Here is a 72,089-nt window from a genome sequence, read left to right as displayed (position 1 = left end):
CGTCGAAATCCTTTTTGCCCTAGCTAGTAGGTCTCTAGACGTTATAGAGAACCCCGAAAAATCCAAATTGCTAATCTTCGATACCGCTTTATACTCACGAACTTGTATCCACTGATTATTTTGTTAGATTAAGTCAATAAATTTCATTCACTCCGCAAACTCAATTCTATAGACATCCTTTAAATTCTTCATCACAGACGTAATTTGATTTCACAAAATAATCAAGAGTAATCACATCCACTTCATTAAAAATCCTGATTCACCATTACAACACTGACTTCAGCAACGATTGCCTCAATCTTCCCAAATCCTATGAAGAAAAAAAAAACCCCCCAATTCTTTGTCTTTTTTCTCTGTCGCAAAGCATGAAGCTAGCTCTTCGATCCTTCCAAAAAACTTATTCTCCCCCAAAAAAAAACCTTCATTTCTTAACCTATCCTCCCTTTTAATCCTAATTCTCCCCTCTTTCAAATCTTAGCCTCTGAATTTCTTCAATCTTCCATCTTGGATCCAGAATTGGCTCCCGCCGTCAGAGCTTTCTCCTCCGTTTTTACCTTTAAGAGATCCTTTTACCAAAAGGACGTTCCCGGAACAGCACAAAGGACGGAACAACCTGAAACGGAATCGGAACCTTCGTAATCGGGACCACATTGAGTCGCCTGATCAATTCAGGTCTCATATTGGCTAAGAGGCCCGTAGTAAGACCTGGATGTTCCCGTAATTGGACTGCATTGGGTTGCCCCGACCAATTCAAGTCTCATATTGGGTAAGACCACTCAAATTGGATGTCTTGAAATTGGATCCGATTGGCTCTTCAAACCAGGCTCACCCATCGTTGAATTCGTCCTTTCTCTTCTTGCTGACTCCCGTTATTGGAATCAAACGGAGCATTTCAGTATGTCCCGGTTGACTGTAATGGGGTGACTGAACCTAGCCTCTCAGTATTTGCACTGGAATTGGTCGTTGCTCTCAATATTCGAGGTAACTGAACATTAAGAAAAGTCCCCTTTGTTTATATTTTCACGGTATACTCGTATTACAATACGACACCATTACCCATTCTTGAACAATCATGGTCTTTTGTTTCTATGGATTTCATCATGAATCTTCTAATCTTAGGTTCTTATAATTCTATATTCATGATAGTAGATCGTTTTACCAAGTTGGTACATTTTGTACTATGTATAAAATCTATCACAAGTTTAGAAACAGCTAAGCTTTTTATTGACAATATCTATCACTATCATGGATTGCTAAAGGATATTATATCGAATGAAGAGACTTAATTTTTATCAAGATTTTGGATTATCCTATTTAAGATTCTAAAAGTGGATATAGAGCTTTCTTGAGCTTTTCATCCTCAAACTGATAGACAAACGGAACAAATAAATCAAATTTTGGAATAGTATTTGAGATGTACCATCAACTATCATCAAGATGATTGGATAACTCTTTTACCATTGATAAAGTTTGTGTATAATAATTCGATATATTCTTCCACTCAACAAACACCTTTCTTTGCCAACTATGATTATCATCTATGTTGTCGTATAGCATGATTTGCTATCTAGGAATATACTAGGTATCTAACTGTAGAGATTTTAGCTTAAACTTTTATATGAATCTTGTCTTAGCTTTCAAAACACATTTGATTTGCATAAAACTCAAAATATAACAAAATCCCTTCAAAATATATTTTTTCCACGAATGATTCTCTTGTCTCAAACTTTAGAAATTCATAACTCTTAATTTAGCTATTTAGTTTGTTTCAAATTTATAAGATAATTAGAATTCACCCTTACCTTTTATTACAAAAAAAATCAAGTATAAATTCACTTCTGATCTTTTGGCATCTAAGAAATCCTAGCAGATGCTCTAAACCCTAATTTACAAGCATTCGAGCACTATTTTCTTAATATCTCAAGAATCCAATACTCAAATATCATCAAACTTATGTATAAAGTTTATTAACATGAAATTATATATTTCTTGATATTTTGAGCCAAAACTTTGTCAAATTGCTCAAGATATAGCTCAAGAGACAACCACTAGTAAATTGGGTCACTTACTACCTTTAAATTGCATGTAGTGACTTCAAAATCCAATTACTCCTTCACTTTAATTAAAAATCTAGTAAAAACTTATAAAAAGTGTAGCCGCAAAAGTGCTCTCTTTAGTTGCAATTGCCGATCCTTAATTGCTATTTGTATGAGTGTGTTATGCCAAAAAGAATGATAGTAGCTCCCAAATCAACACCTTAACTTTGAGTGCCTATATCTCCTTCATATAAACTCCAAATCATACAAAATTTGCACCAAAACCATAGCCAAAATCCTAAACCTTCTGATCCTAGCCTTCAAAGCTCGAATGGCATCGAGAAACTAATCCTAATCCCTAGTATGGCCTTGAGTAGCCTCTTCAAAGCCCATTGGTCATGATTTTTGACCAATAGGAATGGAGTTTTTTATCATCCATCTCCATTCATTTATATTGGTATCCTAATTACTCTCTTTGCTACCAAAACCCTTCTTCAATCCCTTTTTTTTATAAGATTTATATAATTTATGCCCTAAACACCAATAAAAGAACTAAAATAAGTTTTTAAAGGTTACCAATATATAACAAAGGTGACTCTAAATATTTAGAAGTTACTATCAACCAAAACCAATCTTAAAAGCCACTATCAAAAAGAAATTAAAATTATACAAATTCTTAAGTAATTTTTTTAAACAACCTCTTTTCAAAGTAATAATCAAATTACATTCTTCAATCAACTAAAATCTACTAAGATGGCTCTCACCATGTTACTTAGTAAATTATATATTAAGTATATAATTATATTATTTTTATATAATACCTGAACTACAACACGACAATGTCTTGATATGTTTAACTTTTCAAAAGTTGATAATCATGCGGTGGAAGATTTAGCAAATCGCTTGTCAGAGCTATATACAACAATAAAGATATAATTAAAAGAAACTCAAGAATGACAAAAGACCAACACGGATGCTTATTGTAAGGAGCAATCAGAATATACTATAGGTGACAAGGTATGGTTACTTCATCATAATATCAAGACTATTTGTTCTTGTGATAAATTAGATTATCATAGGCTGAGACCTTTTTCTATTTGTGAACAAATCAATCTTGTTGCTTATTGATTACATCTATTAGAGTCTATGAAGATCCATCTTGTATTTCACGTACCTCTTCTAGAACCGTATAAGACAATGAATATCTTAGGAAGAAGACAAATGCCACCTCCTCCTATAGAAGTAGATAATAACCAAGAATTTGAGGTGGAAGAAGACTTAGATTCAAGGTAGCGCCAAAATAAGTTGGAATATCTTATTCATTGGTGCGGATATGATATTAGTGAATACACATGGGAGCCATCAAAGAATCTTGTAAATGCAACAAAGAAAGTTAAAGTCTTTCATCAACGACATCTATCAAAACTAAGATGAAGAATAGCAAACCTTTGCTATAAAAGAAACAAGATCAAAGAAAAATAACATTCTACCTTTTATCTTTTATTGTAGCTTTTGCATATTTGTGATGAGATAGAGCACCAACAACTAGCAGATTCAACTCAAGAGCTTTAATTTGCGGACTTACCAGACAAGAGATTGTGATTGTCACAACCTTCAAGACGATGGAATCGAGATGAAGATCCTCAAGAATGACATGTCCTTCCTTGAATAGATGGCAAAATACAATGTGTTTGGTATCACGACCTTGGAAGAGACTCTCGATGTTTAATGATTTTATTAGATGTAAGAATAACTCATGATGGTTGTAAAACGGGTAAATTAGTTAGTGCTAAAATTTTGACTTTAGTAGATTAGAACCGGTATTGATGAAATCAGGAAACCAATAGTCATGTGAAAGGTTCCAAGATACAGTTAACTGACAAAAAAAGCAGTTGGAATCTGAAAAAGGGTATAGTAGGAGAAAGATTGATTAACTTAGGACCAGACTTGTGAGTCTTAGAGCCGGGGTATGCTTGGGTGCTACCTCTATTTTTTCTATTTCTTTCCTTTTGTATTTTGATGTTTCGTTGTGTTTATAAAGAGAAGTTTATGAGAATTGTGTGTTGATCACAGTGTTACAGTGAATGCTGTATTGGACCAGAATTGGTTCTATACATTGCACATGAAATAGTGTTATAGATTGAGAGATGATAGTTTGAAAATGATTGAATGACCATTGAGTTGGAAAATATAAATGAAGTTAGAATTACAGAGAATTGATAAGAAATTGAGAATGTTGTAATTGAAGTTATTAAATTAGACATGGTACTGAAGAATTAATATTATACAATTCAGTGATTGGAAATTAACTTATTGAATATCAAATGATTATATTCAATTAATTGTGACCTTAACAATTAACTCATGCGACAGTTCTTTCCCTTGTGTTTGAACCGATTTAAACTATACTTAATTCAGAAATTGTGGCAATTCGGATTTCCTGACTACAATGGTATTCCAAATGTTTTATTTGAAGGAAGTTATGAAGGCCTCAACAATGACCAAATAACAGGTTAATCTTCTCGCCTTAGTACGGGATGCTATAGGTGGTTGACAGGACATATCAACTATCTTCCAAGAGAGCAAAGATTAGAGTATGTAGCAAATATAATTCGTTGCATCTTAGAGTTTTTCAACATATGAAGACCGCTCCTCAAGGAACTCGTCCCTAGAAGAAGAGATAATATCATGGACATATTCATTTACTTCAATAGTTACTTATATGATTAAGTAGAAGTAGATAAATATAAAATAATTTCATAAAGATTTCTAGAAAAGCTTCCTAAAAGCTTTATAGATGCAATTTTGACTTTAGATGTGTTTGTAGGTTAAAAACTTGGTAAAAAAGCTAACCAAGTATTGGTAGCTTGTGGAACAAGCCAAATATGTGGTGCATATATATATAACTTACCTTACAAGATAAGACATGTGGGGGATCTTATAGGACATCGCCACATGTTGGGGGTCTTATAGGACATCGCCACATGTTGGGGGTCTTATAGGACATCGCCACATAGCTCTTAGTTAGATAGTATATATAGAGGCAAGAGTGAAGCCTTCTTCATTCTTATCAATGCCTTTCTAGTCTTAGTCTTGTTTCAAGACTCTCTAGTCTTCTTGTTTTTGGCAGTAGCCATTCTAATTAATATTACATTATCTTTTGACTGACTTTCTAGTTCTCTTCAGTGATAGAAGAGTGTATTAAGGATTCTCTTTCTTTGAGATTCATGTCCTTAACACCTTCAATAAGACTTTGGTAGGGGCCTTTAATCCTTGGCATATGAATCATACAAGTTCAAAAGGATAAAGTGCAATTACTCAATATGTGATCAAGAGCAATTAATAATTGTATATGCCACAAATATGTGATAATACTATTTCTTAGAAAAACCAATGATTTTTTATATTGACCATCTACCCTTGCTATACAATTTGTATCTAGAAAATATAAAATCATGACAATATCATTAAAAAGAACAGTTGTTACTTTTTAACATTCAACTTGAATATAAAGAAGGACAATAATATATTGTGTTAGATAGCTTATTGCAGAGACTAGACTTGAAGGCCAAATCAAAAGACAAGACAAAAGTTACTATTGTTAGTAGTATCATTTCAAACCTAATCAAAGATATAAAATAGAAGGAAGCTATGCATTGAAATGCCTATTTTAAGATAGTTAGCAATCATCTAAAGATAGATAATATATAGTATCAAGATTATAGTCTTAGTGATAGCTTGATCTATTTCAAGAAGCAAATTTATGTATGTGACATTGCTATACTTTAGATGCGCACATATCAAGAGAGATATAATATTCCAATATTAAGGCATCTAAGGCATGAGAAGACTTTAGAATAAATCTCAAAGATATGATTTTAGATAGATTTAGACCATGATGTTTGAGCTTTTATGTATTCTTGTAAATCATATCAATGTAACAAAGTATAAAACGTAACAGATTTAGAACTATTAGAGCCAATTCTACTACTTATAATACATTAGGAGCAAGTGATCATGAACCTCATTATGTGTTTGCCGTTGTCAGGATAGAGAGAATTTACCTCAAGAAAGCACTGGGCTCTTCGCTGCCACTAATTACTCAATCAAGTCTTGAGATAAGAAAGATCAAGTTTATATATATATATATATATATATATATATATATATATATATATATATATATATATATATATATATATATATATATATAATACTTTTAGAAAAAATTACATCAAATATATAAATCTTAAGTTTCTAAAAATATCCAAAATATGATAAAAAAAAAAAAAAAAAAAAAAAAACTCTAAATCCTTATATATCCTTATGAGGTATTATTCTCAAACTTCAAAAACTTGTATCTTCCAATCGAACTATCCAAATACACTCAAATTTTATATGAAGTATTGATGTACTTTTAACAACTACTAAAAAACTTTTCAACTACAAATTCATCATAGATCTTAAGATATCACCAAAATCCTAATAGTAGCCTCAAACCCTAGTTTCTATACACCCTCATGAAATTTCTTTCATATCTAACAAACTAAGCACTTAAGTGCCACAAAATTTTTATGTATAGCTTTTTAATACAATAATCTACCTTCTCCAAAAGATTTGAGCCCAATATTCGTCTAGAAACTCAAGATATGGCTCCAACTATTACTATGAACAAAAATACTTACTTATTGCCTTTGATTTGGATGTGATGACTTCAACCCTCTGTAACTTCTTCATCCAAACTTCAAATTCATCAAATAGTATATAAAAAGTGTAATAAATTTTTTTTCTCTCCAATTCTACTTACCGATCTTTTGTTGTATTTTTTAAATGTATGTTATATCCCAAAGAGTGACAGTAGTTATGAAATTGATACCTTAACTTTGAGCACCAATAAATTCTTCATAAAAACTCTAAATCACACAAAATTTTTATCCAATCCATATCCAAAAAGCTCAACTTGCTAACCTTAGCCTCCAAAGTTCGAATGATTTTGAAAGAAAAACTCTAATTCCTAATAAGGCCTCGAGTAGTCTCCTTTAAGCCCATTGGTCATGGTCTTTGACCAAAAAGAATGAAGATCTCTATTCCTTGCCTTCATCCAACCATGTCTTGCTTTCATTCCTCCCAATAAGCTTCCTACTAGTTAATATTTTCATCTTTAGGCTCTAATCTCCTCTCAAGGCTTCATACTAAACATTTAGGTCTTCTAATTTTTTTAAATGCTATAAACAAAATGGATAAAACTCAAAATAATTTTTCTTATATCCACTCTCTTTAAATTAATCTATTAAATATTCTAAAATATACCAAGACTTATGAACATATTATATGTTCTCACTAATTTTTATATGCTATAATCAATTATAGTACAACACTACAGATACCTCATAATTACACTATAATTGTTGTCTTTGTGAATCTTAAAGCAACTTTACTTGATTGCGGTGCGATTTGATACTGATGTCCTAACACTGATATAAGACTTCTTTGATACTATCTTTTATCACCATAGATTATTTCGTATTATTGTTTTAGATGAAGATCTATTTTTTAGAGAATTTTTGGCAGATCTTGTTGAAGCTACTGAGCACACAACTTGCCATATCCACATCCTTCTATCTTTAAATGAATAAACAAATAGAGTGTGTAAATCAAATCTTGAAGGATATGCTACAAATATTTGTGGTAGTATCATGATGTAACATGACTGATAGGTGAAAAGAGTGAAGAATCTATTATATTATAGAAGATCTTATTTCAAATATTAAAAAAAATTATCTTAAAAAATAGACAATAGTCCAAAAGAAAGTAGATCTAAAGGTTTAAATGCTTTTTTTTTACAAAGTAAGCTCCTACTTACTTTATAAAGCCATAAATAAGACAAAATAAGATATATTAGAAAAATAAAAAATATGAACATATATAAGAAGAAGTTAGAAGTTGATTTTAACTAAAATTAATTCAAAAATGCAAAATTTGATATCCAAAGAAGATTGGTTATCAACTTGGATTGAAATCAGATCCAAAGTTACAAAATCAAGCACTAACGACAATTCAAAGGTTTTTCGGTAGATCAAAGAATAGGATTTGAGAGTAGACTTGATATTATTTCTTTGAACATTGATTTTGAGAGAATTGAGTATATAATGACTTTGTAAGAGCTTTGCAAAGTCATAATTTTTTTAGGTGACTTTAAAATTTGTGAAATAAAAAAGGTGTTACGTTTTAAAAGGTTCATAAGTTTGGTAGTAGATCTACAATTCAAATTTTGAGGACTTATGAGAATAGTTGTTTAAAGTGTATGATGTAAGTTTGAGCTTGATCGTATGATTGTATTGAAAGTTATTGAATTTCAAGTAGGTTAAGGTCTCAAAAATTGGACTTTGAGAGGCAATTAGGATTTCTAAGATTTCTATCAATTTATTAGCTAGATTGGAATAAAATTCAAATATAAGGATATAAGACTTAATTTGCTATAAACATGCAAAATTTGAAAATAATTAAATTGTTTAAAAAGAAAATATTGGCACTAGAATTTCAACTTTTAAATTGAAGTAAGAGGCCGAAAAATACCCAAATAGATTTTAGGATTAATCTTTGATTTGGTAAGTGCGATTATCTTCAAATTTTGTGTACTTATTGGCAACATAGTTATTGAAAGGTGTATAAATTTTTAAAAAAGATTAATGATTTGATTGATAGATATTGTCACAAACATATACATTTACCTCAATAATTACTTATATGATTAGGTAGAAGTAGGTAAATATAGATTAATTTCATAAAATCTTTCAGTATAGCTTTTTAGAAGCTTCATAGATGTGGTTTTGATTTCAGATGTATTTACAGGTCACAAACTTGGACAACAAGTTAACCACATGTTGGTAGCTTGTGGAACAAGTTAACTCTACATAATAGCTTGTGAAACAAGTTAACTCTACATAATAGCTTGTGGAACAAGTTAACTCTACATAATAGCTTGTGGAACAAGTTAACTCCATATAATAGCTAGTAGAACGAGTTAACTCCTCATAATAGCTTGTGGAACAAGTTAATTCCATATAATAGCTTATGGAACAAGTTAACTCTGTATAATAACTTATAGAACAAGCTAAATATGTGGTGCTTACATAGATAACTTGCCTTGTAAGTTAAGACATGTGGCTAACAAAGTCAATATGTTTTGGAAGTTCTATAGGACATTGCCATGTAGCTCCTAGTTAAGAGTATATATAGAAGCAAGAGTGAAGCCTTCTTCACTCTTGTCAATGTCAATCTAGTTTTTAGACTTCTTTCAAGATTTTCTAGTCTTCTTATTTTTTGCAGTAGCCATTCTAGTTAATATTATATTACCTTTTGAGTGACTCTCTAGTTCTCTTCTGTAATACAAGAGTGTATCGAGGATTCTCTTTTTTTGAGATTTATATCTCCGACAGTTTGACAAAAGTGCTAATATATTATTTTTGTCTTGTTTTAGAAGTGAGTGGATTACTCTACTTCTATTGTTGTTTTTTAAAGGTTGTAGACTACCCACCTTTTAAACAAAAAAAAAATCTCATTTTTTAACATTGATCTTTCTTTCAAGAGAGTGGATTATATCTCTTTGTAGAAATTTTCATTAGAGGTTACAGATTACCTTCCTCTAATTTAACTTATTGGATTTATTTGAGTTAAATCTAGTAGGAAAGATTATGGGTGCTATACTTAGCAAAATTAAGAATAGATTTGTAACTATTGCAGATCTCCATGCACTTGTCAACATTCTTAGAGTAAAAATCTTGCATATTTCTAATGTTAATCATGCAATTACTATACCTACACCTATAGAAAAAGTTTAGAGTCTACGGCAAGAAGTTGTGCAATTGAAGAAAGCAAGTAGATTGATCTCACAACCAAATCTAGGGAGTTTTGCTTCTACAAGTATAATGAGGACAAAGATTAGAATGCTTCGGAAGTTTGATGGAATAAGATCAAAATTTTGATGATTTTTACAACAAGTCAAGCTCTATCTAAAGATGCACTCTTTTTAATAACCTCATAGATTTACTCAAGTTGAATTCATAGACGCACTTCTATCAGAAAGTACTCTCTCTAGATCTACACCTTTAATGGAAAAAGATTCAAAATTCCTTTATGATTTGAATACATTTCTAGAAGTGTTTATGGTGACATTTGGAAAAAGAGATCGAGAACAAGTAGTAGATATCAAACTCTTAACTTTATGATAAGGATCATGATCAGCCACCACATATGCTGCTATTTCCAAAACCTTGCTTGCGATGTGGACTGTAATGACAAAGCACTTATTAATCAACTTCAATATGGATTAAAGGATAGTATCAAAGATTTATTATTAATAATATCAAAAATAAAATCTTTGAAATAATTTATTGCTCAAGCCATTGTATGCGACAATCAATTATTTGAAAGGCATCAAAAACAAAAACTTGGCTAAAGAAGAACAAGTCAAGTAATGACGGTAACTTCCAAGTTTTCTAAAATATATTCATCAAAGCTGGAACCAATGCAAATTGATACGATACATTTTAAACCTCTCACAGCGTAGGGAAAGACTCGATGTTGCCAAGAGGATTTGTGTTTATATTGTAGAGAAGCTAAGCACATTCCTCAATATTGTCCAAAGAAGCAATGTAATTACACAATGGGAAGCTTAATTACCAAAGAAGATAATGTGGCAGAAAACAAGTTTTTTCCAACTACAACAAGCCCAAGTTTTTTCCAACTACAACATTGTCGTGATGTAATATGACTACATAGTGAAATTATAATCAAAATTGAATTTCTAATTAATATCTAATTATTTTAGTTCAATTATAATTTTAGGTATCTAAACTTGGCTTTTATAAAAGCCTCTTAGGTTATTTTCTTATCTTAATAGTTAGTAAGTTGAAGGTTAGTTAGTAATTTTACCTTCTAGATTGTAGGGACTCTTCTACTATCTTAGAATGACCATAAATTAAAAAAATCAGATTAGAAGAGATAAATAATTAGTATAGTTGGTACTAAGATTAAGTTAAGAGTAGGGCTGGACTAAAAAAATCCTTAGGATAGGTTAGATTGATAACTAGGGGTTAACCGTTTATGAGAGAGGATCAAAATCAGACCTCTGGCCACTAAAATGACGACTTAGGGCAAAACATGGATTCATTTGAAGATCAGAGGATAAGATTTGAGGTCTAGCTTGAAGTTCTTTTTAAAGGCATAAGGATTGTTTTTGGAGAGTTTTTGAAGACTTAGCAATTATTGCTCAAAGTTAGGGTTTGTATCAATGATTTGGATTTTATATAATATAATTAGGGTTAGCAATTTTGGCTAGTTCTTGCAATTGATATAACATCTACAGTTGAAAATTTGAAACTATTTGTATTATTGGGTGTACTAAGTGTATACAAAATTTTGTGATAATCTAATGGCGTGGTTTAGAGATATCTAGTTTTTAGCACAAGAAGGTTTTAGAAGGTGGTAGTTTGAGGTTGGATAGGGTTTCTATGATATTTGAAGTTCTACTAGTCGAATTAAGGTAAAAATTGGCATGGTGTTGAAAGACATGAAGATCAAGCTACACACCAAATTTGAGACAAAGTTAATAGTTGGAAAGGGAGAAATCAATGTTGGGATTTCTGCTTCACTTTTCAAGTTGGTAGCCAAGTAACATCAGTGCAATTTTTGGAGGTTTTCTTACAATTTATAAGTTGGATTGGGCTAAAAATTCTTGAACACATAGAAGACTTACATTGACAGTTGCATGCAAAATTTCACATTAAGTGGATGGTCGGATTGGATGTTACAGCTTGTTAAAGCTCACTAATTAGGATTGGGGCTTACAAGAAAAATCTAAATTAATTAAATATGAAAGTAAAAAGATAATTGGGATTTAAATAAAGTTAAGACTACTAAGAAGAGTATTTTTAGCACTTTTGAATTGAAATTTAGATTATATTCTACTTGTATGGACAAAATCTATTAGGATTTTTTGGCTACTTGTGAAACACAATCTCACCTTCCACAATTATGTACCCAGTGCATGCTTGAATAAGAAAACACATAATATGACATTAGTGGTGAATCCAACATGAAAGTTTGAGGTGGAAGGTATTGGATTGTATTTGTCGTAATTCCGAATTGATGGTGCTGTCGTATGGCATGATTTTCTATCTGGGAATACACTTGGTATCTAGGTGTAGAGAGTATAGCTTAAACCTTTATATGAATCTTATATTAGCCTCCCAAAACTCCTTTATTTTGCATAAAACTCAAAACATATCAAAATCCCTTCAAAACATATTTTTCCCATGAAGGATTTTCTTATCCCAAACTTTAGAAAATTATAACTCTTGATGTAACTATTTAATTTGTCTCAAATTTATAAGATAGGTAGAATTCACCCTTAAATTTTATCACAAAAAAAACCAACTGCAAATTCACTACCAATCTTCTAGCATCTAAGAAATCCTAGCAGATGCTCTAAACCCTAATTTACAAGTACCCGAACACTATTTTCTTAATATCTCAAGAACACAATACTCAAATGTCATAAAACTTATGCACAAAGTTTTCTAACATAAAATTACATAGTTCTTGAAATTTTGAGCCAAATTTTTTTCAAATTGCTCAAGATATATCTCAAGAGACAACCACTAGTAAATCAGGTCACTTACTATCCTTAGATTGCATGTGCTGACTTCAAAATCCAATAACTCCTTCACTTCAACTTGGAATCTAGTAAGCAGTATGTGAAAAGTGTAGCCACAAAAGTCCTCTCTTTAATCGCAGTGGCGATCCTCTATTGCTATCCGTACGCATGTGTTATGCCAAAAAGAGTGACAGTAGCTTCTAAATCAATACGTTAACTTTGAGTGCCTATATCTCTTTCATATAAACTCCAAACCATACAAAACTTGAACAAAAACCATAGCCAAAATCCTAAACCTTTTGAACTTAGCCTTCAAAACTCAAATGGCTTGAAGAAACTAATCCTAATTTCCAATATGGCCTCAGGCAGCCTCCTCAAAGCCCATTGGTCATGTTTTTTGACCAATAAGAATGGAGATTTTCATTATTCATCTCCATTCATCTATATTGGTGCCCTAATTACTCCCTTTGCTACCAAAATCCTTCTTCAATCCTTTTTTTTTATAAGATTTCTATAATTTATGCTCTAAACATCAAATAAAAGAACCAAAATAAGTTTTCAAAGGTCACCAATGTCTAACAAAGGTGACTCTAAATATTTAAAAGTTACTATCAACCAAAACTAATCTTAAAAGCCACTATCAAAAAGAAATTAAAGTTATACAAATTCTATAGTAATCTTTTTAAACAACCTCTTTTCAAAGTAATAATCAAATTACATTCTACAATCAACTAAAATCTACTAACATGGCTCTCATCATGTTACTTAAAAAATTATATATTAAGTACATAATTACATTATTTTCATATCATAGCCAAACCACAACGCAATGGCGCAAGAAGGCAAGAAAGTTGAATTTGGACTTTTGGATGGAATTTTGGATGGAGCTTCAAGTGGATCTTCAGGCTCAGCTTCAAGTAGGATTTCTACTGGCGAATAAGGTATGTACTTTGATCCAAACATTGCAAAAATATTTCAAGCATTTACATTTTTTATGCAATAGTAACAAGGCAATGATTGCAAAGAGGCTTTGGCAATAAAAGCATTGCAAGTAGTGAAAAACAAGGTTGATCAAATTGAAGGAGGGATATTTTTAAATATTTAAGATGTTACCTGCAAGAAATGGAATTCAATCGTGTTTCTCAGAAGTAGATGATTTAATTATTTGAGCTTGCTACGATACCAAAGATAAGAGAGCATATAAGGTCTATTATGGAGCAATTTGGAAGTTCATGGGAGGTATTTTGACATGCGTTGAAGGATGAATATTTTTTGGAGGATACTGATTGAGTTACTAAAAAATCATTCTTGGAATGGATTGAACGACCTAACAAAAATATGCAAGCTACAAAGGTATTAAGAAAATTTGAAAGATAATTTTTTTTATTATCAATAATGGAAAAGTTAATATTGGGACCAAACAAAGTTGAATTGTTTCTTCAAGCTACTAATGGAGAATTACAAGAGAAGTTAGAGGGTTTTCTTGAAGATAAAGAAGAAGAGAAAGGATTGACAACAAAGTGGAGAGCTGTAGAAGATGCTATTGGATTACTTGCAAAACAAGAAAAGAAAAAGAATAGATTTGATACTTGAAGAGTGATATAAGTACCAAAGTCTCTAATGCCTACTACACGATTGACTGTGCCTATTATCCAACTTCCATTGACTACACCAAAAAAAAAGATATGGGACTTGAAGAGATTGTACGAAGAATGCAAGATCTTCAAATCAAACTTGCAAGGCTTAAAGAAAAGACTTCCACAATAAGTTTAAAGGCTACTTTTAAACAAGGGTATGAACAAAGATGTATTTGGTGTGATGATGATTTTCATTCTCGAAAAGATTATTGTGAATTTGATGAGATAGTACAATAAGGCATAATTTATTGGAAAGATGGAAAAGTTGCATTGAAAGATACTGGTGAACTTTTCCAAATCAACTTTGGTAAAGGAAGCATGAAAGCATTGGTTAAAGATTATTTGGCAATACATGGAATTGCGGCAATAGAAGCTACAATTATAGAACAAGGGTGGATAACGATGGCATATAAAAAAAATTTGGAAATGTTCAACAAAGTGGACTTTGGTCTTCTGCCATTTCTACAATGCAAAAAGAGAAGATGCCACAAAAAGCTTTATTGAGAATTGCTGCAACAACTCTTAGTACTACAGGTTGAGAGGATTTTGTAGAAGCTTTGTCAATACATGTATATATTGCTAAAAGCCAACATGAAGCTTTAATGGAAGAAAAGAGGAGAAAAAAATTTGATGATTCAAGAGAAGGAAATTCTTCTAAGAAGAAAACTTGAGGAGATAAGGCTCGAGCGGCAACGTCACAAGAATTGCACATAAAAGATTGTGAGTTCCACAAATTGATCTTAAATAGTGGATTAGTTGAAAACATAGTTTTAAGTCATTCAATTATACAAATATTAAGAGTAGAGAGTTTTTTTTTACTATTCAAATATTTATTATGAGTTAGAAGTATTTATAAGTTGCAAAAGTATTATGAGAAGAAAAGCTATAAAAATGGAGTCTTAGTAAGTCTTGGAGGCAATTATCTTAGTTAGTTTAGTATTTTTCTTATTGTTAAGTATTAAGAGTTATTTATTGAAACCAATATCTTCATTGGCTCCTATCTACATGTATTACTTATAAAATCCTATCAATGATTATTTATTAGTTAGAAGAAGCATGAAAAAGAGCTTCGTATCTTTTTAGTTAATTATATAAAAAAATAGGATTTTTAGTGGATTTAAATTAATTTTATTACTACAAAAAATCACCAAGATAGGAAAATACAGCCTCATATGGATATTAGTATTATAGAAACATTATAGGATTTTTTAGAATTTATTTAGAATTTTTTATGAATTTTTAGAGAAAATTTTAAGACTTTGGTAAAATTGAGTTTTATCACCTTGAGAGCCATTATGAAGAAATGAAGCAAGATTTGAAGACTATGCAAGGTTTCTAGGCTAATTGGGTGTTTTTGAACACCATGGTGAAGTCAAAAATGAAAAAAAAAAAAGTAGTTTTATTAATAGAAAATAGGAGGACGAACAGCTAGTGTAGTCCTTGTAGGAAGAGAGGTGCACAATTCCCATATGGGTTGTAGCACCTTGGGTATAGGTAGGAAGATAAGACTAAGGCCTCAAGGCCTCTTGGAGGGGGAATATATTCTACTTGTGAGCCTTGGTGAGGCTCGAACTCCTGATTTCTTAAGCAAGTTATCCTTGAGGTAAAAATTATTCACTTAACTTTTCTATTATTTACATTCTATCTTTAATCTATCATAACTTATTCATAGTAATTTGGAATTACATGATTTTTATGTCATTGAAAAGATAAAAAAATTATCTATCTAAAAATATATTTTTTACTTTTTAATTTTACTTTTTACTGGATGAAAATCCAGTGAACGGACTGTGACTTTGTTTGAATGTTGTGATTACTTGATTTCATCTCTTTTACTTGTATTGTGGTTGTTCCTCCTTGGTCTTTTGCCAATTGCTTACTTCACTTCTATTGAAGAAATAGAAATTTGAAGTCACAACACATAGTATTAGTAAGATTGTACACAAAGAGAGTATGGAGTAAGATGTCTCTTACTTCCAATACCCAATACTTATAGGTTGTGGTTGCTGCCCTACAAGACAACTTTCACTCATTGACTTTTATACACATGATCCTTGGTCCTAGGATCCTTTGGTATCTAACGTACCTCGAGGGTATTCTATGGTCCTTGGATCCTTTGGCATCTTACTAACCACAAAGGTCTCCTATGCCAAACACTAATTACTCTTATATTATTTATAGATATTCCCTAGTTCATACTTTATCTTCTTGACTTTGACTCTTAGTCCTTGATCTCATCCTATATCCATAGGATACTCTTTCTATATATCAAGACTCAATGCTTTGACCATTAGTAACTTATCTTAGATAATATCCTCTACAAGGTAATTTATTCTACTTTCATTTTTATTTCAACACTCCCACTTTGCTATTGATCAAAAGACTTTTAATCCTAATGCCTTTGTCAACATGTGAGGTCTATCCTTTACTAATGTCTTTGTTAACATGTGATGTCTATCTTTTACTAATGCCTTTGTCAACAAATCAGCAAGCATGTCTTTCGTTGCACAATACTTCATATCAATCACTGCCATTTCAATCTTTTTTCTTATGAAGTGATATTGAATGTAAATTTGCTTGGTTCTTGAATGATGATTTGGATTATTTGTAAATTCAAGACATCCTTGATTGTCACACTTCATTGGAGTTGCTTCCATTTACACATCTCCAATGTCTTCTAAAAGTTGTCTTAGTCATATTACCTCCATTGTACCATGACTTGCTGCCATGGACTCTGCTTCCATTATTGACCTTGTAATTGTTCGTTGTCTTTTACAATTCTATGAAATTGCTCCTACTCCAACAAAGAATACATATCCCGTTGTTGACCTTCTATCATTTACATCTCCAGCCCAATCCGCATCACAATAACCATGCATAGTAATGTTATTACCTCCAAGACATAATTTGAAGTTCAAAGTACCTTTTAAGTACCTCATGATCCTTTTGATGGTAGCCTGATGGATTGGTCTAGCCTTTGACATGTGTTGACTCACAACACTCAGCGCATATGCAAGATCCATCCTTGTGTCAACCATTGCATACATTAGTGAGCTCATTGGTACCTTGTATAGAACACCTTGTATTTGTCCTTCATTTCCAGCAAACTCTTCTTCCGTGAGCTTCATCAACTTCAAATTGGCCTCCAAAGGTGTTCCAATAGGCTCACATTCCTTCATATTGAATTGTTTTAATACCTCTTCAATGTACTTACTTTGACTCATTCTAATGGTCTTCTTAGTATGATCTCTCACAAACTCCATTCCTAAACAATAGTGAAGCTCTTCCAAATCACTCATCTCATATTCTTTTTTTAACTTTACCTTCAACCAATCCATCATCTTCATAGCATTGGTTGAGATGATCAAATCATCAAAATAAAAGATAACAATCAATATGAACTCATTTGATTGCATCACATACAATGAATGATCAGCTTCACTCTTTATAAATCCTTCATTCACAAAGAATGTATCAATACATTGGTACCATGTCCTTAGAGAATGCTTCAGTCTATACAAAGATTGCTTCAACTTACAAACAAGGTCTTGTTTGCCATCTTCAACAAATCCTTGAGGTTGATCTATGTAAATATCTTCTTCCAACTTTCCATTCAAGAAAGCCGTCTTCACATCCATTTGATGCATCTCCAAGTCCATTGCTGCCTCAATTGCCACAATAGTTTTAATAGTGGTGAATTTGGCCATGAGAGCAAATATCTCATGGAAATCAACTCCAGCAACTTCTAAATATCTTTTGGCAATCAACCTAGCCTTGTATCTCACAATATTATCTATTATATTCTTTTTAGTTCTAAACACCCACTTACAACCAATTGAAGATTGATTTGGTGGAAATTGAGTCAATTCCCATTTTCTATTGTCTATGAGTGACTTGTACTCTTCTTTCATGGTATTCTCCCACTTCATAGCATCCGTGGACTTCATTGCATCACACAAACTCAATGGATCAGCAAGCAGTGCAACATTGGCATGTTCTTTATTTACTTGAGGAAAGATGTGGTTCTTCTACTATGTACCAAGTTGTTTTCGATCTCTTAAAGAATATTTCCTTTTACTTAATGAAGATTCACCTTCATGCACTCCAATAGCTCTTCTAATCTTCTTTTGTCTTAAAACTTGTCTCTTCATACTGAAAAATTGGTACTCCTCATCACTATCATCATCTTCAACATCTTGATTGTCTTCATTGCTGGTTTTAGCAATTGTAGGCACCTCATGATCTATCTTCATTGATTCTTCATCTTGATTTGAAATTCCACCATCTTGAGTATCATCATCATCATCTTCTTCTTCTTTCATTGTTGGATTTAAAGATGTGTCCACAAACACAGTATTCCTTTCACTTGGACACATCTCCAAGTGTTCAAAAGCATTCTAGTGCTCCAAAAACTCTATATCACGACTTTTAATGATTTTCTTGGTTTCTAAACACATGAGCCTATATGCTTTGGTATCTTCACAATATCCAACAAATACACATTTTCTACTCTTTGCATCAAATTTAGACCTCATACAATCTGATATCTTTGCATAAGTAACGCATCTAAAGATTCTTATGTGTAAAATACAAGGTTTCTTGCCACTCCTAGCTTCTTAGGGAGTCATTGATGTGAGTGCACTTATTGGACATCTATTTCTTGAATACACTGCATTGACCACATCTTTTATCCAATATTCATGTCCAAGGTTTTGTGCATGAAGCATACTCCTTGTCATCTCCACAATGGTGCGATTTACTTTTTTAGCAACCCCATTTTGTTGTAGAGTGTAAAGAGTAGAGATTTATCTTGCAATGTCTTTATTTCTCAAAAATTCATCAAAATGCTTTGACATGTACTCACTTCCATTGTCCGTGTGCAATACTTTTATCTTGCACTCACATTGCTTCTCCACAAATGCCTTGAATTCTTTAAACCTTGAAAAATACTCACTCTTGGCTTTAATGATATATATCCATACCTTTCTTGAAAAATCATAAATAAATGTCACAAAGTACCTTGCTCCTCCAATTGATGGTGTCTTTATTGGTTCATAAACATCAGAATGAACCATCTCCAATAATTTACTTGCACGTGTTGCAATTCTACTTGGAAATGAAGCCCTTTGTTGTTTGTCTTGGATACAACCTTTACAAGCAAGTATCATAGTTTTGTAGCTGAATTGACCAAGATCCAAGCCACTTACCATAGATTGGAGCTCTTTCATACTTTTGGCATTCAAATGACTAAGTTGTTGATGCCAAATGCCAAACTTGTCATGATTTTGTGGAAAATCAGCATATGCTGCCACTTCAATTCCATTCACCTTCTTACAATTGATGAAGTAGAGATTGCCATGTCTAAGGCCTTTGGCAACATGTTGTCCACTCAATGTCTTCACAAAACACCCATCCATGTCAAATTGAACTTTACAACCATGTGATATAAGTTTGCTCACCGAAAGAAGGTTCTTCTTCATCTTTGGCTCATATAAAACTTCCTTCAATCTGATCTTCTTGATTTGATCCTTCACCACAATCTCTACGACAATGGAGCCAATGTCAATGGCTTGCACCATACCATTATCTCCCAACCATACTTTTGTTGTTGGAATTGCTTCATAAGTATCAAATGAACACTTTTATGGTGTCATGTGCTTAGTAGCACCTGAATCTATAATCCACTTAGACATGGCAGCCATGGAAGCTCCTTCACTTACCATGAAAGAATAATCATGTCCACCAATACTATCACTAGCATTATTTGTATTTTCTCTATCTCTTCTCTTGGCCTTGTAGCAATTTCTAGCAAAATGATATGATTTTCTACAAATATAGTAATTTCTTATATTGCTTTTTAAATTATTACGTTGGTGTGGAAAGCTACCTTTGCCTTGTCTTGAGAATAGAGCGAGTCATCACTTTGAAGCTCTTTTTCTTTCTTCTTGGTTACTTCATGTGCAAGTCTTGATGTGATATAATTCATAGTAAGTTCCTTCATGTTGATAGACTCCAATGCCACAATGAAGTAGTTGTAGGACTTAGAAAGGCTCATGAACAATATCAACACAATTTCTCTATCATCGACAAGCATGTCAATAACTGCTAGTTGGTTTATAAGTACTTTTACCTTATTGAGATGAGCCATGAGGTCATTTCCTTCTTCCATCTTTACCGTTAAGAACTTCTTCCTTATCCATAGAATATTAGCAAGGTTTCTACTCTCATAGATGTTGTAAAGAATCTTCCATACTTCTGCTGGTCCATTGCAAGTAATTACATGTAAAAAATTGGTATCATCAAGATTTGTTGCAATCATACCAAAAGCCTTTCTTTCACGTCGTTTATACTCCTTCTTCACCTTGACATCAGCATCATCACTAGGAGGCTCTTCACTTTCATCAAAAATATCCCAAAGGTCCAATGAAGCCAACAAAATCTCCATTTTTTTCTTCCAATGGTAGAAGTTGTCACCTCTAAACTTCTCAATCACTCTCAAACCCTCACCTTCACTTAAAGCCACTCTAAAGAAGGGGTGTATCAAAGAAAATCAAGAAAAAAGAAGGTAGAACTCTCAAAATCAACAAGAAGGTGTTGCTGCCTTAGAATCCCAAAATGCCTTCTTTGTGAGTAAACTAGTGATTTCACTCTTTGATCACTCTCAACTTCACTTATAAGACTTCTCACAAGTCTTACTCACTATCAAAAAATCTCTTAAAAGCTTTGCCACTCTTTTATCACCTCTAATGTCTCATAAGACCTCTTATAACTATAAAATGATCTATTAGGAACTTAAGCACATGAAAATTCAATGTTAGTATATCAATGAGGTAGGTCAGCAAAGAAACATACCACTATTGTTCTAAAACAACATTCTAAATTGTATAACAATCTCCAAGACCATGAATGCACTTAACAACAAGTAAGTGTATAACTATATCAAGAACTAGATGCAAAAAGAGATTTAGAAGATACTAAACTCTAACATCAGCAACAACCATAAGATCTACTCTTCATAACAACAAAACAACTTCAAAGAACTTCAAAACTCACAACTAAAGGTAAGTAGGCCCATAACCTATTGAAGAAATAGAACTTTGAAGTCACAACACATAGCATCAATAAGATTGTACACAAAGAGAGTAGGGAGTAAGATGTCTCTCACTTCCAACATCCAATACTTATAGGTTGTAGTTGTTGCCCTACAAGACAACTTCCACTCATTGACTTTATACACATGATCCTTGGTCCTAGGATCCTTTAGTATCTAATGTACCTCGAAGGTATCCTATGGTCCCTGGATCCTTTGGCATCTTACTAACCACAAAGGTCTCCTTTGCCAAATACTAATTACTCTTACATTATTTATGGATATTTTCTAATTCATACTTTATCTTCTTGACTTTGACTATTGATCCTTGACCTCATCCTATATCCATAGGATACTCTTTCTATACACCAAGAGTCAACGCTTTGACCATTAGTAACTTATCTTAGGTAATATCCTCCACAAGGTAATTTATTCTACTTTCATTTTTACTTTCACAACTTCATACCACTAATTACAAGTAACTCTTAATTGAGGCCATCTTGTAATTGGGGCTGAGGAGTGGAATTTACACTCACAAGGATACTTCAACAATATCGAAAGAAAAAATAAAAGAGATGAAAGATAAAGATAAATTAAAAACTTATAAACTATTCTTTAATATTGAAGCGGCAACAAATTTTAAAGGAGTACTTGAGGAAGATGTACTCAATGCTAAGGTTGAATTTATATGAAAGAAATTTTAGAAAAGGCCAAAAAATAATTCTATGATATCATTATTAATAGTATTAAATGAAAGAGGTAATTAATGGGAAAAACTGGATTGAATCATATTATTGATGCACACATATATGAAGGTAAAAAAGATGTATTTGATAATTATTACAAATAATTAGTAAATTAAAAGAAGAGTTATAATCAAAGGATACATTTTGATGATCAAGGTAATAAAAATAGATAGATTTTAAGTCATTATACTTGAATGCATTGCACTAGAGCAATTACAGAGGCATTAGTGAAGATTGGAGATATGGACGAACCGATTGCTGCTTTGATTGATCATGGTTCAGAGATAGATATTATATCTAAAGATCTTTATATGAAGCAAAGGTGGCCAATTCATATGGAGTATGGATGGAAAATATGGATAGCCAATAATACACGAGGGAAGTTATATGGTGCTTACCTAGATGTGAAAATTTGGATTGGTGATGTTATAATAAAGCAAATTTTTTTATTCAAGATACAAAAACTTATATTCTTATTTTGGGACAACCATGTATTATTGCAACTCAGATGGAAATAAAGATACTTGATGATGGTTTAGTTTATACACGAATTCATAGTAAGAATGGAAAGAGGGCAATACAGTTTTTGACTGTGTGTCCAAATCATGAGCGGAATCGAGACAAATTGAGAGAAAATCCATTGCCAAGGATTGTTGAAGAATTCAAGGAAGTTTTGGGGATACTACTATAAAGCGAGATTATAGAAGTACAAAAAGAGAGGTGCTCTCGCAAGATGCAGGTATCTTTAATAGAAGATTTATTGGTATTTTTGAAAATAGAAGCATTATGTATAAGAAGATTGATGATTTAAAAAAAAAGAAAGAAAAGAATTAAGTACTATTAAAAAAAAATTTATGGATTAGAAATATTAAGAGATAATAAAAAGATTAGTGGTATGTATGAAGAATATAGACTAGACAATCTTTTGGAATTGATTGCATCTATTGGATTAGGTAATGATATTAAAGTTAAACCAATTCTTTCAAGAGAAGTTTATCATATGATCAAATCTTTTTAAGTACTGGAAGTTATAGTTGAGACAAAATATAAGACAATAGATAAGAAAGTTAAACTAGTTGCTGAACCTTTGCCAGAAGATTCTAAAGAACAAATGGGAGAAGCATAAAAAAAAAGGAGCTTGAGGGATCCAAAGAATATTGGTCAAACATTTATTAAAGAGACTTTTGAAGAATTGAAGATTTGTTCTGATAGTTCTTTATTGCTAGATGAAATTATCTGCTTCAAAGATATGTTGGCTAAATAAGGTAGATCATTTACCTTTGAATCTTATGAAATTGGGTGTGTGGATCTAAATATTATAACACCTATGGTTATTTTCACTATACTATATGTACCTTGGAATCTAAGGCCAATTCTAGTATTAAGGGTACATTTACTAAGCTTCATGGAATTATTAAAAGAAAAGATAAAGATGAAGATTTTAGAGCCCTCTTTTGCACTATATTCTAGTCAATGGTTTAAAATGCCTAAGAAAAATGGATCATTACATTTTATTCAAGATATGCAAGAAGTGAATGCAGTAACTATCAAGAATGCAAGAATTGGACCTATAGTAAATGAATTTAGTGAGGCGTTTGCAAGAAGGGCAATCTATTCAATGGATGATTTATATTCAGACTATAATTAATTTCAACTTGTAGAAGAAAGTAGAGATATGAAAATGATGAGAACACCACTTCGATTAGTTAGAATATATATTCTTCCTCAAGGCACAACTAACTCAATTGTGCATGTGATGAATGAGATGAATAAGGTATTGAGAGATTTTATTCTTGAAAAGACTATGCCTTTTTTAGATGATGTTCTTATAAAGGGGTGCAAAGAAGAAGACAAGGATGAAACTTTAGATAAGAGGAGATGTTACAAATATGTTGCTGATCATATACAAGATTATAAAAAAATATTAACTCAGTTTGGAAAAGTTCATCTTACATTATCGGAGACAAAATCTACATTTAGAGTACAAGAGGTTGTGATTGTTGGACATTTGTGTGGATTCTATCAAAGAAAACAAGATCTAATTAAGGTTGTTGCAATTGGGAGAATGAAAGAAGATTGTAGTTCTTCAACAAAGATTTTCAAGTTTTTAGATACATATATATTTTATCGTATTTGGATTTCTCATTATGCTCACATAGCGTATCTATTGTATGAGCTATTACACAAGGGCTATTGATTTAAATGAAAAAAAAAAAAGCATATTAAAGTAGTGTAAAGATTAAAGAAATTATTGATATTATTTTTAGTGTTGAGAAAGGTTGATTATAAGTGCAATAGATGAGTGATTCTTACTGTGGATACTAATTCGATTGCTATTGGATGGTTTGTAGATCAAGATGACTTGAATGGACACAGATTTATAGTGCAATTTGGAGCTAAAGTTTTAAGTACTCGCCAACGATCATATTCACAGGTGAAAAAGGAACCATGGGAAGTTGTTTCAGCTATAAAAGTTGAAAAGGATTATTTGATTGTTGCTATAGTGGTAATTGAAATAGATTGTTTGGCTTTACTTGGAATAATTATCAATTGTACAACACCAAATATTACAATGTTGAGATGGATTGCTTATATCAAATCACTAAATCTAGAATTTAGGCATGTTACAAAGAAAGACAATTTAGTAGCAGATATGTTATCTCGAGCAGTATATGAAAGAAAAGACGAGATGGTTGAAGATATTGATGATATTACAACAAAATTTTATTCAATATCAATCTTAATAAGAAAGACAAGATGTTTTTTGAAGAGCTTTATAAAGAAGAATTACTAGAAATTGGTCTTTATTTAAATACCTTGACTAAACAAGAAAATTGGTCAATAAAAAAATTTAATCAAATAAGAAAGAAGGCTTATGGATTTTTGCTTCAAGAAGGGTTTTTATAGAAGAGACTAAAGAAAGGAATTGGAATACCAAGAGAAGTAGTAGGTACCAAAAAAGATCAACAAAGACTACTCAAGGAGTTTCATGAGAGTCTATGGGTGGGACATAGAGGAATTTGGGCTACTTTTGCTAAAATAAAGGAACGATATTGGTGGAAGAATATGTATCCAGATATAACTTTGTTTGAAAAATCTTATGTAACTTGTCAAATATATTCAAATATATGACATCAAGATGGATTACATCCAACATATCCTTTGGCTATTCATTTTAAATGGGTTGTGCATTTGGTTATTATGTCAATGGGACTATGATAATTGAGATATTTGGTTTTGGCTTGTGAAGATTTATCAAACCAAGTAGAAGGCAGGGCACAAAGAACAAAGTCTAGAAAGAAAATTTGCAGGTTTTTACTTGAGGAAGTTATTTGTCGCTATAGATGTGTGGAAAGATCACTCTAAATAGAGGAGAATTGGATGCACATGGAGCTCATGATTTTTTTAAGAGATGTGGGATCAAATTATCATTGACTACTGTTGAAGAACAGCAAGTACTTGCTTAGTTACAACCACATAAAGTTTAAGCATAGTATGTTACTAATAGTAAAAAGATAGCAAAGAGATAAAGTAAGTTATTGTGGTACTACGGAGGCTTTAGTAAGATGAGGTAGAAATGGATGTAATATCAAATAGATGGAAGTTGCCTCGTTGGTAGGCAAACCACCACCTATAAGTAAAGAGTGTTGGAAGTAAGAATTATCTTTCTCTACACTTCTCTTAGACTACAATCCTTGTTGATGCTAAGTATTTGTAGCTTTTAGACTTCTTTTCTTTAATAGGTTATGGGCCCACTCACATTTACTTGAGTATTTTTTGAAGTTCTTTGAAGTGGTTTTGTAAGTGTGGAATAGATCAAGTTGTTGTTACTGATGTTAGGCTTTGGAAGAACCTAACTTTCAAATTTAGATCTAGATCTAGATCATGGTTTGCTCTTACTTGTGGTTAAGAGTATTTTGGTGTTAGTGTCTTATTTTTCACTTATAGACAAAGTTTGCATTGTGCTTTTGCTAAGATAGATCCTTGGTAATCTAACTTTATGATTTCATATCCTAAAATTGTTGATTGTGCTTAAAAGGCCTCTTATGGTGTATAGAGGTGATTTATGAGCATAAGAGAGATATTAGAGTGGAAAATCAGATCTGAGGTACCTAAATAAGTCATTAGACTTCTAAAAAGTCTTAGAAGTGAAGTTGAGAGTATTTTTGAGAGTAAAAATACTAGTTTATTCACAAAGAAGGATTCTGGGATTCTATGGCAGCATAACCTTCTTGCTGATTTTTGAGAGCATTAGGACTTCTTCTTTCAATCTTTTTTAATACAACTCTTCCTTAGACATGGCTTCAAGTGAAGGTGAAGGATTGAGAATTATTGAGAAGTTTAGAGGTGACAATTTCTACCATTGGAAGGTAAAAATGGAGCTTTTGTTGGCATCTTTGGATCTTTGGAATATTATAGATGAAAGTGAAGAGGCTCCAAGCAAAGATTTTGATTTAAAGGAGAAGGAGTTCAAGCATTGTGAAAAGAAGGCTTTTAGATTGATTGCAACCAATGTGGATGAAGCCAACTTCTCCCACATTGTCTCTTGCAAAGGACCAGCGAAAGCATAGAAGACTCTTTGCAACATCTATGAGAGCAAAAACTTATCCAAAATCATCTATATAAGGAGGAAGTTCTTTACTTGCAAGATGGAAGAAGGTAAAGACATCATGGCTCATGTCAATAAGGTAAAGGCTCTTACAAACCAACCAGCAATTCTTGACAAGCCTTTAGAAGAAAGTGATATTGTCATGACCTTGCTAATGAGCCTTCTCGAATCCTAAAACTACTTTATTGTGGCATTGGAGTCCATCAAGCTAAAAGAGCTTACAATGGATTATGTGATGGCAAGACTTGCACATGAAGTAACCAAGAAGAAAGAAAATGAGCCTCAAAGTAAAGATTCACCACTCTACTCATGTCAAGGTAAGGGCAACTATTCAAATCAATGAGGTAATGTCAAATCTTGCTTCATTTCTGGCAAAGTAGGCCATTTTACTCAAAATTGCTACAAAGGCAAAAAGATAAAGAAAGACAATGTAAATAGTGTGCAAGATAAGTTTGGAGGACAAGATTATGCATTCACGGCAATAAATGGGACTTCTATGGCTGCCATGTCAAGATGGATTGTAGATTTAGGTTGTTCCAAGCATATGACATCTTATAAGTGTTTATTTGACACTTATGAGGCTATTCCAGCATCAAACATGGTATTGGCAAATAGTGGTACATGTGAAGCAATTGGAATTGGCTCTATTATGGTGGAGGTGGTTGTAAATAGACAAACCAATAGGATCAGACTCAAAAACGTCCTTCATGTACCTAAGATGAAGGAAAACCTACTTTCGGTGAGTAAACTTGTAATAGAAGATTTTAAAGTTTAATTTGACAAGAATGGATGTTTTGTAAGAACATTGAGTGGAAATAAGGTCTTCAAAGGCTTAAAAGAAGGAAATTTGTACTACCTCATTTGTAAGAAGGTGAATGGAGTGGAAGTAGCCGCATTTGTTGAGTTTACATCAAACCAAGAGAAGTTGAATACATGGCATCGTCACCTTGGCCATTTAAATGTGAAGAGCATGAAAGAGCTTAAGACCATGGTAAGTGGCTTAGATCTTGGGAATACAAGCCATAATGCAAAACAACTTGCATGTGAAGGATGCATACAAGGCAAACAACAAAGGGCCTCATTTCCAAAGAGTGTAGCAATACGTGCTATGAAGTTGTTGGAGATTATCTATTTGGATGTATGTGGACCTATGAAAAACATAAGTATTGGAGGATCAAGGTATTTCCTCACTTTCATTAATGATTATTCAAGAAAGATTTGGATCTACATTCTTCAAGCCAAGAGTGAATGCTTTTGGAGGTTTAAGGAATTTAAAGCACTTATTGAGAAACAAATTGAATGCAAGATTAAGATGCTACATATGGACAATGGAGGTGAGTACATGTCTAAGGAATTTGATGTTTATTTGAAGAATGAAGGAATTGCTAGACAAACCACAATTCCATACTTTCCACAACAAAATGGTGTTGTTGAAAGGACAAATCGAATCATTGTAGAGATGGCAAGGAGCATGCTTCATGCTCAATACCTTGGCTATGAGTTTTAGGTGGAAGCTGTGGTGAATATAGTATATACAAGAAATAGATGTCCAACAAGTGCTCTTGCATCAATGACACCACAAGAAGCTTGGAATAGGAGACAACCTTGCATTTCTCATATGAGGACCTTTGGTTATATTGCATATGCAAAAATACCAGATTGTATGAGGTCCAAACTTGATGCAAAAGATACAAAGTGTGTGTTTCTTGGTTATTGTGAAGGTACTAAGGCATATAGGCTAATGTGCTTAGAAACCAAGAAGATCATCAAAAGTCGTGATGTTGAATTTTTGGAGTTTAAGAGTATTTGTGAGCACTTGGAGATGTATCCAAGTGGGAGTAATGGTGTGTTTGTAGACACATCTTTGAATTCAGCAAAGAAACAAGAAGATGAAGACAATGAAGATGATGAAGATGAAAAGCCAAAGAAGGTTGAAAAGATGAATGCTCTTACAATTTCTAGGACTAGCAATGAAAGAAATGAAGATGTTGAAGATTGAGATAATGATAATGATGAAGAGTACCAACCATTGAGTGAAAAATGACAAGGTTTAAGAGTTGGAAAAGAACAAGGAGTGCAAGAAGGCGAATGTTCTTTTACATGTGAAAGGAGATATCCTTTGAGAGAAAGAAGGCAACATAGCAAATGGTGGAAGGATTACATTCTTCCTCAAAGTAAAGAACATGCAAATATTGTTCTTCTAGCTGATCCATTATCTTTGTGTAATGGTATGAAGTATGAAGATGCAATCAAGTGAGAGAAAGCTATGGAACAAGAGTACCAATCTCTTATAGACAATGGTATATGAAAATTGTCAAGAATCTAAAACATCACTCAAGGACCAAGCACATTGATATTAAACATCATTTCATAGGAGAGAAGATTGAAGATAGAATAATAGGTATGAAGTATTGTGCTACAAATGACATGCTTGCTGATGTGCTTATAAAGGCATTAGTGAAGGATAGACATCATGACTTGATTAAGAGATTAGGATTAAAAGCCTTTTGACTATTAGCAAAGTGGGAGTGTTGAAGAACAGCAAGTACTTACTTAATTACAACCACATAAAGTTTAAGCATAGTATGTTGCTAATAGTAAAAAGGTAGCAAAGAGATAAAGTAAGTTATTGTGGTACTACCGAGGCTTTAGTAAGATGAGGTAGAAATGGATGTAATATCAAACGGATGGAAGTTGCCTCGTTGGTGGACAAACCACCACCTATAAGTAAAGAGTGTTGGAAATAAGAATTATCTTTCTCCTTACTTCTCTTAGACTACAATCCTTACTAATGCTAAATGTTTGTAGCTTTTAGACTTCTTTTCTTCAATAACTATTGCTTATAATCTAAAGGAGAATGCAAAGAGTGAACGTGGGCATCTACCAATTGTAAAAGCCTTAGTTAAAGCTTACAATAGAAGAGTGAAAGAATGGCTTCAACTTCTACTTTATACATTATGGGCTGATCGAAAAACACATAATTCGGTGAGAAGATATATACCAATGGAAATTATGACATATCAAAAATCAATTATGCCAATTGAAGAAAATGTGCCAACTTAGAGTATGCTACCATGGGAAGATGGGTTGATAAGAGAAGAATTATTAACCATTAGAATCTGATAACTTGAACAAAGATTGGAAGATATGGAATTAGTATTTAAAAGGTTACAAAAGGCAAGGTTAGGAAATAAGACTCGATTTGATAAGCAATATCAATAGAGACTTAGAGCAAGTAAAGAAGGTGATTAGATATTTATTCATGATAGCAGTCTAGATAACCAACATAGTACTTTGTAAAAAATTTTGAAACATTGGTTTGAACCATATGTAGTAGTAATGGTTTATGATAATGCCACATATTCATTAAAAGAGTTAGATGGTACGAGATTAAAAATACCTATTGCAGGGAAGTAAGTAAAGATTTTTAAAAGATAAGATAGAAAAATCAATATGGAGGATCATGCTTACGATATGAATATTTTTAAAGAAGATAATTATTTTGAAGAGAATGGTGAAAATAGAAATGAAGGATTTGATGAAGAAAATAAAAAATGGTATGATGCCAATTATGACATATGGTTTATTGGCGCATGTCGGAGGATGTGCAGATTAAGAAGGGGTGGAGGTCGTGATATAATATGACTATATAGTGAAATTATAATCAAAATTGAATTTCTAATTAATATCTAATTATTTTAGTTCAATTATAATTTTAGGTATCTAAACTTGGCTTTTATAAAAGCCTCTTAGGTTATTTTCTTATCTTAATAGTTAGTAAGTTGAAGGTTAGTTAGTAATTTTACCTTCTAGATTGTAGGGACTCTTCTACTATCTTAGAATGACCATAAATTAAAAAAATCAGATTAGAAGAGATAAATAATTAGTATAGTTGGTACTAAGATTAAGTTAAGAGTAGGGCTGGACTAAAAAAATCCTTAGGATAGGTTAGATTGATAACTAGGGGTTAACCGTTTATGAGAGAGGATCAAAATCAGACCTCTGGCCACTAAAATGACGACTTAGGGCAAAACATGGATTCATTTGAAGATCAGAGGATAAGATTTGAGGTCTAGCTTGAAGTTCTTTTTAAAGGCATAAGGATTGTTTTTGGAGAGTTTTTGAAGACTTAGCAATTATTGCTCAAAGTTAGGGTTTGTATCAATGATTTGGATTTTATATAATATAATTAGGGTTAGCAATTTTGGCTAGTTCTTGCAATTGATATAACATCTACAGTTGAAAATTTGAAACTATTTGTATTATTGGGTGTACTAAGTGTATACAAAATTTTGTGATAATCTAATGGCGTGGTTTAGAGATATCTAGTTTTTAGCACAAGAAGGTTTTAGAAGGTGGTAGTTTGAGGTTGGATAGGGTTTCTATGATATTTGAAGTTCTACTAGTCGAATTAAGGTAAAAATTGGCATGGTGTTGAAAGACATGAAGATCAAGCTACACACCAAATTTGAGACAAAGTTAATAGTTGGAAAGGGAGAAATCAATGTTGGGATTTCTGCTTCACTTTTCAAGTTGGTAGCCAAGTAACATCAGTGCAATTTTTGGAGGTTTTCTTACAATTTATAAGTTGGATTGGGCTAAAAATTCTTGAACACATAGAAGACTTACATTGACAGTTGCATGCAAAATTTCACATTAAGTGGATGGTCGGATTGGATGTTACAGCTTGTTAAAGCTCACTAATTAGGATTGGGGCTTACAAGAAAAATCTAAATTAATTAAATATGAAAGTAAAAAGATAATTGGGATTTAAATAAAGTTAAGACTACTAAGAAGAGTATTTTTAGCACTTTTGAATTGAAATTTAGATTATATTCTTCTTGTATGGATAAAACCTATCAGGGTTTCTTAGCTACTTGTGAAACAAAATCTCACCTTCCATAGCTAGGTGCCCTGTGCATTCCTAAGTAAGAATACATGTAACACGACACCATGCTGCTAGAATCATGTGAAATATCTAGTAAAGGTCCAATTCATTCTTCAAACCTCTCATCTTATTTCATAATAATTATGTATTTAAGACCTAAAAATCACAAAGTCCTTACCTTATTAGATTCAGGAGCCCCAACCAGTTTTATAGACGAAGATTTTGTTAAAAATCAAAAAATATCTTTAGTCAAAAAAACTAAATCCATACATGTAGAAGTCATAGATGGTCATTTGTTATCATCAAGAAATGTTATCTATGAGACTGTTCTTTTAGATGTAATAATTAAAGATCATAATAGCATAGTATTATCTAATATAATAAGATCTTTCTCTAATCTAGTTATTTTTAGATTATCATGGCTAAAAAAATATAATCCTCAAATAGATTGGAACTTTTGTAATCTTAATTTTTTTGATAGTATAATCCTAGATCGAATTGGCAAAGTAGAAGTACAAAACTTTAGTACTTCCAAACCTCTATTGGTAGATACGAGAGCTTTCGTGCATGTTGCAAAAAAAAGATCATCTTTTGCTATATATGTTATGTCCATTTCTAATGGTGAAAAAACATAAAGTGGTATTCCTAGCCGATATGAAGAATTCCAAGATGTATTTGAAAAGAAGAATGCAGTATTCTTCTAGAGCATCAATCTTATGATTCTTGAATTAATTTGCAAGAAAGAGCTCAACTACCATTCAGACCAATCTATAGCTTATTGCAAAATGAGTTGGCTGCATTAAAGGAATAAATTGATGAAAACTTCGCAAAGAACTTCATATGCCATTTTAAATTCCCAAGTGGAGCTCTTATCTTATTTGTGAAGAAGAAAGATGGATCTCTACAAATGTGTGTGGATTATCAATGACTTAATAAGGTCACCATAAAGAATAGATATCCTTTGCCTTTGATTTCAGGACTTCTTGACCAACTCAATCAAGCAAAGTTCTATATCAAAATAGATCTATGATGAGCATACAACTTAGTTTGTATCAAAAAAGGAGATGAATAGAAGACTACTTTTTGGATTAAATATGGACATTTTGAATATAATGTTATACCTTTTGGACTCACAAATACACCAACTACTTTTTAACATCTTATGAATGATGTTTTTTGTGAATTTTTAGATGATTTTGTCATTTTTTATTTAGACAACATTCTAATTTACTCTAAAAATATAAAAGAATATAAACTTCATGTTTGTCATGTATTACAAAAATTTAAAGATGCAAGATTATATGATAAGTTAAAAAAGTATGTATTACACACTATTCAAGTTGACTTTTTAGAATACATCATTTCCAATGAAGACCTTATGATGGATCCTAAGAAGGTTCAAACTATCATATATTGGAAGATTCTAAGAATAGTACAAGATGTGCAATGTTTTTTAGGCTTTGCAAATTACTTCCGAATCTTCATCAAGAACTTTTTTCAAATTGTAGCTCTACTTACACATTTTACTTGTAAAGACAAAATTGAGTGGAATAAAGAAGCAAAAGCATCACTTGATGCTTTAAAGAAGGAACTTATTTTTGCACCAATCTTACATTGTATTGACTTTTTTAAAGTATTTTTTATAAAAATAGATATATCAGACTCTGTTATGGCTGTTGTATTGTTTTTATATAGGAACAAATGACAAAATCCACCTAGTAGCTTTCTATTTCAAAAAAATTCAATAGTTGAGATTAATTATGACATCCATGATGAAGAGCTCTTTGCATTCATGGATTCATTTTAAGAATAGCATCATTATCTAAAAGGTGCTTTAAGTCCAATCATCGTGTATACAGATCATAAGAACCTCAAGTACTTTATGTCAGCATGTATTTTGAATTGTTGTCAAGCTCATTAGAGAATGTTTTTATGCAGATTCAATTTCAAGATCACTTATTGACTCAAAAAACAATAAGGTCTATTAGACGCCCTTTCTAGATGTTCTTATCTTACACCAAAAGAAAGAGATGCATCTTTTGATCAACAAAAAATGATCCTCTTGAAGCTTGAGCATTTTTATCTTTAAAGAATAAAATCAATATTGATTGTTGATTCAACATTTATCAAGCAAATTCAATCATTTATATCCTCTGATCCTCTTGTTTATGATAGTAAGAATACTTCCTGTTAGTCCTATGACACTTCAAAGTTTGAGATCAAGAACAACCTACTATATTTTGAAAATTGCCTATATATTCCAAAAGATGAGGCATGATTACGTGCCCTTCAAGTTCGTCATGATTTTTTAATAGTTGGATATTTTGAATATAATAAGACTTTGGAGCTAATATCAAGAGATTTTTAGTGGTGTCAAATGTAGAAGGCAGTCAAAGACTTTGTACAATCATGCAATACTTGTTCAAGATCCAAAATCTCTTGCCATTGAACTTATCAACTACTTCAACTGTTACCTATTCCACAACAACCATGGTCTTTTGTTTCTATGGATTTTATCATGGCTCTTTGAGTCTCAGGTTCACATGATTCCATATTCATAATCGTAGATGGCTTCACCAAAATGATACATATTATATCATGTACAAAATCTATTTCACGTGAAAAAACAGCTAAGCTTTTTATTGACAATATCTATCACTATCATGGATTTCCAAAAGATATTATATCGAATAGAGGGACTTAATATGTATGAAGATTTTGAAGAATCTTATTTAAAATTCTAAAAGTAGATAAAAATCTTTCATCGACTTTTCATCTTCAAATTGATGGACAAATTGAATGGGTGAATCAAGTTTTAGAATTGTATTTGAAGTGTACTATCAACTATCATTAAGATGATTAGATAATTCTTTTGCCATTGGCATAGTTTGTATATAATAATTCAATATATTCTTCTATTCAAAAAACACCTTTCTTTGCTAATTATAATTATCATCCACGACTTGATACTTTTGACTTTTCAAAAGTTGATAATCCTATGGCAAAAGATTTAACAAATCATTTGTCAAAGCTACATGCAACAATGAAGATACAATTAAAAGAAGCTCAAGAACAAGAAAAGATCAATACAAATGACTATCGCAAAGAGCAACCACAATTCAACATAGGTGATAAGACATAGTTACTTCGTTGCAATATCAAGACTACTCGTCATTATAATAAGTTAGACTATTGTAGGTTGATACCTTTTTCTATTTGTGAATAAATCAATCTTGTTGCTTATTGATTACATCTACCAAAGTCTATAAAGATCCGCCCTATATTTCACGTATCCCTTCTTGAGCCATATAAGATAGTGAATATTTTGAGAAGAAGATAAATGCCACCTTCACCTATAGAAGTAGATAATAATCAAGAGTTTGAGGTGGAAGAAGTCTTAGATTCAAGGTAGCACCAAAATAGGTTGAAATATCTTGTTCATTGGCACAAATATGATACTAATGAATGCACATAGGAGCCATCAAAGAAACTTGCTAATGCAAGAAAGCAAGTTGAAACTTTTAATCAACAAAATCTATCAAAATCAAAATAAAGAATAGTAAATCTTTGCTATAAAAGAAAAAACATCAAAAGAAGATAACATCCTATCTTTTATCTTTCTTTATAGCTTGTATGTATTTATGACACTAAAGAGATGGAGAACCAACAACCAGCAGATTCAACTCAAGAGCTTTCATTTGCAGATTTACCAGAAGAGAGATTACAATTGTCACAACCTTCAAGATGATGGAATGAAGATGAAGATCCTTTAGAACAAAATCTATTTTTTTCAATAGATGGCGAGATACAATGTGTTTGGTAACATGACCTTGGAAGAGACTCCTATTGTTTGGTGATTTTATTAGAGGTAGAAACAACTCTTGACGGTATTTCAAATGTTTTATTTGAAGGAAGTTACGAAGGCCTCAACAATGACCAAATAATAGGGTGGTCTTCTCGCCTTGATATGAGACACTATCAATGGTTGGGAGGGCCTATCAACCATTTTTGAAGAGAGCAAAGATTGGAGTATGTCGCAAATACAATTTGCCGCATCTTGGAGTTTCTCAACATATGAAGACCGCCCCTTGTAGAATTCATCCATAGAAAGAAAGATAATGTCATGAATATATATATATATATATATATATTTATCTCACTAATTTACTTATATGATTAAGTAGAAGTAAGTAAATATATATTAATTTTATAAAATCTTTTAGTGAAGCTTTCTAGAAGCTTCATAGACGTGATTTTGACTTTAGATGTGTTTATAGGTCAAAAACTTGGACAACAAGTTAATCACATGTTGATAGCTTGTAGAATAAGTTAGCTCCGTATAATAGCTTGTGGAACAAGCTAACTATATGGTGCATACATAGATAACTTGTCTTATAAGTTAAGACATGTAGTTAGCAAAGTCAACATGTTTTAGAGGTCCTATAGGACATTGCCATATAGCTTCTAGTTAAGAGTATATATAGAAGGAAGAGTGAAACCTTCTTCACTCTTATTAATGCCGTTTTAGTCAAACTTGTTTCAAGTCTTTCTAATCTTCTTATTTTTGACAGTAGCCATTCTAGTTAATATTATATTACTTTTTGAGTTTCTTTCTAGTTCTCTTCAATGACAGAAGAGTATATCAAGGATTCTCTTTCTTTAAAATTCATGTCTCAGACAGATATCAAGATTCTAAATTTTTTGGGTTTTGATTTAGGATTTGGTTTAGGATTTAGGATTTGTCTAAGGTTTGGTTTAGGAGTTGATTTAGGATTTATCTCTGATTTGGTTTAGGACTTTTGATTTTTCTAGAATTTTATTTATGGTTAAGGATTTGACTAAGATTTGATTTAGGATATGATTTAGGATTTATTTAGAGTTTAATTTAAGGTTTGGTTAAGGGTCTAAGATTTGATCTAAGACTTGGTTTAGGATTTAGGATTTTTTTTAGATTTGATTTAGAGTTTGTTTCAGGATTTAGGATTTTTTTAGAATTTTATTGAAATCCATTAAGATTTCAACTAGGATTAAATTAAGACTTCATTGAGATTTATTTAAGATATATTTTTAATTATTTTAATATTTTTTAGGATTTTTTAAGAATTCTTTTAAGGTTTATTCTAGATTTCTTTCAAATTCTTTAAGATTTCTTAATATTTATTTTGTAATTTCTTTAAAATTTCTTTTGAATTTGATTCAAGTTTGTTTAGCATTATTAAGTTTTAATTAGATTTTATTTAGTATTCCATTAGAATTAAGATTTTATTGTTGTAATTTCCATTCTATCTTCCACAACCAAGTGCCTAGTACATTTTTGAACAAGACTTCATATAATATGATAGCGGTTCACTATAATGATTGAGATAAATATTTGATGTCTTTGGAATTTACTTACAATGATAGTATTGAAGCAAGTATCAGTCATTTGCCATTCTTTCTTAACATTGGTCAGTATTCAATTACACCAACAACTCTCCATTATTTCATCAACATTAATAACTTGACAATAAAAGAGTTTATAAAATGGCTTACAACTACCTTATAAGAAGCACAATACTACCTCTTTTCTACATAGAATCGACAGAAGCAATATACGGATAACTACTAGCAATATAAGACTTTTTAGGGAAGTGACCGCATATTACTCGTCAATGCCAACTTTCCACTTGATACATCAACCCAAGTCCAAAAGTTGGTACCTCAATGGCTTAGACCTTTTTGCATTTCTAAAATGATTTTTGATGTTGCATGTTACCTCAAGCTTCTGCCACATATTTTGATCCATCTAATCTTTCATACTTTACAATTCAAGGAATTTCATACTAAAAAAAGGTACTTTTTGAATTGACACTAACCTCTACCACTATTGGTGATTGATGAGCAACAAGAGTATGAAGTAGATAGCATTTTGAAGCATCGCTATCTTTGTCATGGCAATAGACATCTATAACTTCAATACAAGGTCCTCTACAAAGGTTATTATATCTACGATACAACATAGAAACTTGTACATAACCTCATCCATTGTTAAGAAATAATCTAGAAGTACCTTCAAGAGCAAAATGAGGACGTTTCACATTAATAGAGGAAGATTAATTATAATGAGCATAGATAAGATATTTGTATTATTAATGTATAGAAATAGGTAATTGGAGCCGTTTTTGAGAAGTTTTTAGAATTGGGGCTAGATTAGTGGTTTATGCGGAATTCACCATGGAACATCCTAGAAGAATTAAAGGTGGTTATCTAAGTGGGATTCATCTCTAGAACCTTCTAAGAGGGTGGTTATCAAGGTAAGATCCACCATTAGGAACATTCTAAAAAGTTCTAGAATAATTAGACAAAATATAAATAGAATTAACTGAGGTCATTTAGAGCATTCGATTAGATATGACTTTGGTCTCTTTTTCTTAGTAAAGTTTGATTTAGATTTTTTATTTTATTTTTTTCTATTTCTTTTTATTCTATTTTAACTTTTATGTTCTATTTTGTTTAGTTTTATTCAATCTTATTCTAATCCATTTTGTCCTATTTTGTAATAGAATTTATGTTGCTATGAACTAAAAGGATTTTAGATTTTTAAGAGAATTCAATCCCATTTCACTCAAGGCATAAAAAGAAAATAATGTTAATATTATAATTATTAGTAATTATGCTTCAAGCACCAATTACAATATTGAAGGCATTTTAGATGTAGTTAGGAAATATGGCAATGGAACAACTTTGATTTGAATAGTTTTAAAGTACTATTGAAATAATGAATATCAATGAATTCAAGATTTATCCAATAGTATGTAGATTAGATGCATGTATGTGTAGGTTCATACTTGCCTAATATATACTACATATTATAAAATATTATTTTTAGTAACTATAAATAAAATATAAAGTATTTATTTCATATTTTAATATATAATAGATTTGTACTTTAGAAGCATATTAAGTTATCTAAACTAAATATAAGTTTTATATTGAAGTTTATTTTTAAAAGATACATTGAAAGTTTTTGAATTTTGTCTTATGAATTTGTAATGTATCAACAATAATTGATATTGATAACATGTCAAGTTTATATTTGGTAGTTAGATATGTGTAATTATAAGTATGTATTGTTATCCATAGCTAGTAGTATGAAAAGGTTGGAATTGCAAAATGTAATATAAAGATATATGAGTTATAGTAGATTGAATGTGTATATATATTTTCATACTTGCCTAATATATATAACATATTATATAACAATGTCTTCTATGACTATGTAAGATATATAAATCTTTTATTTTTTATTTCAATGAATTATAAACATGTACTTTAGAAGAAAAATAAATAAACAAGGTAGCATTTAAGATTGTATTGAAATTTTATTATGAATAATAAATCATAAGATCTTAAGTTTTATATTATAAAGTTATAATACATCAATATTAATAGGTGTTGATTCTATTATATATGTACATTTGGCTACTATAGATATATAATTATAAGCATGTAACACTATCTATTGTTAGTGGAATAAAAAAGTTAGAATGATGGAATTAGACATAAAGACATATTAAATACTTAAGATTAGATTTTAATTTTGAATTATATTCTATTAAAATTCTAATGATCAAAATTAAAAATATAGAGTTTCATATTTTATATATATATATATATATATATATATATATATATATATATATATATTATAAATAATGAAGATAAAAATATTACTATAAATATAATTTATTTCAAAAGTCTTTCAATTAAGTTCTTGAAGTTATTTTAGTAATAAAAGATTACGATTTCTAATTATAATAAAAAATATTAATGATTCTATTGATATAAATATATATATATATATATATATATATATATATATTTGTCTTAGTCAAAATTTTGTTAGAAGTAATCAAATTTAATTTAGCAACTAAAAATTTAATTTTTAGAGTTTTTTTTGTGGCCAATGATATGGATTTCTATTGATATTGATATATATATATATATATATATATATATATATATATTAGGAGAAACTTATATTTTTAGGTATAATTAAATATATATATATATGTATATATATATATTAAGAAAAACTTATATTTTTAGGTATAATTATATATATATATATATATATAATCCAAATTTTTAAAAAATTGACCCAATTCTTCCATTTTCCTTGTCTTAATCCATTATCCCTTGTCTCAACCTTTCTATCTTTATTCCAATTACTTGTTCCATGTCCATGGGCCTCTTATGTATGTGTTTGTTTATTTTTTTATTTATTTTAAGAAGTATTTATTTATGCAATGTTTCATATTTAGTATGATTCAATGAGTCTTTAGCAATGTCATATATATGCTTGCACTCAAGCTCATGTACAGAGTATATATGTGATTTGGGATTTATTCAATAAGATCTAAAAGCCAGCAACACTTTCTACTCATTCATGACATCCATTCATTTATCTTTTGGAACATACTACGTTAGTGCTTTTAGCATAAATTTGGTGTTTAAAGTGATTTGTACTTGAAATTTGAATATTATGGAGCCAAATTCTTGAAGTGTAGTTGTAACCAAGAATTCATTAGTAAATGTTTTGTCATCCAACCATGCAAAGCTCTTTTAGATCACGCTTCTTTAGACCACATTTTTATGGTATTTCTCTATTGCTTTGATTCAAAGTATTTAATAACATTTTAATTTTTTTTATTTTATATTGCATCATCCATATCTTGGATATAGACAACTTCTTATTCTATTATTATTTGAATAGTTTTATGCCAAAATTTCTTTATATATATTAAGAATCATCATGTTATTGGTTTTGCAAATAGTACCAAGTTAAACATGTTCTAGAAAGTATTTCGAATAAAAACTAATTTGGATTTTTTAAGGATTTTAGTTTTTTTTCAACTTGAATTTAAACTTCATAGTACTAGATCTATGCACTCATATCTATTTAAACCTTCTTCACCAGAATCCAAAATTTTCAAATAAATTAAAAATGGCACTAGTTGTGTTGAAGAATTTCATTTGAATTCTTTCTCTTCCTTGGTCTTGCAAGCCAATCTAGCAATTAGACATGAAATGGTACAGAGAGAGAAAAGATTGAATGTAATTCTTCATTACCATTCATAAATAAAAGAAAGACCTACGAGAGGGAGAAAAAATAATGAGAAACAAAGAAAAAGAAAGAGAGTAGTGAGTATTGAGCATCTTGAAAGAGAATCATAATTCAAATTGTAGCCAATAAATTATCTTAAAATTAGCACATTTAAATCCACGGCTACATCCAAGGAAGTCAAAAATAAAACCAAAAAATCCAAAAAACACAAAGGTCAACAAAAAAAAATTAAAAAAATTAAAATTAAAATTAAAGCAAAGATAAGAAGAAAGAAATAGAGGCAAAAAATCACAATTTTTGGCAATTGACGAGACTAAGGGAAAATGATGAAAGTGGAGCCAAAAGCCAAAAAAATAGTATAGAATCCAATTAAAATTGAGATTAGAAACAAATAGATAAATTCAATCAAGCAAGCAAGCGAGCACAATATAGTATTACATGAAGTCTTGCTCAAGAATGTACCAAGCACTTGGCAGTAGAAGGCAGAATGAAAATTGCAACAACGAAATTTTAACTCTAATAAAATATTAAATAAACTCTAATTAAATCTTAATAATATTAATCAAGCATTAATCAAATTAAAAAGAAATCTTAAAGAAATTACAAAAGAAACAATACAAAATCTTAAAAGAATTCAAAAGAAATCCACAATAAACTTGAAAAGAATTCCTAAGAAATCCTAAAGAAAAATTAGAATAATTATAAATATATCTTAAATAAATCTCAACAAATTCTAATTTAATTCTAATTGAAATCCTAGGTCAAATCTTAAACTCTTAGCAAATCCTAAATCCTAAATTCTAAGGAAATATTAAATCATAAACTCTAAAAAAATCCTAAATCAAATCCTAAATCCCAATCCAATCCTAATCTTAAATCAAATCCTAATCAAAACCTAACCAACTCAACCTAATCCTAGTATAATTAAAAACCTCAATATCTATCAACTAAATAATTGATCTTTTTTAAAATTTTATTTACTTTTGAAAAAATAAATTAGTATTTAACACCCATAATCATATTTATCACATGAAAGAAAAATCCTAAAATCCACTCGGATATTGGTCAACCTTCTATTCCAATCTGAATGTTAAACTTCTAGTACCAATATCTCATTTTTAAACTATTCAATTGTTCTAAAATTTTATATTTATGTATCAAATCAAGTCTATTATCTTCATATATAAATTTCACTCCAATCCAACCAATAGATTGGTAAAGAACTTAGAAGCCCTAATTGCCCCTCAAAGTCCAATTTCCAAGACCTCAACCTATTTGAAATTCAATATTCTTCAATTCAACCATTTGATCAAGCTCAAACTTATAACATACACTTCAAACAACTATTTACATAAGTCCTCAAAATTTGAACTATAGATCTACTACCAAACTCATAAAATTTTCTAAAACATAATATCTTCTATTTTTTCATAATTTCTAGAATCATTCAAAACAACTATGACTTTGCAAAGCTATTATAAAATCATTATACACTTAAATCACCCAAAATCAATGCTTAAATTTTTTTTATCAATTCTGCTCTCAAATTCCACTCTTGAATCTTCCAAAGTACCCTAGAGTTGCCGTAGGTGCGTGGTTTTATACCTCAAGGTTTGATTTTGATCCAAGTTGATGACTGATCCTCTCTGCATATCAAATTTTTTCTTTTTGAATTAATTTTTGCTAAAAGCAACTCTTAACTTCATCCTAAATATGTTCATAACTTTTATTTTTTTAATATATCTTATTTTATCTTTCTTATAGCCTTACAAAATAAATAGAAGCCTATTTTGCAAAAAGGTAGTATTTACACCTTTAGTCTTAGTTTCTTTTGGACTGTTGTCTATTTTCTAAGATAATTTGCTATGATATTGGAAGTAAGATCTTTTATAATATAATAATTTCTTAATTCTTTTTACCTATTAGTCATGTTACATCACAACAACAGATATCACGAAATAGATATAGCTAGATGGTGGCAATGATGCCTATGGACAAGAAAAGGGCATTGAAAATGGAGAAGTCAAAGTAGGGGACGAGAAAGAGAATATGGGAATTGGATCAATTTAGTAAAAATTTGGATTGCTTTAATATTTTCTAAACTTTATATATATATATATATATATATATTCTTGTTTGTTTGTTTGTTTGTTTTGTTATTTCATCACACAATTGAAAACCATGTCCAATTCCATCCTACTCAAAGTACCTCCAATGTTTTGTCTATTGTCTCATTCTTAGCCACCTCCATTCTAACTATAGGGCCTTCAAAAGCCAAAAGCCTTCTTTGATTCTTTGTGTTATATCTATGTTGTTGTATACAATAGTTATAAAGCTCAAGCCTCTAAAAAGACAAACTTTAAAATTTGTATTTAATGTTTGAACAAGTCATAAGTCATGATTTTTTGTTGTCTTGATTGTATGTACATATAAGTATAGATACATACATACACACAAGCAAATTTGTTAAAATGCAAATGACCAATATATATATATATATATATATATACATATGTATGTATGTATGTTTATATATATATATATATATATATATGAAAAAGTAAATGGAAAAAGTTCAGGGGCTGTGACACAATGAATTTAGGGTTCAGGGTTTGTTTTTATTTATTTTTATTTTATTTTATTGCTAACATACAGCGTCGTGGAGTTCTGCACAGAGTCATCGCCGTTTCGCAGTTGGACCTCGAGTTCAGATCCACACGAGTTTCGGTGCCCACGTTTGTTCGCTGGATATTTTTCCCGAGATACTTGAAGCCTGGAAGTCGATTAGGTCTAGCCCGCGTTTTGCAAAGAGGTTGATTTGCCCCCGTTTCATTTCCGCATCCGATTATGAACCGGCTCAGCAATCATCAGATGTATTTGAAATTAGCGCTTCGACGCCGTACCGAACTGTGGTTTAGGGTTCCAAGTGTTCGATCGGTTGCAGGTTTTGTAAATTTGGTAATGTGAATGCGAGATCCAGTAATTTCAGAGATGGTTGCACCTGTTCCCCTCCGCTTCAGTCCGGAGTACTGTAACCAATTCAGACAGACCTCTCTTGGAATCCCGCTCTCTTCTCCATATCACTTGCAGCTACGATCAGTGTCTTGAGTAGAATTTCCAGCGGTTTGCAGTAGCTGTTGTTACTTGATGTCGAATACTCAAAAGAGCTTACCACGGATCAGTGCCCACTGAAGAGTTCTCCATGCCCACGAATTTGAGCTACGGAGTCTCGCCAGATGAATGAGAGAAATAATGACTTCCGATGAATAGGTTTTCTCAATGCTCTGATCGTCTGAATTGGAGTTACGCTCACACGAAGTTGGATCTGTATGCTGCCAATGCACTTCAGGACGAAGCCTCGCATGATCTCGGTTAGGACGTGTACACATGCCGGAGTTTCCAAGCTGTAAACAGCAGAATGTAGAGTACTGCAAAACCATCAAAGGCTTCCACAGTTTGTCCTTGAATGGTATTCCTTACAGATGCAGTGTAAGGCAGATACAAGTTTTGATTGAATGAGAACTTTCCCTTCGAGACGCAGATTGCAATTGGGATGCAGATTTTGGTGCCATGTTCATGGTCTTTCATGGTTGAAATTCTGTTCTCAAATTAGCAGCAATTGCTCCGTCTTGGCGCAAGAGTTTATTCAGAATGGATCACAAAAGACGTGTAGCTGCGGAGGGGCCCCTAGCACGCAAGCGTCTGAAAGATCAATCGCACGCGACAACGTCCCCGTCTCCAATGATGTTTCTGCTCGGTGGCTCGTCAAATCGGGCAGCGAGGAGTTTGGATATCCAGGACTTAGACAAAATGGTCGAGGACTCAACTTACAGAGAGCTATTGCCAGTTGTCAGGAAGGTAAGATGGAAAGCTATGAAGGATGGAAGGCAACGATTCGCGCACTTTTTTGCAATAGTATCGGTAGCAAGGTTTTATCCCGACGATGTTGTTATCTGAGAGCTTGTTCTCGAAATCGTGAGTGCATGCATGTTCTGTATATGGAGGGAAGAGAAACGCTCTGTTAGTTTACAGGTATGTAGTTTCCCGTCAATAGGGAATCATAAATTAAGGAAGACTTATCATAAAAAAACAAAGAAGGGCAGTTGTGATATCTATTGATTATTGATGTCGCATACAGAATGAGCCCCGAACTGAATGAATTTTATTTGAGATGTGTGTTCTGAAGGAGCTGGTGATCAAACGAGATGTCGATATGGCACTGATTCGCAGAGGCGTGAAAAGGTTGAAGGGTGGTAATCAGGAGGAAATGGTTTGCGCAGTTTGCCCCACCCCTAAAAAATTTAAAGGCTGGGGCGCTTTGTTAATCCACGCTGAGAGGTTCGTGAAGGAGAAGGCGCGTCAGCACCGTGGATATTTTCGTGCACTCAAGCAGGCTCTCCAGGAGGAAGAAAATTCCAACTCAGACGGAAAGTATTTTCAGGAATACGGACGGAAGGATGTCCAGCCTCTAGCTCGGTCTCTCAGCACTGCGCAGGCAGGTTTGTCCACATCCGTCGCCTTTTTCTTGTCTTCCCAGCTACTTCCGCAATCATGCTCCTTGCCAGAATTGACCCCAGAATGACCCCAAGTTTGTAGCTATATGTATCATCTGTAATAGCTCTATTCTACACAATCCTTCAATATGTTGTGAGAGTGCTGCTGTAGCAATCCAAAATGCTGAGGCCTGATTTATCATGCTGTGGTCGTCGTTGTAGTACGTATATCGACCTTCGCGTATGGATTTCTAGAGAAGGTGCTACCTAGATCAGAGCCTGCAACATATGGTGATTGTTAGAATGTATGCGTTAAAGGTTCCATGAATCTCACTCGAGACGGGTGGGACGATTTGTAAACGCTGTAACTCCAATTCCACATCATTCTGAGTCGCGGAAGTTCTGTTGGTAAGGTAATGATGTGGAGTTAGTGGCGATTGCTGCAGAGGAGGATGATAGAGTGGCATCCTGGAAGCCGAACATCTTGATTGTGCAAGACGACAAGATCGATGAAGTGGAACGGATAATTTGTCCAAGGGCATCACATCGGGAGAGTGAAGTTAATCGACACGCTTGCTCTGGCATGGACAGAACAGCCAAGCCTCGGCTTAAGGAAATTCTTGCTGTCTACAGCTCAGGCAAGGATGGCAAACGCAATGTGTTCGTATTCCCGGCCACAGAGGTATGCAGCTTCAGTTGCAGTACTTGTGGCACAAATTCATCTTAATAACAGAATCCATACATTCAGCTTGTTACTAAAATCTCTAAGTCTGTTCTGTCCTTTTACGAACTAGAGCCTCTGGGACACATACGTAGATTCTCGATAACTGCATGTGGTGCGTGCTCGTTAGCAGATTGCTATTACTAATGTTATTATGTTTTGACAGTGAAATAGATCCTTGTGGGATAATACAGGTTGGCTACATCAATGGAAAAGAGTTGACACTTGCATGTTCCAAGGAGCACACAACATTAGAGTACAACTGCGATGATCATCGTAATCTTAGCAGCAAAGCCAACGAGAAGGCAGTATCAGCCTCCATTTCCAACATGGCTCTCAAAGGGTACACGTTTCTGTCAGCTATGCTGATTGATTGAGCAATTTAGGACGATGCACCAGAGAGCAGATTATCACCGATGGATGATGTATCTGTATTAGGTTGGATATTGAACGTTTCTCACTAGTGTTGTTCTGTGGCAGGTGGACAAATATAAAGGAGAAGAATGGGCTGAAGCTTTTGCCAGACAAAGAGGTAAATGGTCGGAAAGGGGAGCTGTTCGACGACGGCAAATTTGATCGTATCGGTAAAATCATGACTCGTTGGGCGGACAACTTCAAGGCCATCAACCGCAACTTCGAAGTTCAACGTTCCTTTAGACTTGGCAGTAGGGTGCGTTACCGATCGTCTCGAACTCACTATGCTTGATACGTACCACTAAGACAATATTGAAAGCCAGAAGCTCAATGTGGCAACGGACCTCAAGTTGACACCTTTGTGTTCATGTCATGTATACATATGTATATATATATTTACCAGATGTACGAGCTGGACCGAGTTTGGCAAGATGATTTAAAAAGAATAGAAAGCTACGCCCCGTCCACCAAGAAGAAGGTACGGAACCAAATAACAGCTATTGAGGATGAGCTCAAGAAAGAGCATTTAGTGTGGTTGCAAGAAGTTGAGGACGTCCGTGAGCAATTTCAAAGGATGGCGGACAGTATGAAGAAGGAAGAGTATGTATCTTGCTTCTTCGTACATGTCTTATCACCATGTATTGTAGACAATGGAAGGAGACAATCGAACGCACTAACTTGACACCTAGCCACTGAAAAGGTTTCTCACCATATTACCGAATGCGACAAGTACGCATTGTCTTGATCCTCTGTTACTCCTGGAGTATATTGGGGTATTCCAAGTGACATAACGTTGCTTCGGTCAATTTTTGACATGTTTGTTATATACTAGGTGGTTGTTTTGTGCTTGTTGACAGGGAAATAAATAACTTGAGGAATTTACGTTGTAAGGAGAGAAATCTGAGGAAGCAACACCAAATGGAACACGAACAGATGCGTGTTGAGAATATGCAACGACATAGCCGAGTCAATTCTGAACTAATATCAAAGAGATACAAGGTACCTTAGATATCAGAAACATAATTGGATGGTCTCTACTTTTTCTCAGACCACGACTTGACCAAGTATAGTTGAGAAGCTCGACATTGTAGACATTCTTGTAAATGGGAGTCATTGCCTTCTTACTTAATTCCCAAGTTTCTTTCTGGAGTGCAGCGTAATGTGGAAGGGCAACTGATGGTGGAGACATGGATTGACGAATACCACAGGTTGTGGCGTGAATCTACTAAAGCCAAGAACGAACGCCTTCGCCTTCAAACTTTACACGACAAAGTCCACACCAAAGCGTACATCACCAAGTGAGAACCTTACTTCGGATTTTTTTTTTTTTGCCGGTATTCACCATAGAAGTTGAGCTTGGTAAGAAAAGAGTTCAACGCGCGTGCACGCATACTAAGAGTGAATGACCAGGTTAATTCAGTAATGGGTGGCTCCTTGGAAAGAATATCCTCTGTTGATACCATGCTGGTTCGATCGCAGGAAGCGAGAGTGCCCAATATGTTTTGAGTTGTTCAGGAAGCCCGAGACATCATCGAGGAGCAACGACGATCTCTTTCGCAAGTTCTACCCGGTCAATAAGTTGTGTTTAGACTTGACGTGTCCTCAAAGACACAAATTCAAGTCCTAGTTTCACTCTCTTCCTATTGAGTCCCATCATTGATTACGACATGGCCATCGTTGCTGTTCAGGGCAGTCACTTGGGACATATCAAGTGATGCTCTATTTGTGAGAGACTGATCCTCACAACGAGGGATTTCGGTAACAAAACAATCAGCCTTGCCATGGAACTTAACAGGATGGCTACAACAGCAGCCAAACGGAATAAACCATGAGAAGTGAAGTCAGGAACCTCCATGAGATTATGTCCCTAAATCGATGTACTAACTCGTTTGTAATAGTTGGCAGCCTGCCAAAAGTTTGAGAAGTTTTAGAAGTGCTTACCAAAACTGGTTACAATTTTAGAGCTTTGAAATAAAGACATTTATAATATTTGTTGTACTGCGCAAAAGTCTCAGAAATTAAACTGCCATTAGTGTTATTCCCAACAGTCTGCATTTTTTCCATGTAAACTAACGTGACGTTTTTTCATATGTAATTAGTTTTAAATCAAGTATTTCAGTTGTGATGTGTTTTACATTACTTTGTTATTGCCCAAAATAAATAAATAAAAGTTGATTTAATGCCTGACTTTTTTATTATCTTTTAAGCAATTATCTATCAAATTATGATTGATTTGAAAATTAGTGAATTTAAAATTGTCAGTGGAGAAATAAATAGGTAACAAATGCTATGTTATGTAAATAAATCCAAGCTTTTGATAGATTTTTTAAATTTTTTCTTTTTTATTTCCCACCCTAGTTCAAACATATATAAAAAGATTATCAATATTAAAGAAAAACAAAATTCACAACATCAATGCTATTTAGTATTTTAAGATAAAAATTTAAACATATGCCCATTGTCACTATCCTAAATACAATTAATTCAAAGTCTGCATAGAAAACGCTTACACAAACATTTTGCGTGAGAATTTGCAAAAATAATAAAAAAATAAAAGAATAAAACAACAGAAATCACAATGTTTTTAAATTTAAAAAAATGATCAGTAAAAAAGTTTAGAGCAAACTACAAAAATACACTTACTATTCTACAAATATAAAAACCAAGTCACTCTAATTTTTTGCACCTAAATATCTGTAAACACGCAACACTGGTATCACTCACGAATCATCAGTGCACCAATACGATTACTCTCGTAATTCAACATTTCAATCCATCAATATATGAAACATGTGTTATAATTTTCTTTGAAAGAAATGTAGGATGTGTGTTGCGAATTAAGTTTTTGAATGATCGCATGACCGCCCTTGTGTTGGAGTGTGAGCTTCGAATGAGTCTTGGCTTTTGTTCTCGTGAGCACCTTGCCTTGGGATCTGAGGTGGCTCGATTACTGAAGAACTGGGAATGAGAAGACGCACAGGTCTCTTTGCGATATAAAAGCAAATTTGAAGTCAACAGAGATTGTGAAGCGATGCGAGGGAACGCTGCTGTCGGAAGCTGTTTCCAAATATACTTCTGTCAAACAAAAAATTCCAGCATTATTATGGTTCGATTTGAGATAGAACGGAGTCTGTGTTTAGAGGATTTTTTGATTGCTTCAAAAAGCCATCGTTCCTAGGATCAATTATTCGGTCTGCCGACCCTGCCGCTTCCACTTACGGTGCTCGAAGATGGCTGTGGCGAAGTTCGAAGGAGGAGGGATTTAAATTTGGAGTTCGTCGCTGGATTGACGGATTGCGCGGGGTGATTACTAGATTGGAAGGATTGGACGCGATCAAGTTGAGCTCGGTGCAGGTTGATAGTCACGAAGGAGCTGGATTAGATTGCATTGTGGATGGTGGCGGCTTGAGCGCGTGTTAGATTCTGAAGACGCACGCGGGTTGCAAAGAGATGGCGCTCGCAGCGTCGTTGGAAAGCGATCTGCGGATGCTGGCGGCAGAAGCTCGCCGAAAATTTCCGACTATCAAAGATGCTGCCGATCGGTCAATGTTTAAGGCATGGTTTCAAACCCTATTTTTTTAAATTTAATTTTTCTTTTATTTTTTCGTTTGTTTTCCCTTCAATGTTAGATCGTCTTGGAGAAAACTATTGAGTCAGTGCAGTGTCGACGTTGTAATTCGGATTGTATTGGCGAAGTTGAGGTCCTCGCCGTACTCTGTAGGAATTCAGAATTCAATGTGTATCGTTATTCACTTGCACATTTCGATTGTATGAGGTTGGAACCTGGAGAAATGGCGGGGTTACGAGGAACTGGCAATCTTGTCCTAAAAATGTTCGATACATGGCCTCTAGGGCATTTACGTTTTGTTGTCGCTTGGGGAGAATATTTTCAGCTGCTAAATGCTACGGCTAGACAACGTTTTGCAATGTGGTTGCGAAAAAAAATATTTCCTCTTATATATTATTGCGTCTTGCTCAAATTCCTATGTCAACCAAAGGGAGATTCTGGTTGAAGCAATGGCGTATGTATTCATGAGAGCAAGAACATGTTTGGCAGTCTTTGAAGTCTTTTGGTCGGATTACAGATAGTAGCTGTCGACAGTGTAAGATTTGAATACATGACTTTAAAAGTCCGAAATCAAGGAGGATCATATTTCTAATGCGAGCAGACTCTTACAATCGTATTGCATGTAAAGACGACCGTCGGAAGGAAGAATTAATTTTTCTACACCATACTAGTACTTGAAAGTTTACGATGGTTCATGTAATTGGATGCTTTGACAGCCTGCATTCGTACTCCTCTATCAGACATTCTAATCCAGTTTGCTCCATTGTCGGCATCACATCCAAAAAATTTCATATGCACTTCCAGGAGGATGTAGCTGTGATCATAGAGTAACAACAATTGAGATGATCTTCGTGCAGGTCCGCTTAGCGTCGAACGCAAGTCATTTGGCAGGGAGTGATGACGTCCTCAAGACCTTTCTGTTAGCTTGTGAAAGTAGAAATAATAAGTTGAGCATCATGGGATTGGCCGGCATTGATAAATTGATTGCTCACAGTGCTGTTTCTTCATCAGTGCTCCCACCTATTTTGGCTACGTTGAAAGACGTAAGTAATCCTCTTGCAGGCTACATCTCATGCACCTCCTTATATTGCTTCTGACACTAGTATTGTTTAGAATTTTTTACTTTTAGTTGTTGAATAGTTGCACTCCCGTCATATCAAATAGCCGCGATCTGCAACATGTATAGGTTGTGGCTTGTATAATCGACAATTTGTTGTTTTGTCTGATTTGTGCTGCACTTACTGAGTCAGTCGAGGTTCTTTTTATGTTGCTTGTTTTATGTTTCTTTTTTCTTTTTTGTGCAGTGCTCAGACATGACTGAAGAGATAGTTCAGTTGAAGACGCTACAGCTATCATTGACAATACTTCAGTCTCAGTTATATCCTAAAGAGGAGGTACTGCACACGAACTGTAGGGAAGGAAATCACTGAACAAAAGCATCTTGTGTATTAAGAGTGGGTTTAGTTCTCTTATTTAATGATTCATGCGGTGTGCGGATATAAGGAAAAATGAACTGTTCGTTCATGATAAAATGGAGGCTCAAGCTGAATAATGATGAGTTCAGACAAGTCTTTGTGCATGTGATCTCTTATTTATTCATTATCGTTTTGATAAAGGGCACGGTATTTAAGTGTTGAGATCGTTCAAGTTGTAAATTGCTGGCAGCGAATACCTTGTGCAGAGGCAATCTTATTGTTACTGGACTATTACATGGTTCTTATCATGGAATATTGTTTTCCTCTTTCGTTGCATCTCAATGCATTCTATTTATTTAGAAATGTGCGGCATTTGCGAACGAACTAGTAGACTCGTTTTGTTTATCTTACTGACTGTGCTTTTTCTTTTTCTTTTTCTTTGATGTTCGCAGGGTCAGATGGCAATTTTATTAGGACTTTGTCTGCGGCTTCTTGCAAATAATCGCAATTCCGACAGTGTTCATAGGTGCGTAGTTAGTCATGCTGATTTTTTGACACGGTTCGATAAAATGCGATCTCGGTTGGGAAACTCATTTGAATATGTCTACGTTTGCAGTACTGCAGTTGCAACTGTACGGCAAGCAGTAGCCCTCATATTTGATAGTGCTCTGAAGGGTGAGGGCTTGCCAGTTTTACACTATGGAGGAACTGGTGGTTGGTCATCTACATCCAACTCTCTAGCTGGTGAAGTTAGCCGCAACATAAGTACATCGGGGTAAGTTCTGTTGCGTGCTTCAACTTTGATGAATGTCATTCGGATGCATTTCTTCAATAATCTCTGTAGGAACACAAATGTCTGTAATATCCATGTTTCTTGGTTCTCGTCTGTCTGTCGGTTGAGCATCTATTGTCAGTAGCATTTTTATTGATCTAGGATGGAACTGCTACTTGGTGCAAAGCAGTGTATTCACTGGCTGTGGTCTCATGTATTCTTCACTGTTGCACCGATGAGCGTGTGATGAGTCCATGACATGGCCATTAAGTTGTATCTAAAGGTCGTTATTAAATGGAACCCTCTTTATGCTTTGTTCATATCATTCGAAAGATAATAACTACCTCTTACAAGGTGTACTTGCATTCAGTGGGTTGATTAGTCATGTCAAATGGAGTTTGTTACAATACAACATCCTCGTTTCTAAAGGTTAATTTTTACGAATACACACATTTATATTTCAACTTTTACTTTGTAGGCTTGCTGAGGATGTGTACAATGACATTCAGCCGCCTTTGGCAACAGAAGATAGAACTTTATCTGAAGCAGGAAAACTTGCACTCCACCTTTTCGAGGATCTTACTGCACTTGCAGGGGGTGGATCGGTAAACCTATTTTTCTTGTAATCAAATTGATACTGGAACTTTCAGGTTATGTGCTCGATAGAGTTCAACTGATGACTTGTTTATTTGACGAATTTTGCAGGCAGCGTGGCTTGGAGTTCCTCAACTTCCACGAAGCTTTGCCCTAGATGTGCTCGAGTACGTGACGTGGCGGGTTTTGACAAGCCAAATATGAATTTCTCTATTGTTGCATTATTGAATGATTAGTATTTATCTTTCCTTGTGCAGTGCTCTGGGTGGACATAGGTGTATTAGTGCTCTTGCAGTTCCGTTATGTTGGTTTTATTACCATGTCCAGAGATTTTCTCAATGTTTTAAAAGTTCAACACAGCAGATGGTGAGGTCGTGGGAAATATGTCACAGCTTCATTTGCGTGGAGCTTCTTTGTACTTGTTTATTGCTAACAAACATTCCGTGAATACTTTGTAGGTACGTCTTTTCGCGTTATGCGGTTATTTTCAAGAGACTATCCCCTTTTGCTCAGGTATTGCACTTTAAAAAAAAATTGTTTGGAGGGAAAGGTTTTCTACAACTAGACAAGGCTTATTAGTTGGTATAATCGTAGCAATAGAACGTGTAAAAAAGAGGGTATGTGAAATGATCAAGATCTTCGAAACACTCTGCTTGAATTTGGAGTGGCTTTGCAAACTCATCAGCATAATTCATGGACTGGTTGTTCAATAATTCCTTTTGCGGCATGTTTAAAGGTTTTGAAGCATCAAGTTTGCTCACTGCTCATGACTTCCCTCCGCACATCAAGTGAGGTATAGAACATTGACATTATTCGCATTTTTCTTTTTATTTTTCTGTACTGGCTCTTTCATTATTCATTTGAAGGATTTTGTTTTCTGTTTCACTTTGTCAACTTGAAATGCAAAATGCCACTTACTCACAGGGTTCATGCACATGAGGATGTTGAGTGTGCTGATTGAAGCCATATAGCTCCTAAATCTTGAGCTGAAATTTAAGCAATCTATATTGTGGGTATGGCTTTATGGATTTAAAGATCTAAAAGAAGTTTTCTGTTAACCAAAATATGGCAGGTCCTAATCTTCTTGATAGATGTGGATTGTGGAGTCCATTATTATATGAACAGTTTGCTTGCCTAATTTGAGGCTCTGCTATTATTTTTTAGCAAACAATTTTTATTTTTATTTTTTCGCTTTAATTAATATGCTATGGCTCTTTTATCTTATGTGTAATTTTGTGTCTCAAGATTGATTCAATAGTCGGTGAAGCAGCTTTTCGGCGCCTACTGCTACGGTCTGTAGCTACCATGACCCGATTGTATAACTCTATGCTGCCCACAGAGTGTGAGGTGACCATCTTTCTGGGGCTCTTTCGATTTTATCATAATATTGGTTTTTAAAAGTCGAGTCCGTATGCCCGTGGAATCGCTCTGCAACGTCTACTAATGATGACGTTGTCAAGAATACTCTTGTATCAAACTGTTGGAGAGTTTACTCTTTGTGCAATCATCTTGAATAACTTTTGTAGAACTACTTGGTAACGAGAAGTGAGGCATGCTATTGTTGCCGTTGTTTTTCATTTTTGGCTTTGTTGCTGGTCGAAGTAAATGTTATTGAATTCTTGGATCACATTGCTCTGATCTTTTTGTGCTCGGAATATTGAATAAAAGTGCAACTAGTAGTTCGGACACCGCACATGCTCGTCGGCCCGAACAACTGGCATAGAACATGGCGATATCTCATAGATTTCTGTGAATAACGTATGTTACAAGTTGGATGGCAGGTATTCATGAGCATGCTCATCAAAAGCATAGATTTAGACTTGCCACCTTGGCACCAGAATATGGTGCTTGAGACTTTGCGGGTATGTGTGTGCCTTTCTTCATCTCTAGTTTTGATATAGATAGAAATTCATTCTGCATTTACCTTTCAAGGTGCACACAACACGGTGCTTATATCTGCCAGGGTTCATCTTGCTCGTTGATTAGATGTCATCTTAAATCTTGTGGCTGGAGTGTTTTCAGGGGTTGTGCGTTGAGGCAAGAATGTTGTGCCTTTTATTTAGAACCTTTGACATGTAAGTTCGTCTATGTGAACCCTGCATTAGTGCCACTTCTTTCTTGAGTATTGTTCCCAAATATTTTTATCCGAATACTTTCAATTTTGTTCATGATTGATGTCGCTGTTAGCATAACTTGAGAAATATAAGTAGAAACTGACCTGCATGACCAGGTTTCCTCTGTTGGTCTGCAATTATGGTTGGATGAGTACCAAGTCATAACTTTAGATATTGCAATGGGTTGGTGTTGTTTTTATGGAGATTCCACATTCTAGAGATCACTTTAGCTATATCTTTTTTGATGGTGGACGATATGTCTGGACCAAATATTACTATGTCTTCAGGAAGCACCAAAATACGGATATGGTGTCCAATATAGTTCATACTTTGGCAAGGGTCGTGATAAGGATTGAGGTTGGTGACTACTAATCTCAATTGACTAATTTTCATTAAATTACATGGATGGTTGGGTTGATCCTTGAATTTCATGCATCCTTTCCGAATTTTGTTTAGCAGATGTTGAAATATTCAACATCACAAGATATTTCTATTGCTTTTTTTTTTTCATCCCCAGGTAACCTTTCTTTAGTAGGTGCTTGAAAGGAGTTTGATTTTATCATTCAATTTCAAATTTAGTGTTAAAGATGCAGAATAGAAAAAAGGCGAACTAGTATGCAGAAAGCTATGAGTTGATCTACACGGACGTAGTTCAAATTGTATTGATACAAAATTTAACTTTTGCGATTCAAAAACTGATCTTTGCCGTCCTTTTAGGCTTTTCCTGAAACTTATAGTAATGCCAGGGATCAGGATTCTGATCTCATAATAAGTTTGGTTTTTAAGCGCTTAATTGCAATATCAATGTAATCACTCTCCTGGGCATCGGAAATTCATTGTGGTAAGAATAGCGTCATTCATGTTAGAATCTGCTGATTTACATGAATTTTCAATGTGCTCATGGATTTTTCTTGTGCAGTTGCTTGATGCCAGCGAAGAGACATTGACAGCTGTTGCAGGCATGTTTTATTGTAAGGCAAAAGGTAATTTTTTCACATGTGTGCCATACAGCATGTGTCAATTATCTGTCAGGCATGTGCTTAGATCATCACAGTTTGGTAACATGCCGTTTTACGTAATTTTATCTGGTCATTAATAATATTTCTTATTTAAGAGGACATCGCCAGTCCAATTGCCTTAGATGTGTGAGATGATTTTACTCCTACACCAAAACAAATAGTGCTTGGTAGGCCCTTTGTATGATGCAGTATCATTGTACTTTTCGTTATATACTGCTCATCCCTAGATCTACGTTGTTAGGTATAGAGTGGACACCTGATGCAGATCCAAGCGGCATGGGAGTGTTGATTGCAAGTGAGGCACAGGCCATCACATTAGCAACAGAGGGTCTACTGGGGGTCATTTTTACGATAGCAAGCTTGACTGATGAAGCAGTGGGTTTTTCGGAGGTCAGACGTTACTTTGGTTTCTGTTTTTTATACATTTTTTCGTATGAATTTTATCATTCTAAAATTAAACTAATGTCATAAATCCGTTCTTTTGCTGCATGTTTCTTTTCGCCCTTGCTTGTTTTCAATTGAATATAGCACTCAATGCTGCATATATTGCCTGTTACTTGATGGGTTCTCACTTTTCACGCATGTTCTGTTTGAATGTTCAACTGAATTTTGTCAGTAGTTTGTAATTCCTTACTTTGGAGAATTGTTACTGATTGCAGCTGATAGGTTCTACATCCGATCAGTCGCCCAGCTTGGACTTGACAACGAAAGCCTCATACAGTAAAGCAATGGTCCCAGTTTGTACAGCCCTAGTTAATTCTGTCTGGCGTCCATTACTTGAAGCTCTTACTTTTATTTTGACAAGGTGAATTACCAGCATTTTCCCAAACGTAGATGAACACAGCTGTCAGCAAGTCGTGTTCAGTATGAATGAAGTGATGCTTCACACTTGAAAGTGTTTTATTCAGAGAATCTCGTTTTTTCAACCTGAGACTGCTTGCGCTGCTCTATTTCGATGTTGATACTTGAAGAACTGACATTTTGTTCATTAGGTCGTCTTGGTAGGTATAACAATCATGCTTCTATCGTTAGAAACTTTGCTTCTTGTTTGTATCTTCTAACAATTATCTAATTCTTTTAGGACACAAGGTGAAGCAATTGTATCTGAAATTTTTAAGGGATATCAAGCCTTTACAAAGGTATGTTTGCTTAATTTATCCTTAGCGTATTCATTCCCTTTAATGAATTTTAATATTTGGAACAGCATAAATTTCGTTGAGTTGAAATATTGAATTTTCCGTCCTTCTGTTGACTTTTTTTTTTTTTTTTTAATGTTGTGCATGAGATCCTGTTTGGTACTAGGAATAGCCAGGGCTGTTTTAGGTGCATTATATAACAGTCAATCGTTTTGACAAAGATATTATGCAATTTTAATTTTTAGTAATGTTGGAAATTGGTGTAGGCTTGTGGTGTACTCTATGCTGTTGAGCCTCGGGATTCTTTTCTTGCATCACTCTGCAGATTTACATTCGCATTTCAAAATGATCCAAACAGATCATGGTATACTCATGAAATCTTTATTTTTGATGAACATCTTGTGAAATTGGATAACCGTATTTTCTACTATTTTAGACGTGAGATTTGTGTGAAACAAGCTGTCTGTACAACTTTTCAAGTCCCAAAATGGATTGCATTTAGTCTTTTGAATGGCCAATCTTTCATTCCAGGGGTGGAACAGCATCTTCAGGGGGTAAAAGACCTGATTTCATCGATCAACGAGAACCAGTTGTCCTCAGTTATAAAAATATCCAGGTCTTGACTCTATTCTGATGGAAAATGTGTTCGCTCTTTTGATTTGGAACGTTGAGGGAGAGGTTTGGTTCAGATTCGGCTACACCTATGCTACTTAAGTCTAGATTATGTTCATATGCCACTCAATAGCAGTTTTAATTTACAGTGAAATTTTCCTTGAGAAAGATTGCACTGCAGTTGCTTTCTCGATTGTGCTTCTTGATTATGTGTACAAATGAGCTTCCCATCTCTGTTTTTAGACCGACATACTATCTCAAGAGTGGAAGGATATATAGTTTTCAGACCATGATAATTCATTTTTTTGATGTTCTAGATCATATGTTTCTTCAGTTTCTCTTCATAAATTATATTTAGATTAAGAATATTTTTGCAAACCGCTATTAGAGAGTATGCTTTTGAAATTGAATTTTGTGCAGCTTGTGAAAAAGTGCTTAAGGCGTGAGGGATTAAGAGCATTGCATTTACATGGTTGGAGTTTTCCAGGCAGTGAGGACTCTTTTCAACATTTCACATCAGTTAAACTCGGTGTTGGGTCCTACGTCTTGGATACTGGTTGGCTCCCTTGGATCCGCACTTTAATATTTGTCGTTTCAGTTTCGTTTTGGAAAATCAACCTTTCGATTTGGTTTTGAGAACTGCGAACGGTTTTCAGTTATATGGTTACCTCACACGATTGATTGGGCAGAACAATGAGCTCTATGGAACTTAAACATATGTGAGGTCTTATTCAGACAATTTATTGGTTGGACTATGCAAACGTCGAACTCTTTTAATTTGAGCATATTTTCATGTTGAAGCTGCTTTTTATGAAAGAATGAGAATCTACCACCAAATTTGCAGGCGTCGTTTATGATTGGACTGGAACTGCGTGCTCATATGTTTAGGTATTGGAGACGCTGGAAGTGCTGAATATGGTGATGTATTCTGCTCATTCTCTTGCTCAGGTAGGTATTCAGTTGTAATATTCTTGTAATCCACATCAAGTTTTTTTATCTGTTATCAGATTAGGATTAGACCTGTTAATCAACTATATTCAGAACAAATGCTGTCTTACGATTTATTTCGACTTCGCCTTGTCTTTTGTGCATTTGCATTTTCGAGTTGTAATTGATCAATTTGAACAACAGCAAACGCAGGTCAAAGGTTAGGATGTTTACTGCGTCCTTTCGGCATGGGTTTTGTTTGCAAAAGTGGCTAGGAATGGTTTTTTGTGTAAACATGAAGAATGTATTCACATGTTTTCAGAGTCCGTTAAAATAGTCAAAATTGAAAGTTTTTGTCAACTCTTCTTGGCTCTGTTTGCAGGATGGTGTGGGCAATGCTGCTCGTGTAATGGAACCAAGCAATGAGCTTAGTATCTTAACCGTGTATGATGCTCAGGTAGGTCAGCTAGCCGTGAATAATAATGGGTTACGTGTTGGTATGCACTCTAATTTGGTGATTTGATCTTATGTTTGATGATATTTCGCAGCCAAGTTTTCAAGTCTGGTGTAATGTAAAGTATGTGTAGGTGCTGTGCTATATTAAATCTTTGCGATTCTACGATTCTTGCATGAATTCCTGATGTCCCTCAAAACGCCATTTGAGATAGTTCTAGATTAAATGGCCCCCAGCGATTGCGCAATGAGTATAATTTTGGCCTTCGATGGGTATCCGTGACCTTTTGAGCAGCAGTATTATCTAGGGGTTACACTCTAATATCTGTGACTGGCGTGCAATCAACGTGTTTCCTTGATGGGAATATTTGACAATTAATGCAACATAAAACTGATGACTTACTTTTTAGCCAATGCAGATTATTTTGAACTGCATTCTTTCGAATCCAATGTGGCTTGGAAGAGTTTGGAATTCAATCTATTCGTCGGATGTCTCTCAAATTTGTTTCTGGTTCTGAATTTGATGTTTTCTATATGTGCAGATGTTTGAAAGTACTGGAAAGATGAGTATTCCTGCGCTTTCTTTTTTTCTTACTGCTCTGCGCCAAGTATCCAACACGTTTGTTAGTGGACTAAGTAGTACGTCGAACTCTACTTTGCCCACTGTTAGTGGCAGTACAGCAAGCAACGTGTCTGGCCATGCTGCAGTTAAACTATGGGCTGTGGAGCGCATGTTGAGCACTCTAATGTTTAATGTGCATCGTAAGTTGCCTCTAGAGCTCTTCAAAAAGTGACGTGGGTCTTCTTTAACTAATGACGTTGTCTTCCTTTAGTTTTCTCCTCATCATATACCCGTTTATGTTGTGAACAAATGTGATGCTCTTGCTACCTCTGCTTTAAATTTCTTCTTACTGCCTATTTAACAGGTTGGGAACTTGTATGGGATCAGTTAACAGATCACCTTTTAGAGGTATGTAGAGGCCTTATTATCCGTTATATGCATGAAATTTTGTCCTATTCTTTGAATTGTTGGTAATCTATTCATCTTGAAGCAATCTTCCTGGATTTTAATGCGGGCACCATTTCTTAGGCAAACTCCTTTTCTTGCGTTATTCTACAAATATTAGGATTTTAGTTTATGGAAATTATTGAACGAGGTGGTTTTTATCAGCTGGCAGAGCACGAGAGTCAGCAGGTGCGTACTGTTGCACTTGATGCCTTGGATCGAGCAATTTGTGGAGTTTTGGCAAGCCAACAATTCCAAGAGCATGCACCTGGAGTTGAATCGGCCAAAGATTTTAACCACGAAGTCAATGAAGGTGCACAAGATGTAGAAAGCTCCGTCATGAAGGCCGACAATGGTGATTCAAGCGCTTCAACATGCGTGCAGCAGAGCATTGATAAGATCTCACTTGAATGTACATTGTTGCAGCCACTCAGCACATTGTACAATTATGAGCGCATCACGGATATTCGTGCTGGAGCTCTCAAGACTTTATTACATATCCTCGAGGTGAGTCTCATTGACAGGTTTCCAGTCAGCGCGAGTTGTGCTTACACACTTGGCTACGCGTCTTTCTCGATATACTCTTTGCTTTTATTGTTTGTCTTAACTGCGTCATATTATGATTACATTCATATTACAAATTTTTTAGTGAACATTCTAGTACACATGAGATAGCAACTATGCTCTACAGCACATGTGCATGGTATTTTCGATTGTCTTGTGTATAGTTGGCTTGAAGAGGTGTTAGAAGCTTCAGATGGGTGTTATTGATGAGTTGATATTTTTTGGGTTTAGAGACATGCAGAAAAGCTAAATCAGAGTTGGCCGAGCGTCTTAGACCTACTTAGGTAAGGCGACAAATTGATTTTTCCAAGTAAATTTCTTCAATTGCATAAGAAAAAGTAAACCGAAAGTTGATTCACTTTGCTGGGATTGTGTTGCGAATTCCTGTGCTTCCCCGCTCAACTTTCGTGAATTCATACCTTTGCAGAGGAATAGCTCCAAATATTATGCATAGTTTGTTAAAATGTGCGCATAGCTCTAACTGTCTCTTATTCTTGCAGACAAGTTGCAAGTGCCTCAGAGAAGGATCTTGTTCCCTTGGGATTTCAGGTAAGATTACAGGTCACATTTAAAACCAAATGAGAGGTATGAACATCCATTCTGTGTTCAACAAGAGAAAAAGCTCATGTATCGTGTGTATCACTCATTCTGTAATGCAGAGCCTTCGTGTTATCTTGAATGAAGGGCTCCTCTCAATACCGGCATATGCTTTAGAGCAGTAAGCTTTCATTTCTAGCCTCAACTTTTGGTGGGATCCAGTCAGAACTTCTTTTATCTCATCTTCAATCTATTCTCTGATTCATTTCGTGTTTCAGTCGCCAAGACTATGTGCTGCTGTTTAGTGTTGAGCTTCGCACTTGTGTCATCACAACCTGCAAGTACTCACCATGATTGTAGATTCTCAGAATAGTAAGTTCTAGGTGTCTAGAGAGGAGTAACTATTGTGCTGGTTGCAGGTGTATTGAGGTTGCTGGAGCGTATGTAGTGCAACAAAAAGATGTGAACATAAGCCTAACAGCAATAGGAGCATTGTGGACAACTGCCGACTTCTTCGCTAGAGGGGTTAATCATGAATTTTGCAAAGCACAAGGATTCCGTATGTTCGTCATATCTTTCTGAAATTGTCTATTCCTCAAGGCGTGTGTATTTATTTGCAGAATAGTATTACTGAAAAACAACTTCTTCAAGACTTGTGCGTTGTATGGCACTGTATGAAGAACCGTGAATTGGTCGTCTAATTGCTCTGATATGCTGCTTGTACTTGATCAACACCATACAGGACGATTGAGTGGCCATTTCTCAGCAATGAATGTTTCGGGATCTCCGGATACTGGGAGGCCTGAGAAGGAGGGCGAGAGTGATGTTGAATCACATTTCTTAACACCTGACAAAAGGCTAGACGTGGATAATGATTCACTTTTACTGGCTGTTTATGGCGTCATTCAAGGATTCGTCACCGATGAAAGACCGGAGGTACTTGTTTGGACTCAGAGTGGGTCAAGGAGCTGAAAGCTTCATGTACTAGGACTATGCTATTTGCATCATAGTTGATGGCATGTGATGACACGTACAAACTCTTGGGTTCTTAGTTTTCGGTGCATACCTTTTCATTCTTGTTTCTTTTATTTCAATGTTATATCGTTCTGTGAATTTCAACGAATTACATAAATTTTGCTGTTTACAGTGTTGTACAACAATATCTGGCTTGTGGTCAACGATATTAAAGTACACTTCTTTCAGGAGTAATTTCGTAAAGTATCTCACTGACTACTGGCAGAGGTCTCTATTCATTGTACTGCTTCTGTAGTATCTCCAAGCGAGGTGGATTTGCCTGATAGGTCAAAAGCAATGTCCTAAATATCATACTTATGGATAATCCAGTTCATGTGCTGATATGTATACATGTTAAAATCCAGATTCGTCATTCCGCAATTCGCACTCTCTTCCAGTCGATTATCAGTCATGGGCAACAACTCTCAACAGCCATGTGGGAACACTGCATAGGTGCTGTAGTGTTTCCAATGGTTGATACTGTGCGAACTCTGGTCAGTGTTCTTCCCCACCTACTTTAATTGGAGCTTGATCGTCTTTCAGGCTTGTTACATGCATTTATGCAAGGTCATGTCATCATTAAGTCTCGTATACCCCAGGAAGACCTCATCTTTATGTGCTTTTGAAATAACCTGACCATTGATCTCATCAGATATCCTTAACACAAATTTTTTAGTCCTAATTGCACTAGCGGTTGTTATTAAATTCCAGTTTATCGTATCTTACTGTTCAGTGTTCGTCACAGGCATCTACTTCATCCCAAGATGAGTGGCATGGGAAGGAGCTTGGTGTAGAGGGTGGCAAGCCTGTCCACATGCTCGTTCATCACAGGTTTTTGCCTCCCGCCCTTCGTATTCAATTTGGTGAAAATGTTTTTTGCCAGGTTCATGCTTTTGCTTTCGTCTGGACTATTTTCAGGTGTACTGAAACGTCCGTAGCAATCTGGTTGTGGAAATTTTGATTGTAGAACCAATAAAATGTTTCGAAGAGGTCCTTAGGTGATTAAGGGTATGAAACTTTTGTACTAGATATGCCTCGAACTTACTCAATCCCATGTCAAACTTATGACCTCTTGTTTGATAGCCGCAATACCGCTCAGAAGCAGTGGGACGAAACCCTAGTCTTGGTGCTTGGCGGTACGAGCCGTCTTTTTAAATCTTACATGAAAAATTTTCAAAGTCTAAACGATTTCAAGAATCGTAAGTGTCTCTTTCGAAGATGCTTAACTGCGTAATTTCCTTTCACCATTTAGAATTCTTGTTCCAGTCGATATCGAGATCTGGTGTTGATCGTTAGATTTGCGTTACTTGATTATCCCTCCTTAATTACTATTTTTGAGGTTTCATTTCGAGTGAGTGCAAGTTTGATATGCTTTCACATGAGTTCCATTTGATTTCACCACACTTTGTGTGTACTGAAACTCAGTTTGAGTGATTGCTAAGTGTGATGCTTGGGAGCATGCAGAATGGACGACTCTTCTTGCTTTTATAGGAGAGAGCATTGTGAATGGCAGCAAGGAGGTTTCTTTAGCAGCTATTGCATCTCTTAATTCTCTTCTTGTTCATCATGCTGCTAAGGTAATATAATATTCACAGGCTCAATATTTCATTCTATATACTGCATTCGCTTGTAATGCTATTATCGCCTGCATGGAGCACAGCTTTATATTGGGAAGACTTAGTGGCAAATAAATGTTCAGAAAATCGTAGTTGATGACTCAGTTTCATACATTACGTAGAATAACGCTCTTAATAATGGATGCATTCTCTACAAATTAATTTGATGAAGTTGGGAGGATGCTCACTCATCCAGGCCCACCAGTGATCATTTTGCAGCTGCTACTGCAGTCTGCATTCGAGCCATGTTCAGTGATCTTTTGGCTACATCTTTTCATAATTTCTTGTGTTCAATGATTTGCAGGATAATCTACCGCCTTATTATTTTGAAACTGCATTTTCCCTGTATGAATCAATAGTCCCAACTGTTGTGAAACCTGATAGCCGAGTTATTCCAAAGGCTCAAAAAGAACTGCTGCAAAGCTTGGGTATGTACTTTCACATGAGTATGTTTTCTTCCTTTACTAGAGCAGCCTACTAGATGTCTAAACATGGATACCAGCTTGGTTTTCTATTAAGTGAAGTGTCTTATTGACTGCAGGTGATCTTTATTTTAACGGGCATTTATTATTTTCAACAAGTTGCTATTTGCGGTTGCTGGTTTTGGTGGATCTTTTCGTTTGGATCCCAGCTCCTCCAGGCGATCTGGCACCAATTAGTCAAGTAGGGCGTTGAATCTGTCTCTGTGAATGTTGTTTGCTATCCACGTTCTTGCCCTCTCAAATGTTTGTTCTGTGAAGTGCTCACTGTTGTTCACGATGGTTTGCGATGAAATCTGAGATTATTGTTATCTTTGCAGGTTCAGCAGACGGTTCTTGCCGTTCTGCCTCTAATAATGCCACTAAATGATTATCTTTCTCCATTGTGGCTTACTTTTATTTATCAAGTTTTGTCTTACTTACCAGAAGAAAACCATTCGAAACCTGTGTCAGCTCAAGTTGAAAACTTGAAATTAGAGGATTCCAATAGGATTTCTTCTAAATTTCTTACCTCAAAAGCAAATGGACGTCCCAGTATGGTATTAAGTACAAACGATTTGACTAACGACAGGGAAGAACATGGAAATGGGTCTTTCACACAAGGACTCGATGTTGGGACATTTAATGCTAAGACGGTTGATAGTCCGGAAAATTCATTTCAAACTCTATCCACGGCTTTCTTGGAGAAGTTGATCAAGGTTGTGCTCGAGTTGCATCAAGCTTGTCCGCCAACTGCTGCTGCAACTGGTATACCTGACATTGTTGCTGCATTTGGACGGTATGTGAGGACATTGGCACCTTGCGCTCTTGAAAATGTTGCACATGTGAGTGTGGAGGTTGTAATTTAAACTTAAAATCTTTTTTAATTTTGAATGCAAGCTGTGACTAAAAGTTATTATTGCATGTAATTATTATCAATAACAAATCTTTAATATAATCATGATGATGTTTACGTAAATATTTCATTAAAGTTACAATGAACTACATCTGCTTGGATTTCTTGAGGTAATGTATTTCATGTTATCATTCGCTTGATCGTATGGCTTCTGTTGAATTTCATGTTATCATTCGCAAGGTTTATCTTATTAACATATTTCGTACACCACACCTTTCATTCTGGCAGATATAATCTGCGTGATTTTACCAGTTTCTATTCTTGATAGAGCTTGTTGCAGAGGTCGATTGTGCTGGTTTGTTGCTTCATAGGCTCTAATCATGTCGGTTCTTACCAGGTGTATGGCTACGCGTCGAGATAGTCCCAAGGAAAAGTTATGGAAAACAGCTGTGAATTCCTTTATTTCTGTGCTTCGAGGAGCTTTGATCAATGACATTGTGGATAGCAAGCATGATATCGCTCAGGAAAATCCTGTTGCTAGCGGGACTATTAGGTCAAGGTTTTGGAAGGAAGTTGCAGATGTGTATGATAAATTTATGGTTGGAGCCTGTGGACGAGCTATTTCACTTCCAGCTGGTGTAACTATAGAACCAGAAGTACTGGATGCTGATGAACAAGCGGAGAACATGGTGCTATCTTTTCTCGCTGATGAACTCCTGACCTGCTGCCAAGATGCACCTCGTGAGGTATGAGTGCGGTTGATTCATTTGTGCATGCCTGTAGTATTTTTTGATCAAGCGTAATCCTACATAAGTGTACACTAAGGTCTTACAGCAAGTGGACTGTGCAGTCATCGAGATGCCAATCAGCGTACTTACAATGCTAATTGTTAGATGAACAGGTGCTGCAGCATTTAGTGGGAGTCATTGATCAGTGTGCTGCGAGGACCTCCGCTTTACCAATTTCATATATTGTTTTTCTACCTGCTCACTGCCGGAGATTCTCTTTATCTTGTCTGGACAAGCTCTTTGTACTCTGCAGGTCAATTTATCCCTCGCACTTCTTACCATTTTAGTCTTGTGTGAACAATATTGTCTTATTTGAAATGGCTTTCATAGACACGAACAATCAGTACTGCAGATAATTTTTAAATTTTTCTCCTTTCTCTTTTGCACTTTTTGTCGCCGTTCATTCTCCTTGACGGTTCAGGAAAGTTTGATCAAGAAATATGTTACGTTCTCTTCTTCTCTTAATAATCAATTGAGGGCTAGTATTTTCATCTTGAGAGCTCCTTCTGTCGACATTTACAAATTCTTATAATGACCTTAACACTTCCTTTGCGTGACTATCGAATGGAAGGAAGTTATCTAAATTCGTACTTGTGACAATTGCAGTTGTGAGCCTCACATGACAGGTGAATCTTCGAAGGTTATTGTCAGTCAGATTGCGTTACCTGTTTTGCTAGCACGGTGCAGAGCTATTCTACACCATTTTGCAGAAGCTGAGAAGGAAGTTGGTATGTTTACCACGTTATGTTGAGAAGGATTTGTCATGAATTTGCTGCCTTCCCAGTTAGCTAGGCATTGTTGTTATGAGTGTACATTCCACACAGCATGACTGGTTTGTAATGTGCTATTTCAAAAATATGGTGATTTGCTCGAAGTCATTCTTGAGCCATGATGTGGCCCTCATTCAGGTTGATAAATAAATTATTCTCGGCTGTTAAGCCACGTGAATTTTTTACTTATGTAAATCTTAGGCGTAATTATACTAAATGTGGTAGAGGCATGAAGGCAAGCAAAGGTAAAAGCTTGGGGCTTACGGCATCTTCACGCCATGTACATGAGAGGAGAGTGAGAACCAAGAGGATGCATCCAAGATGGACTTTGTAGATGGGTGATTCTATTACCAGTCTCACTGCAATATCTGGTGCTCGTGTTGATATCATTTTCGTCGTTGTTTGTTCCAGGAGATGCAGTGCTTCCACAAATCATCATGGAAGAAACTTCTTTGCTTCTTGTGAGGCTTGCAAAGCTTGTTTTACATCCTCTAACTGCAACGCGGATGAATCTTCCAGTCTCCGCTAGGGAAGTTGGAGCTGAAAAGAACGAGTGTGAACAAGAATTGAGGACGAGTTCTTCAAGTATCTACCGTCTAAGTTCTGAACGAGCTCACTTATTTCTGCTGTACAAAAACTTCTGTGAACTGTTGACTTCAAGGTACGGTTGTCCCTCTTCCCTTCTTAATTGTTTTACTTATCCAAAAACCGAACGACTTATTCAATTCTTAGAAAAGTTTATAATATAATCAAGGCTTGGTTTAGGAATAGGAGAAGTAAATTACTATCACTTTCCAGTACTGAAGGTACAGATTCTGACTGCGGATGTTTTAATTTGTCGTCATGAATTTGGTTTCAATACATGATTCGTTATCTGAATGGCAGAGTTTTGGAAGTAAGGGAGCTTCTTCAAGCATTGCTCTTGCTTGTTGGCACAGAGCTAGGTTTGTAGCTGGTGTTTATAGCTTTCAGAGGTGACATTGACATAATTATTGCACCTTTCTATCCACATGGTGCGGCAATAATGTAGATTATTCAATCTTGCTAGACTCCTGTGTTAATGATAAGATTCACAGCGCAGTATATGCTCTGAATGAAATGACCATCAATTTTCAAAAAAAATGTTTTAGATTTACAATTCTTTGTTGCGTTTTGGAAATAGTATGTCGGAGCATGAAGCATAAAATTATGGTCATTGTATACAAGGGTTAACTCCATCTGAATGTGGCAGTGTGGTTGACAGGCCATGGATGTTTTTAAGTGTAAGTATATTCATAACGATCATTTGAAATCCATTGTAGGATTGGAGAAATTAAGATGGAAAAGCAAGTATGTAACTAGCTAATGAGTTGACAATGGACTTTCAACTGTACATGCACACAATTCTAAGCATTTTAACAAACGTGAGGGATCTGAAAATTCATTTGGAATGATTATTTTCTAAATGTATTTAAATAATTGAGATAATTTGATTTGAGTATTTCAAATCAAATTATCTTATGAAGAGCTTTCATAGCATCTCATTTGAGAAATGTTAGTTGTTTAATTTTAATTCTTTAACAAACAGTTGATTATACGAGCTAGGACTACATTATCAAGAATATTTGTTGGGGGTATGAAAGCAACTGAATCTAAGTTAATAATCTCGAATATTATTGCTGCAATTCAGCTTCGAAGGAAATTTATCCTTGTATTATTAAAAACTTTTCAAAAAAGATTGGACTGAAGTTTCATAAAAGATCTTTAATATTGGTTGTGTGCAATGTAATGATTATCATTTTAACAATTAACATCATGGTGCAACATCAGCTATTATTTTAAATACAGAAGGTTTATAATTTTAAGTAGTATGTATTAAGTGTTTGATAAAAGACATCTATTAAATTTTTCTTTTCAGAAAAAATTTCAAAATCAGGTAGTGGCATCAAATATTATATATATATATATATATATATATATATATACATACATACATACATACATATATATAATTTTAAAGTAGAAGTTTTAGAAGAATTATATAAATGTGAGTTTTTTTTTTTGGAGAATTTAATGTGGTGCAAAGTAAATTAGGTACAACTTCCTATGTCTGATCATGATATATATATACTTATAGAGAAAAAAAATATATGTTATTATTAAACAAATACAAAGTAAGACTATTAAAAACTCATTTATCTCTTTATATGTATGCATGTAAGAATATATATATATATATATATATAGGAAAATGTTAATCAATCCCACCATCATAACGAGTAGTGGATTCCCATCTCTTATCTTGATCCCCTCCAAATGGCAAACTGTGTGTAAGATTCTTTTGAGGCTCTTACTTATCCATACATCATATGTATCATATTTGATGAAAATATACACTCGATATAAAGACAAATATGTGGAGAGAAGTCATGAATGTTAGGTTGGATGCATGGCTTTCCATGCCAGTTTGTAGTTTTGAAGGAAGGCATGGAATAAGGGCACCTATGCATTTTATGAGTTTGTTATCAAGAGTTTGTAATTCCAACAATCTTGAGTAAAAAACATGAGCATGAACCTAAAGAAGCATGTGATTCTTGTATCATCTTAGAGGCCTTTGCAACTATACATATCTTGTTGAACATGAGTTTGCCAAGCATCACATTGATTATTACAAAATGATACATGCAACATATCTTGACGACAATGGATTGAATATAGGTTGGAAGCACCACCTGTGTGCAAATCGAGTTCAATCTCATTAGAAAGGCAACAAGACTAAGAGGGGTGTCAAGGACATGAATCTTGAGGAAAGAAAATCCTTACTATATTCATGTATCACTGAAAGGAACTAAAAAGTCACTCAAAGATAATGTAATATTGAATTAGAATGGCTATTGATAAAAACAAGAAGATTAGAAAGTCTTGGAACAAGACTAAAGATTATAAAGGCATTGACAAGAATTAAGAAGGCTTCACTCTTGCCTCCATACATACTCTAAACAAGGAGCTATGTGGCAATGTCCTATAGGACCTCCAAAACATGTTGACTTTGCTAGCCACATGTCTTAATTTGTAATGCAAGTTATCTATGTATGTGCCACATAGTTAGCTTGTTCCACAAGTTATTAACATGTGGCTAATTTGTTGGCCAAGTTTCTAACCTATAAACACATCTAAATTGTGTCTATGAAGCTTCTAAGAAGCTTTTCTAGAAGACTTTATGAAATTAATCTATATTTACTTACTTCTACTTAATCATGTAAGTAATTATTGGGATAAATATAAATGTTTGTAATATTATCCCCTCTTCTAGGAATGAGTTCCATGAAGAGCACTTATCACCTTTCATGGATCTTTACAAATCTTTATCTTGATTTTGATGGATGTTGTTGATGAAAGGCCTCAACCTTCTTTGTTGCATTTGCAAGATTCTTTGTTGGCTCCCATGTGCATTCACTAATATCATATCCATGTTAATGAATAAGATATTTTGACTTATTTTGGTGTCGCCTTGAATCTAATACTTCTTCCACCTTGAACTCTTGATTATTATCCACTTCTATAAGAGGAGGTGGCATTTGTCTTCTTCCAAAGATATTCACTGTCTTATATGGCTAAAGAAGGGACACATTGTCATATTACATGGCGTTTGGCTTAAGAATGCATCGCGCACCTAGTTGTGGAGGATAATTGCAACAACAAGTTCTAACAACTCTAATAGATTCTTAAACAAATTACAATTAAAGATTAATAAATATGATCAAACATCGATCAAATTCAATCAAAATTTCAAAAGAATTATGTAAGAAATACAAAGTATTCTTAGAGATCTTTTAAAGAATCATAAAGAAATAACATAGAAATTCAAAAATATACTAAAATAAAAACCTTGATTAATTCCTAGTCAAAACCTAATCAAATTCTAGTCAAACCTTAGTCAAATTCTAACCAAATCCTAAATAAATCCTAGTCAAATCCTAATAAATCCTAACCAAATCCTAAATAAATCCTAACCAAATCCTAAACAAATCCTAAACAAATCCTAAAAAAATCTTGACCAAATCATAAACAAATCCTAATCAAATCCTAAATAAATCTTAACCAAATCCTAAACAAATTTTGATCAAATCCTAAATAAATCCTAATCAAATCCTAATCAAATCTTAAATAAACTCTAACCAAATCCTAATCAAACTCTAACCAAACCTTAACCAAATCCTAAAAAAAGCCTAAATAAACTTTAACCAAATCTTAATCCATCCCTAAATATATCCTAACCAAACCTTAAATAATTCCAAGTAATTCCTATAGCAGATTTAAACTTCAATAACTAATGAATGAACCATTGATTTTAACTCAAAATTTGTACAACTCTTAACAATTAAGTTGAAAATAAGCACAAATATTTTGAAGAAGATCGAACTCAAAAAAAAAATCAACCCTAATATTTGCTCAGATATTGGCCAACCTCCTTCTCAAATTTGAATGTTGAATTTCTAGTGTCAATATCTCCTTATTAAACCATTCAATTGATCTCAAATTTTTTATATATATAGGAAAATAAGTCTACTACCTATACACATAATTCTCACTCTAATTCAATTGAGAGATTGAAAGAAATTGTAGAAATCTTCACTTAACCTAAAACTCTACTTTTTGAGACTTTGATCCTTTTAAACCTCAATAATCCTTGATCCAATCCTTCGATCCAATTCAAACTTACAATATATATTGAACACATATAAATCCAAAAACTTTCAAAATCTCACCTATGGTTCTACTTCGAAACTTATGAAATTCTTCAAAAAGTATCTCCTCTTTTATTTCACAAATCTAGAGTCACCTTAAACAAAACTTGATCTTGCAGAGCTCTTACAAAGTCAATACAAATCCAAATCACTCAAAATTAATGTTCATTCAAACCTTATTAAGTCTCTTTTCTAACCTTTCTCTCTGATCTACCAAAGAATTTCAAAATAATTGTTGAGGCTTGGTTTTGTGCCTTGGGATCTGAAATCGACCTTGATTCAAAACTGGCCCTCTCTAGGTATCAATATCTACTTTTTCTAGGTAATTTTTACTAGAATTTACTCTTAACTTCTTTCTAAAGATGTTTGTATTATTTATTTTTCTAATCTACTTTTTTTTGCCTTATTTATGGTCGTACAAAGTAAGAAGAAGTCACTTTTCTAAAAAGACAAATATTACTAGTAAAAGTTTTATTACCTTCCTATCTTTTATCCATATTTTTTTACTCTATCTTTTAACTTGGCTCTTCTATAATAAGTTCTATATTATAATCTTTCACCATATAGTCGTGTTTCAATATAACAACATGAAATATAGGATGGATCTTCATAGACTCTAGTAGATGTAATCAATAAGCAACAAGATTGATTTGTTCACAAATAGGAAAAGGTCTCACCCTACAATAATCCAACTTATCACAAACACAAGTAGTGTTGATATTACAATGAAGTAACCATACCTTCTA

General features: G+C 33.8%; 2 protein-coding genes across 4 annotated transcripts; both read left to right on the top strand.

Annotated features, from left to right (window-relative positions):
• The first annotated feature begins 43,575 nt into the window (after nt 1-43,575).
• Nucleotides 43,576-48,442, top strand: LOC112294830 (uncharacterized). 2 transcript variants are annotated; one of them, XR_002973470.3, is made up of 9 exons: nt 43,576-44,627; nt 44,956-45,268; nt 45,709-45,944; nt 46,178-46,326; nt 46,464-46,653; nt 46,801-46,997; nt 47,255-47,396; nt 47,606-47,695; nt 47,877-48,117. XR_002973470.3 is itself a non-coding variant. In XM_024545722.3 (9 exons), the coding sequence occupies exons 1-9, from the start codon at nt 44,421-44,423 to the stop codon at nt 48,022-48,024; spliced, it is 1,725 nt and encodes a 574-aa protein (XP_024401490.1). In that variant the 5' UTR covers nt 43,576-44,420; the 3' UTR covers nt 48,025-48,442. The 2 variants fall into 2 exon arrangements, 1 of the variants encoding a protein (XP_024401490.1); XM_024545722.3 differs by having other exon boundaries at nt 47,553-47,695; nt 47,877-48,442.
• A 1,060-nt stretch (nt 48,443-49,502) lies between these two features.
• On the top strand, nt 49,503-67,756 carry LOC112294639 (uncharacterized). 2 transcript variants are annotated; one of them, XR_002973422.3, is made up of 42 exons: nt 49,503-49,952; nt 50,823-51,008; nt 51,270-51,359; nt 51,833-51,906; nt 51,997-52,155; nt 52,631-52,757; nt 52,858-52,913; nt 53,205-53,259; nt 53,483-53,539; nt 53,992-54,093; nt 54,528-54,608; nt 54,769-54,821; nt 55,148-55,217; nt 55,780-55,843; nt 56,121-56,269; nt 56,539-56,684; nt 56,961-57,018; nt 57,282-57,379; nt 57,547-57,631; nt 58,115-58,183; nt 58,516-58,575; nt 58,937-59,011; nt 59,550-59,769; nt 59,934-59,977; nt 60,179-60,520; nt 60,809-60,861; nt 61,078-61,126; nt 61,237-61,295; nt 61,534-61,673; nt 61,857-62,050; nt 62,494-62,622; nt 62,874-62,959; nt 63,212-63,327; nt 63,593-63,705; nt 64,049-64,172; nt 64,286-64,407; nt 64,544-65,001; nt 65,456-65,804; nt 65,960-66,099; nt 66,473-66,574; nt 67,028-67,277; nt 67,502-67,756. XR_002973422.3 is itself a non-coding variant. In XM_024545324.3 (42 exons), exons 1-42 carry the CDS (start codon nt 49,848-49,850, stop codon nt 67,566-67,568), a joined length of 5,196 nt encoding a protein of 1,731 aa, XP_024401092.1. In that variant the 5' UTR covers nt 49,503-49,847; the 3' UTR covers nt 67,569-67,756. The 2 variants fall into 2 exon arrangements, 1 of the variants encoding a protein (XP_024401092.1); XM_024545324.3 differs by having other exon boundaries at nt 66,453-66,574.
• Nucleotides 67,757-72,089: the final 4,333 nt, after the last annotated feature.

This window comes from Physcomitrium patens, chromosome 17 (genome assembly GCF_059467195.1).
Source record: "Physcomitrium patens ecotype Gransden chromosome 17, ASM5946719v1, whole genome shotgun sequence".
NCBI classification, from domain to species: Eukaryota; Viridiplantae; Streptophyta; class Bryopsida; order Funariales; family Funariaceae; genus Physcomitrium; species Physcomitrium patens.
Note: the sequence above shows the minus strand (reverse complement) of the source record. Positions and strands in the feature narration are given on the sequence as shown.

What these genes read in the sequence shown, in the direction of transcription:
- LOC112294830 (XM_024545722.3), top strand. Translation starts at nt 44,421, where the DNA reads ATGGATCACAAAAGACGTGTAGCTGCGGAGGGGCCCCTAGCACGCAAG. An exon ending in TCTCAGCACTGCGCAGGCAG is followed by an intron (nt 45,269 to 45,708) that starts GTTTGTCCACAT and finishes CGATTGCTGCAG; the next exon opens with AGGAGGATGATAGAGTGGCA. An exon ending in GACAGTATGAAGAAGGAAGA is followed by an intron (nt 46,998 to 47,254) that starts GTATGTATCTTG and finishes GCTTGTTGACAG; the next exon opens with GGAAATAAATAACTTGAGGA.
- LOC112294639 (XM_024545324.3), top strand. Translation starts at nt 49,848, where the DNA reads ATGGCGCTCGCAGCGTCGTTGGAAAGCGATCTGCGGATGCTGGCGGCA. An exon ending in TTTTGGCTACGTTGAAAGAC is followed by an intron (nt 51,009 to 51,269) that starts GTAAGTAATCCT and finishes TTTTTTGTGCAG; the next exon opens with TGCTCAGACATGACTGAAGA. An exon ending in AAGCAGTGGGTTTTTCGGAG is followed by an intron (nt 56,270 to 56,538) that starts GTCAGACGTTAC and finishes TACTGATTGCAG; the next exon opens with CTGATAGGTTCTACATCCGA.